Source organism: Zingiber officinale, unplaced genomic scaffold (genome assembly GCF_018446385.1).
Source record: "Zingiber officinale cultivar Zhangliang unplaced genomic scaffold, Zo_v1.1 ctg35, whole genome shotgun sequence".
In the NCBI taxonomy this organism is placed as follows: Eukaryota; Viridiplantae; Streptophyta; class Magnoliopsida; order Zingiberales; family Zingiberaceae; genus Zingiber; species Zingiber officinale.
In genome coordinates this window covers 1-56,787 of record NW_024589936.1, presented here as the reverse complement: position 1 = coordinate 56,787, position 56,787 = coordinate 1, and the positions used below count along the sequence as shown (strand labels likewise).

Sequence of the window (56,787 nt, the reverse complement as noted above, 5' to 3'; positions counted from 1 at the left end):
ATTGTATTTTTGAGGATGCAATGTTAGATCTTGGAGCTTCTATTAATGTGATGCCTAAATCAGTTTTTCAGTCATTAAGAATTGGACCTTTGCAGCCTACAGGTGTAGTGATTCAGTTGGCCAACCGTAGTCAAGCACACCCAGCAGGAGTGATTGAGGATGTATTGGTAAAAGTGAGGGAGTTAATTTTTCCTGCAGATTTTTACATCTTAGATATGGAGGGAGATGTGCTTGCGAACAGGGCCCCGCTTATTCTTGGACGTCCATTCTTGAAGACTGCTAGAACGAAGATTGATGTGCATGCTGGAACTCTTTCTATGGAGATAGGAGACACAGTGGTTAGATTCAGCATTTTTGAGGCTATGAAGCATCCTACAGAGGATCATTCTATACTTAGCGTGGATATCTCAGAGGAGCTGGATGGCATGGAGTTCTTGTCAGATGTTGATTCAGACTTAGAGATTTCTAATTTTGGTACAGTGAATGAATTTGTTGCATTATTGGAAGATGTTTTAGATGAGGAATCTGATGTCAATTCAAGTGAATGCGTAGGGGATTGCTCAGCAGCATTACCCCTAGGATCGCTCAGAGAGGAAGAGGTATGTGTAGGGGATTGCTCAGCAGCATTACCCCTAGGATCACCTATTATGGAGCAGACACAAGAGGAGTTGAAACCATTGCCCCAACATCTGAAATATGCATATTTGGGAGAAAATCAGCAGCTACCTGTCATCATAGCTCAGAATTTGGAACCGGATCAGGAGGAACGATTGTTAGAGATTCTGAGACAGCATAAAAAGGCCATTGGATGGACTTTGGCAGATATTCCTGGGATCAGTCCTTCCATTTGTATGCATAAGATTCACTTAGAGGAGGATGTGAGGCCAGTGAGACAGCCACAGAGACGACTAAACCCATTGATTTTGGATGTTGTAAAGAAGGAGGTGACTAGACTCTTACAGGCAGGCATTATTTATCCGATTTCTGACAGCAAATGGGTTAGTCCCATTCACGTGGTTCCGAAGAAGTCAGGGGTGACAGTGGTAGCTAATGAAGAGAACGAACTGGTGCCCACGAGAGTGAAGAATTCTTGGAGAGTATGCGTGGACTATAGGAAGCTGAACCAAGCAAGCCGAAAGGATCATTATCCACTTCCTTTTATTGATCAGATGTTGGAGAGGCTGGCAGGTAAATCCCATTATTGTTTTCTTGACGGTTATACTGGTTATTTTCAGATTTGCATCGACCCAGAGGACCAGGAGAAGACTACCTTCACCTGCCCTTTTGGGACATTCGCATATCGTAGGATGCCATTTGGATTGTGCAACGCTCCAGGTACTTTTCAGCGATGCATGGTGAGTATTTTTGGCGATTTATTAGAGCATTGCATGGAAGTATTCATGGATGATTTTTCTGTTTATGGCTCGTCTTTTGATGCATGTTTGGAAAACTTGTCTCGAGTTTTGAGTAGATGTATCGACACGGATTTGGTTTTGAATTTTGAAAAGTGTCACTTTATGGTAGAGCATGGCATTGTTTTAGGTCATATAGTCTCTAGGAAAGGCATTGAAGTAGATCCTGCTAAAGTTAGCGCTATATCTTCTTTATCTTACCCCGCATGCGTGCGGGAAGTGCGAGCTTTTCTTGGTCATGCAGGATTCTACAGGAGATTTATTAGAGACTTCAGTAAGATTGCTCTACCATTATCTCAGCTACTTCAGAAGGATGTTTTGTTTGATTTCGATCAGAGGTGCAGAGAAGCTTTTGACAGATTGAAGGAGGCTCTTACCTCAGCACCTATTATCAGACCCCCAGACTGGTCTTTACCTTTCGAGTTGATGTGTGATGCTTCAGATTATGCAGTGGGAGCTGTACTAGCACAGAGAGTGGATGGAGCACCACATGTTATTTGCTATGCTTCCAAGACTTTGGACTCAGCTCAAGCAAACTACACAACAACAGAAAAAGAGCTTCTTTCTATTGTTTTTGCTTTAGATAAGTTCAGATCATATCTTCTTTGTTCTCATGTGATTATTTTTTCTGATCATGCAGCTTTGAAGTATCTCCTCAAGAAGCCTGATGCAAAGCCTAGATTAATTAGATGGATGCTTCTGCTTCAAGAATTCGACGTAGAGATACGTGATAGGAGCGGGAAGGAGAACTTGGTTGCAGATCACTTGAGCAGGATTGAGGGAGACTTGGATCGCACGGCCATTGATGATGATTTCAGAGATGAGCAGCTTCTACAGCTGCAGGGTGAGTCTCCATGGTATGCAGATCTAGTGAATTTCTTAGTTGCACATGTTTATCCCAAACAATTTTCAAAAGCTCAAAAAGATAAATTAAAAAGTGATTCAAAATTCTATGTTTGGGACGATCCTTACTTGTGGAAGTTTTGTAGTGATCAGATCATTAGGAGATGCATACCTGATTACGAGTTTCAGTCTGTACTTACTTTTTGTCATTCTTTTGAGTGTGGAGGACATTTTGGACCACAAAGAACTGCTAGGAAAATATTAGAATGTGGTTTGTATTGGCCTACCCTTTTTCGTGATGCCTATGCTTTTTATCGATCATGTGATAGGTGTCAACGAACTGGGAACATAGGACTTAGAAATGAAATGCCTCAACAATTTATATTATTTTGTGAGATTTTTGATGTTTGGGGTATTGACTTTATGGGTCCATTCCCTACCTCTTTTGGATTTGCATATATTTTATTGGCAGTTGATTATGTTTCCAAATGGGTGGAAGCCATTCCCACTCGGACTGATGACTCTTCTGTTGTTGTTAGTTTTGTCAGGTCTCACATATTTTGCAGGTTTGGAGTACCCAGGGCGATCATTAGTGATCAAGGGTCTCATTTTTGTAACAGACACATGAAGGCTTTGCTACATAAGTACGGGGTTACACATAAAGTTTCTACATCCTATCATCCTCAAACAAATGGGCAAGCAGAAGTGTCTAACAGGGAGGTGAAATCAATTCTTGAAAAGACTGTGAGACCGGATAGAAAGGATTGGAGCAAAAGACTTGAAGATGCACTATGGGCTTATAGGACCGCTTTCAAAACCCCTATTGGAATGTCCCCTTACAGGATTGTATATGGAAAAGCATGTCATTTGCCTGTGGAGGTTGAACATAGAGCGTATTGGGCGGTTAAAGCATGCAATCTTGATAGTGACACGGTTGGAGAAGAAAGGAAGTTGCAACTTCAAGAACTTGAAGAGATTAGATTGGAAGCCTTTGAGAACTCACGGATTTACAAAGAAAAGGCCAAGAGATTTCATGACAAACAAATTGAAGTGAAAGAGTTTCAAATTGGTGACAAAGTACTTCTATATCGATCTCGTCTCAAATTGATTAAAGGTAAGTTGAGATCTAGATGGGAAGGACCTTATTGTGTTACTAATGTTTTCTTTTATGGAGTGGTTGAGATCCAGGATTTGTCTACTGGTCGGGTTTTTAAAGTTAATGGACAAAGGCTTAAAAAGTTTCATGAAGAAGTGAAGGGCTTGGTGGTGGAGGAAATGGAACATGTTGATGCTATCTACCCGAGTTAGAGGGGAGTTTCACTTTATCTTTTGTTTCTTTGCAAATTAATAAATTTTAGGTGTAGGTAGTTTTCTTATTTGTTTAGGTAAAATTTCGGTTCCATTTAGAATTTTCTTGCATAAATAAATTTTGAGTTACATTAGTAATTTTTATTTTTGCATAGTTATAGTTTTGGAATTTAGGTTTTATGATAGTTACCATTTCTTTGAGTTTGTTAGTCTTTGTTTTAGGAATAAATGGTACTTCCTTCTTTTGACATTTCTTTGTATCATTTTAAGGGATTTGAAAAGGAATGTTAAATTTGGCTATCAAGTTTAAAGACTCAATAACATGATTGAATTCTAGAATTGCATGAGGTTGATACTAGTGATGGATTCTTGATTGATGAAATGGTATGATAATTTCTATTTACCTAGTGAAGTTTGAGCCTATTTTAAGTGATGCACTTGTAGCTTATTTCACTCTAGAACTTGCTTCAAATCTGATTTTTACCTCTAGAGCAGTATTAAGTCATGTTTCATGAAATTTACTCCATTATTACATTGCCCTCACCTATTTTTGCTATTCTTCTTGTCATAAATCATCATATCTTTGATCTTTTCTCATGTCTTACTTCTTTGGATGTGGATACCTTGAATGTTATGTGATGATTTTATTTTGGCCGGGACGGACAAATGAGTAAGTGTGGGGGAGGTGTTTAGTTTGAAATTGGTGTTCTTTTGTGAAAATCTTGTATCAGTTTGTATCAAATTTCAGAATGCAATATCCAAATGAGTGGAAGTTTAGTTGGAATTTGAGAAGATGTTGAAACAAATGGTATTCAATATTTTTATGGCATCTACAAACAGGAATGGTGGCTTCAGAATTTATTCTGGACACAAAAGAATGCCAGAACAATTCATCAATGGAGCACTCTTGAATGGACACAAATTTGGCAGCAAGTGAACTTAAACAGTGAGGAAAATGCCAGAAACAGAATTCAGAAAAAAAAAACAACAACAAACGTGTGCAACTCTGAATTATCAGACTTTGAAAACCTTAGGAACTCTTAAGATTTCAGCAGCAATTGTTGTTTAAATCCTGATAGCACTCTCAACCGGCTGGAAGAATTCTGGTAGCAGTAACTTGCTGGAATTTTGAATGTTCAGTAACTTTTAAGTGATGTTATTGGCTGAAATATGATGTAAATCAAGCTATGGTTTAATTTAGTGATTGTGAAGTTTTATGGAGATAATTGTTGAAGCTTGAATTGAGTAAGCAGTAACATCAATTGAAGATGTCAAGTGTGTAAAGCTGAAATTCAGAATTTGATGAGATGCAGAAATGACAGCTCTGAAAAGAATTGGAAAGATGTGCAGTTCGGAATGAATGTAGTATCAAGATTTCAGAAATGATATAAGGGGAAAGTGAAGCTCAGATGAAGTGCTGAAACACGAAGTATCAAATGGGACTTTAGCATCAACAGCTTCTACAAAGATTTAATTCAATCACTGGAATTTGGAAATGGCAAGACATTTGATAGTACTTGAAAGGCTGAATTTTGGTGAATGTGAAGAGTAAAAGAAGACAATGTTTGCTCTCAAGTTGGGAAGTGAAACTTAATTTAGTATCAAGAACAATTGAAACTCAAAAGGGAAGGGTGCTGGAATGATAGAAATGCACACTGAAAAAGCAGGAAAAATGGCAGAATTGCAGAAGGCGCAGAATTGCAGAAGGTGCAGAAGGGTGCAGAATTTAGAAGGTGCAGAATTGCAGGGAAAATGGCAGTTTTGTGCCAATTTGGAATGAGAATTGTGATGAGCCAGGACTGCTGGAAAATGGAAGGTCTTTGGATATGCATTGTAAAAGGTTTATAGAGACAAGAGGAAGGAGTATTGAAAAATTTTTGTGGCTGAACATGTTAGATTGATACAAAGTCTAGCATTGAAGGAAATCTGAAACTAGTAGTGCGGAATGAAGTTTAAGGGGCTAATGACCATAGCAAAATCTGAAACCCAGCTGCCACTTAGTATTGATAATTGGTTATCCTTCTTCTCTAGAGTTTACAAGATTTAAGACAAGAAATGGGATACCAAAACAGGGAAGTAAGTTGAAAACTGAAAAAGATTGAAACAAATCTGCAGTTGGGATTCTGGACTGGTTTTGCAGTAACAGGGAAGTAAAATTCTAGCTGAAATTTTATGTCATTGGAGAAAAAGAGGTGAAGTCTTGAAGTCGAGCAATTATTGAAGAGGATGTTAAGGTAAAAGAAGTGTGCACTTGCAATTGGAACTAAATCCTGACTTAAATGCATGACAGTTTTGTGCCATAGGAAAGTTGTTGATTTGTGCCAAGTTTTCTTGCTATTCCAATCTGAAATGAATGGGACTTAAGCCATCTTTATTCATTATCAAATGAACTATCTTCAAAGGCTTACTAACTAGGAAATTTTGGCTGAAATGTCATTGAAGCCAAATCTGAAAATTCAAGGACAGATTCATATGACCACTGTGCAGTGCCATAAGTTATCAGATTTTTATGTGTTGATATGGAATGGATGAAACTCAGAGTATAGGATGAATCAAATCAAAGAATTCAGATTGGATTGGAAATTTTGAAGAAGCTACAGCTAAGGAAAAGGAGCGGAGTGAAAGGAAGAGTGCAGATTGGTGTGCTTACAAAACCAAATCAGTAACAAGAAGCAATGGGATGAAGAAATGCAGAATTTCATGCTTGGCTGAAATTGAACATCACATAGCATTCTAATTCCATGTCTTCCACCTTGAGTTGAACTTTATTTTTTTTATTTACTCTATCAGAATTAATTCTTCCATTTACATTTTAAATTGCTCTTCTTTCTAATGGTTGTGAATTTTCATGATTTTGCATCTTAATATCTGTGATGGAGGTTGAATTAGATGAAAAGCAAGCTTATGGTAGTGGATTTGCTATGAGTAGCTTGAGTGCCCTCCACCTTTGCAAGATTTGAGATTAATAGAGAGCCACCTCAAATTACCTTGGGAGAATTAGAAATGTTATCATTTTCATTTTATTCATGATGGATGAAACTTACTAAGTATCGAACCAAGGTGAAAATAGAGGTCGTGAATGTGTGAGTCTATGAAACTTGATACTTACTTATAACTTCCTTTTACTTTCTTTTAGATATGATCAAGAATAGTTAGGAGAAGGAGGTACCATCTTAGTTGATAATTTGGTGGGCTCACTTGCACGAGGCGTGCAAGAATAAGTGTGGGGGATTTGATAAGCTATGAATTGACACATTAATTTTGGGCTAATATTTGGTGTTCTTTATATATTTGCACATGTTTAATTCCAATTTTGATTATGTTTCCCCAAACAAGGTTTTTATGAGCTTTATGATATTTTTCCATCTTATGCATGATTTATTTCTCATTTTGTGAATTTGGTCTTGTAGGGTACACAAGGACTCATGATTCAAGTGGAGGCTTAGTTCACTCAACCAAATGGAGTAGTGCAAGGCCACCTTTGGGCTCAATTAAACCTGGATTCCAATGGATTTCAAGGAGCTTAAACCCAAGCTAGATCACACATGAGCCTTACACCAACTTAGGGTTCAATGAGCCAAAACCCTAGGTATTTAAAGGACATTTTGGCACGGTGAACAGTGAGCTCGCGCTACTGTTCATCGTGCCAGTTTCTTGACGGCGCGGTCGCAGCTCCTCCCTTCATCCAAATCCGAGATTTAGCTTGTCCTCATCGGCGTGGAGTTCCTCAGCCTCCGGCGATCAGATTCCGACCATCGGGCGTCGCCGGCGAGTTGATTTTTCAGCCGCAGCACTGTAGCAGAGATTCGCGATTTTTCATCCCTTGTCGGCGGTGGTCCTCCGATTTGGGTTCCGTTCATCCACAGAGTCAAAGGCGGTGTTCCTCCGGAGACTCTGGTCCAATCCCGACACCAAACCATCAACCACAGCTTCCATTCCAGTCTCGCGATTCCTTTTCCAGGCGGCGCTGCAGAGTTTCAGCTCGTTCACGATTTCTGTGAGCACTTGAGGAAAACTGAGCTTAGCCAGTAGCTGGGAGACTCAATACTGATCTCTGTTGGAGTGTTCTCTGCAGATCCTTGTGTGACGGCAAGGAGAAGACGAAATTGATTCGAGTTTTGGGTGTAGGGATGTTAGATTTTCGTTGCAGTTTGTTTCTAGCTTAGGATTCCTTATTCCTGCAGATTTGTTTCTAAATCTGATAGTTATAGTTTGGATTTAGTTGTAGTTTTATTTTCTACATGAATTTGATATGCTAGTTCTGTTTTTGTGTGCTGATTTGTTCTGTTTGTGCAGAAATATTTTCTGCGATTCTGTTTTCTAAGTTGTGGCTAACCAGATTTAGTTTCTAGTTGATTGTTGGTGGCTTAAGATTAGTTACTAGTTATTAAGATGAATCCAGAATTTATAGTTCAATAATTGCAATGGGTATAGTTTCATTTAGTTCAAATTTATTTCTGCAGTTTTGAATTTTTGCAGTTTTGTAGATCAGTGAAGGAATAGTTTGAAGTTTAGTTTCTTTTGGTTTTTAGACTTATTTCTGCAGTAGGGTACTTTAAGTTCTTGAATTCATTTCTAGTTTTATGATTTTAATTTGAATACCAAATCCCCAATTCGTATCTAGAAAACCCAAAAAGTGTGTTCTTAATCCAAAACAAGCACGTTCTAGCATAATCCTCGGAAATTCGACTCGGGCCTTATACTAAAACATTGCTTTGTGTAGTTGCGGGTTTTCGATCTGAACATTAATTTGGGAGTTTATTTGTGACATCTATTTAGAGAGCTTACCAGTTGCCACTTGAAATGATGAGGATATCCACTCCCCATTTATCCCCATTTCAAGTTTAAATGCTCAACCTTGAGCAAGTTCACAACAGAAGGTTAACCACCTTCCAAGGTTCATGAAAAATAATTTTCATGTCTTTAAAGAGTACCTCCCCCTAAATACATGGTGGTAACTTCTGTCATTGCACCAACAATGACTTGGAATCCCTAAACCTTTAGGAAACCCAGATTTAGAAGTTTTGAGGTTCAAATGTTCAAAGTTTGAAACAAACCTCAACCTAAACTTCAATGAAGTCTTCCTTAACCATTCCATCCTTGTTTTCATCACGAAAACACCCCTTTTTATGTATACAAATGTATTTTAAGGGTTTGGAAAGGTTACCTAGACTAAAGTAGGTTCAAAGTGCTGAAATCAGGCTTTCCCAGCCAAAATCAGCAACTTGGATCGATTGGAGTTGGGTTCCAATCGATTGAACCTCTCTGAATCGATCCACTGATCGATTCAGACACCCTGGATCGATCGGCTGATCGATCCAGGAGACTTGCCTTCTGAATCGATCCATGGATCGATTCAGGCACTCCAATCGATCCATGGATCGATCGGAGCTCTGATAGTTGCTGAAATTCCATTTCAGTCAACTTCAGGAACCCCTAGAAAATTCTACAAAAATCCAAAAATTATGAAATTTCGTGTAGACATTGTTTAGGGCATATATTATCAAGGAAAAATAGTTTTCTATGAAAATACATCATATTTTCAAAGATTGACACAAACTTGAAAACTTGCAAAAACTTTAGTGTTTTCTTCAAGTTTGTGTCTAACTATTCAATGGTGATTACTATCAAAAGATAGCCTTCACCAAGGTTTTCCAAAAACATTTTAAAAACATTTTCAAAACCAATATCCCATCATGTTCCTTGGGCATAATGCACATGACTTGTACATTAGCTTTCCCAATGATGGGAAAACACATAACTATGTGTTTTGATGAACCTAATGTTGATACAGTCTGACCTGGCTGTTGTTTTGATGTTGACACTGATTTAAGTTTATATCAGATAGTGTTTAAACTCAGAATGACTACTGATCGAGGTTGATCAGTTGGGAGGGAAAGTCCTGGTGAGTGAAGCCAGGCAAGGGAAATCCAGATGAGTCAAGACATCTGGTGAAAAGTCTAAGCAGGGAGCTTGGCACGTGAAAAGTCCAAGTATGGTGACTTGGCACGGAATGCTCGGAGAGGGCTCGGTAGCTCGTTCTCTGGACCGGACGAAGTCGGAGAGGGCTCGGTAGCTCGTTCTCCGGACTAGGTCAGAGAGGGCTCGGTAGCTCGTTCTCTGGACCGGACGAAGTCGGAGAGGGCTCGGTAGCTCGTTCTCCGGACTAGGTCAGAGAGGGCTCGGTAGCTCGTTCTCTGGACCGGATGAAGTCGGAGAGGGCTCGGTAGCTCGTTCTCCGAATTAAGTCAGAAAGAGGACTTCCAATGGCACATTGGATCGGTCGTTGGACCGATCCAGACACAAGAATCAGTGGATCGGTCGGCAGACCGATCCAGTGAAACTAAGTTCCACGGATCGGTCTGATGACCGATCAGATGACACTCAGTAGCACACTGAGTGAAATCTGATCGGTCTGCAGAACGATCAGAAAACACTCAGTAGCACACTGAGTGCAATCTGATCGGTCAGAGAGACCGATCAGGAGAAGAGACTGCAAAGAAAGAAAAGAGGTGGATCGGTCTGTGGACCGATCCACACTCAATCTGATCGGTCACAGACCGATCAGGCTGTTGCCTGATCGGTCCAAGGCAGTGTGATCGGTCTGGTGACCGATCCACACACTCTGATTTGTTCGTTGTATCAACGATTCCTTCACTGCTTTTGATATATCTCTTTCATTTATGTGATGTAATCCTCTGTGCTGTTAGCTTTTGAGTTTGCAGGTTAACAGGTATCATTCCAAGCCTAATTTCAAATTAAGTTCGTAAGAGGAATGCGACAAATGGTCTTTCTGTTGGTTTCAGCGGCGCATGGTGCATTTCAGGCATCAACGGATACTGCTGTGATCTGGCTGCGATCTGCTTAACTCCTGGGGATTGGTTCGAGCTCAGAAGACGCCAGTGTTGACTGTGATATCATTGGTGTGAGTTCAGAGAATCAGAGAAGGAGGAAAAGGGATTGGCTGCAGCGCTGATTTGCGCAGTTTGGACCAGATTTGCAGCGCTGGTTTGCGCAGTTTGGACCAGATTTGTGACAGCAGAGATCAGGTTTTGAGAAGCAGTAAAAACAACGAGAGGGGAACAAGAACATAACACGAAAAGAAAGCTTGAAAGAAAAGTGTGTGCTGTTGTGCGAAGTTCTTGCGCTCTCGGGTGAACTGCGATCTCTGTTTTCTGCTACTAATTCTCGCGTGGTTGTAAGCACTCCTATTCTCCCGTGCCACCGAGTTTCTGTAAGTCTCGTGCTTTAATTTAAATCTTTCTTGAGACTCTGTTGAGAGGTTGCTCCACCGAGAAGGAGACATCTTTAGCCGGAAGTTATCCGGGGTGCGATCTACCGAAGATCAAGGAGTCGTCCACCTTACGGACACGCCGAGGAGTAGGGGCAAGTTATCCCCGAACCTCGTATATCTTTGTGTCTGCTGTGTATGTGTTTTTCTTCCTTCGTTTTAGTTTTTCCACTTCCGCTGTGCTAACTAATCTTTGTGTAGAAATCTCTGTCTAAGTTTTTTTTAAGAGGCTATTCACCCCCCTCTAGCCATCTAAGATCCCAACAAGTGGTATCAGAGCCTGGTGCTCTTCATTTCGGCTTAACAACCCAAAGAGCAAAACAATGGCTATGAAGGAGGGACTCAGCACCAACCGTCCACCTTATTTCGATGGAGCAGATTTTCAATACTGGAAAAGCCGCATGGAGTATTACCTCAAGACCGATATCTCCATGTGGTTCTCCGTCAAGGAGGGATTCTCACCTCCAAAGGATGAAGAAGGTAAGGAACTTGACTCATCGAGATGGTCAACCGAGCAAACTCGCAAGGGACAAGCCGATGCCAAGGCGGTTGTCACTTTGCAATGTGGGATAGCCAAGGATCAACTTGTCAAGGTTGGTCCTTTCACAAGTGCGAAGGATCTATGGAACAAGCTCATCGAGCTCCAAGAAGGGACTCGAGACTCTCGGATCGCCAAGAGGGATTTGTTCCTAAACCAACTACAGAACCTTGTCATGAAGGAAAATGAAACTGTAAGTGAGATACATGGAAGGTTCAAGGAGATCATCAATGGTCTCCATTCGGTGGATGAACGAGTAGAAAACCGTGACCTCATAAGGTATGCTCTAAAAGCTTTTCCTAGGAATGCCTTGTGGTCATCTATGGTGGATGCCTACAAGGTATCCAAGGATCTTTCCATTGTTAAGTTAGATGAATTTTTTTGTGAAATGGAATTACATGAACTTGCTAACAAAGGGCAAAAAGAGAAAGGTATTGCTTTGGTTGCAGAAGAAAAGAGCAAGGAGGGAAGAAGGAAGAAAGAAAAGAAGAAGGAGAAAGAAATTGTTTCATCTTCATCCTCCTCCGAGTCCGATGATGAAGGAGAATCATCATCAAGCGAGATGGCCAACTTCGTGAGAAGAATCATGAGAAGGAGCAGAAGATACAAAGGGAAAGGTAAATCTAGTGAACAAAATATTGACAAAACTAATGTTACATGTTATGAGTGCAGCAAAAAGGGACACTATCGGAGCGAGTGTCCGAAATTAAAAAGGAAGGAGGAACGAGCCAAAAAGAAGGAGGAAAGAGTCAAGAAGAAGAAGGCTCTAAAAGCTACATGGGATGAGTCTTCTTCAAGTTCATCTGAGGAAGAGAAGAGGGAGAAGAGTACACGGCAGTTAGCCCTCATGGCAAGAGAGGAGTCCGAGTCCGAGAGTGAGGACTCAAGCTCTTCAGCCGCGACTTCATCATCTTCGGATGATGAAGAGGTAACATCTCCCCATTTAGAAAAGTGTTATAAAACAATTACACATTTGTCTACTTCCCTCAAAAAATCAAAAACAGAAACTAAACTGCTAAAAGATGAAATAGAGAAATTAAGGGCCCTTAGGGAAGATGAGGTCGATGACCTTTATCAAGAGGCCCTAGAGGATGAAAACAAAATCTTGAAGGGTGAAATTGAGAAGCTCAAGAAAATGCTTGAGAAATTCTCAACCAGCTCTAAGACCTTAGACATGATCCTAAATGCCCAAAGGGCGGTTTACAACAAGGCTGGATTAGGATACCAACCTAAGGAGTCTAGCTTTATTTCTTTAGTGTCAAGAACCCAATTTCATAGAACACATGTTTCTAGGGTTCATGAGACTAGGAAGAAGGTGACTAAGGCATGGGTGCCTAAGTCTCTCATTGTAGATGCATTAGGTCCCAGAATTTGGGTACCTAAAACATCCGTCTTTCGTGTCTTGTAGGCATTGGTCGAGGGGGAGCGTCTATCAACTTGGTTTGTTGATAGTGGATGCTCCAAGCACATGACAGGGGACAAGTCACTATTCTCTACCATACAAAATAAAAATAGAGGTAATGTGTCTTTTGGCAATAATGGTAGTCTTAAGGTTATAGGGGTTGGAGACATTCATATATCCGAATGTCTCCACATCAAGAATGTTCTTCTAGTCAAGGGGATGACTTTTAATCTCCTAAGTGTCAGTCAATTGTGTGATACGGGTTACACAATTGAATTTCATTCAAGTCAATGTTTGGTTAAACACATTGACACACTTGACACGGTACTAGTAGGCACAAGGGTTGATAATATTTATCAAGTATCGTTTAAAAGTGCTACTAATGCTTTGATTAAGTGTTTCATGTCGAAAGAAGAAGAGTCTTGGCTATGGCATAGAAGGTTGGCACATGTAAACATGAAGAACATCCGGAAGTTGGCCAACCAAGGATTAGTGCGAGACTTACCCAGCATCAAGTACCACAAGACCAAACTATGTGATGCATGTCAAAAGGGTAAGCAAACAAAAGGTGTTCATAAAGGTAAAAGCACTGTAAGTACATCTACTGCTTTAGATTTATTGCACATGGACCTATTTGATTGCAGTAGTGTAATATCATTGAATGGAAGTAGATATTGCTTGGTAATCGTTGATGATTTTACTAGATACACATGGACCTTCTTTTTGAAACATAAGGACCAAACTATAGATATTTTTATTTCCTTTTGTAGAAGAACTGAAAATGAAAAATCTACAACAATCAAAACCATTAGAAGTGATCATGGTGGGGAATTTCAAAATCATAGGTTTCTAGAGTTTTGTCAAGAAAAGGGATATAGGCATGAGTTCTCTACTCCAAGGACCCCACAGTAAAATGGGGTTGTGGAGAGAAAGAACCGAGTACTACAAGAGGCTGCACGAAGCATGCTCAATGAGTACTCTCTACCAAGCTACTTATGGGCTGAAGCTGTGAATACAGCTTGCTATGTGCAAAATCGAGTTTTAATACATAGGTTTTTAGGAAAGACTCCCCATGAACTTTGGTTTGGGAAATCACCTACAATTAAACATCTTAGGGTGTTTGGTTGTAAGGTATTTATTTTAAATACCAAGGACCATCTTGGAAAATTTTCGGCCAAGGCTGATGAGGGGATACTGGTTGGGTACTCACTCACCAGCAAAGCCTATCGAGTCTACAACAATAGGACTAAATTGATTGAAGAGTCCTCTGATGTAGCTTTTGAAGAAATCCCTAACTCAAATGATCAATCAAGGGCTATAGGAGAAATTCAATTTGAACTTAGAAATCTAAGTTTGAATGATCAAAATGAAGAACGAGTCGAAGTTGACTCTGATGTTGATGAGCAAAGGCAACAAAGAACTCAATCTGATCCTTTGCCAGATATTGAGTCCTTGCCTGTGCCTAGTGAGACCATTCATGAGGCACCATCAACACCAAGACAATCTAGGATAGCCTCTAGTCATCCCCAAGACCAAATTGTGGGAGACATTCAACAAGGGGTTAGAACTAGGTCATTCTTGAAATGAGTCTAATGAAGTCGCATTGATTTCAGAGATTGAACCAAAATTAGTTGATGAGGCATTGCACGATCCTGATTGGATCATAGCTATGCAAGACGAATTAGGTCAATTTGAAAGGAGCCAAGTGTGGGACTTAGTTCCTAGACCTAAGAAGACCACCATTATTGGAACTAAATGGGTCTTCAAAAATAAGTTAAATCAAAAGGGAGAAGTTGTAAGAAACAAGGCAAGACTTGTAGCCAAGGGCTATAGTCAAGTCGAAGGTCTCGATTATGATGAGACTTATGCTCCCGTGGCCCGATTAGAGTCCATTCGTTTGATGCTAGCTTTTGCTGCACATAGAGGTTTCAAGCTCTATCAAATGGATGTTAAATCTGCCTTCTTAAATGGTTTCATTAAAGAAGAGGTCTATGTTGAACAACCACCGGGGTTTGTAAGTACCGAAGCTCCAAACCACGTGTACAAGCTCAAGAAAGCACTTTATGGGCTTAAATAAGCACCACGAGCTTGGTACGAAAGGTTGTCAACATATTTACTAGAAAAGGGTTTCGGAAGAGGCCAAATAGACCCAACACTATTTCTGCGTAGAGATGGTGAAAACATTTTTGTAGCCCAAGTATATGTTGATGACATAATTTGTGGCTCAAATAACAAGGGCTATTTGAATGAATTTATTTCTCACATGGAAAGTGAGTTTGAGATGAGTCTAGTAGGAGAGTTGACATTTTTCCTCGGACTTGAAATCAAACAAACTCGAGATGGAATTTATGTCCATCAGACCAAATACACTCAAGAGATGCTTAGAAAATTCAATATGAGTGACTCTAAGGAAGTGTCCACTCCAATGGCGACAAACACTCGCCTTGACAATGATGAGAGTGGAAAACCAATTGATCTAACGCAATATAGAAGCATGATTGGTAGTCTTCTATATCTCACAGCTAGTCGACCGGACATACTCTTTGCTGTGGGCATGTGCGCTAGATATCAAGTCTGTGCCAAGGAATCTCACTTAATTGCAGTTAAGAGAATTCTGAGATATCTCAAAGGCACAATGAGAGTAGGACTGTGGTACCCTCGTACGGAGTCTTTTGATTTGATAGGCTATACCGATTCCGATTATGCTGGATGCAAATTGGATCGGAAAAGTACTAGTGGGGGCTGCCAATTTTTAGGTTCATCTTTAGTTAGTTGGTCGAGTCGGAAGCAACATTGTGTTGCTCTCTCCACGACCGAGGCCGAATATATTGCCATGGGAGAGAGTGTATCACAGTTGTTGTGGATGATACACACCCTAGAGGATTATGGACTTTCTTATAAGGGTGTACAAGTGCTATGTGACAACATTAGCACGATCAACCTAACTAAAAATCCAGTCCATCATTCGAGGACCAAACACATTGAAGTGCGTCATCACTTCATAAGAGATCACGTAGCTAGGGGAGACATTGCACTCACATATGTTGAGTCAAAGTCAAATATAGCTGATATTTTCACCAAACCCCTTCCGGAGAATGAATTTAGTCATTTAAGGAGGGAGTTGGGAATGTGTTTGGCTCCTTAGGTCCTTAGGATTTCATCATGATCAATAAGGACTATTAAAATGACAAGAGTAATTGAGACAATAATTTGGGCAACTTGGGAACATCTCACACAAACTATAAGGTTTAACAAAATATTTTTGTTTGCTAGAAATGGGGTGAGATGCTAGGATCAATCAAATTATTCAAAATGTATCATGCATCCCTTGAATAATTGGGTTGAAGAGACATAAATTGAGTATGGGGAAGGCCATTACATAATTCATGTGTATTTGGCTCCTAGATCTTACTCATATATTCCAATCAAGGAATCTTGGTTGGACTTTTGCCTAGAAATTATCCAATTATAGTTGATGGTTGATTTGTTGATTGATATTTTTGCTTGATACTTAACATGCCTTGATTGAAAATTAGGACAAGTTGGTTATATTTTGACAAACTTGAAACTGATCATAGCAATCCTAGGTCTTAACTAATACCTTGGTTCACTATAGGTAATAGTTTTATAAGGTTCTCTAAGATTGGAACTCTAAGATTCCAAATGTCTGAGTTTTTGGGTTTTGAAGTCTGAAACTTTCGGGCTCTAAACAAGCTCAGGCCATAAGAGTTCAATTTTTGAACACAATTGTTGGTATTGATCCTTAGGTTCTAGGTTATGAATTTGGGAGGTTCTGAATTCTTGGTTGTTGAGCTTCTCAGAATTCTCGATCAACAACGGCTCAAAAATTTCAGTTACTGAAATCAGAATTTCAGGAGCATCAGACACTGATCGGTCCAGGGACCGATCAGGAAGATATCTGATCGGTCCCTACGACCGATCAGTAGAGTTCATTCGATATCTGATCGGTCTGCAGACCGATCAGGGGTTCTGAAACGTATCGCTAGCTACTGATCGACCTCTGATCGGTCCGGGGACCGATCAGGAGGTTCCCTGATCGGTCTCCACGACCGATCAGGACAGGAAATTCCTGACAGTTCACTGATCGATCCAGGGATCGATCAGGAGACACCGGCACAGATCGCAGCACACTGATCCACATCTGATCGGTCCAAGGACCGATCAGGAAGATCCCTGATCGGTCTCCACGACCGATCAGGACGAACACTGACCGATCAAGGATGTTTCCTGATCGGTCAGGATTTCTCTGTTCGGACAGCCGTCCGATCAGATCACACTGTGCACTATCCTCTCATTAACACCTCCCGACCCACTCTCTTCCCGATCTTCTTCCTTCTCAAAACCCTAGCCGACCGACTCATAACCTAGCCGACGCCCCTCTTTTTCTCCCGTCTTCTCGACCCATCCTCTTCTAAAAGCCGAAGGTTACAATGGCGCCCAGGTAACTCTTCTTCCTTCCGAGATTTGTTCATTCTTAGCGTTTTAGCTTCTTATCACATTTTCTCTATGTGTGTTGTCTCGGTTCTCTCTTTGTGGCTCCCGTGGACTCCCATTTGCCCCGACCGTGTCCAAATCTTTATCTATTTAGGAAGAAAGCAGCCGGTGAGAGTTCTTCTAAGTCCCCAGCTGAGAAAACCAAGTCTCCTGCTCCCTCTCGACCCCAACCAGCTGGTTCTAGTAGATTCCCAAACCGCCATTTTGAGCAAGCATTTCAACAGAGGACATTCAAGCTGCTTCCATGTCGATCTGTGGATCGCAAGTATATGGATGAATTTTGTCCTTCTGTGTCCGAAACCCTAGCCTATTTTAAACTTGACTCGGTAGTCTACTTAGAGAGGGACATCAACCTTGACCTAGTTTCTGAGTTTTATAACAATCTTCATCAGAACAGTGATGGTGTTTATAAAACCCGAGTCGCTAAAAGGTCTATCGATTTCTCCATCAGAGAATTTTTTGGGTATCTAGGCTGCCGGATGTGTACGGGGGATCTTTTCTCAATTTATCCTGATTTACCAGAATCATTACGTCCTCCACTTGATGTCTCACCTGACTCCATCTATGAGTACTTCTTCGGTCATCCTAGACCAGATGACCTAGATGAGTTGGATGTTGACTTTCCCACTTTTGCTGCCCTACGACTATCTGCCCCTGACTATATTCTTTTTAAGATAGTCACAAACTGTATTCTTCCAATTACATCCAAACCTCTTGCTGAGATCCGACCCTATCATTGTTTGATGCTGTATGGGTTACGTCGGCGTCTCGACTTTGACATTATGTCCAGCATCTACTCTTCGATCATTTCATATTCTCGGCCCAGCGGCTCCACTGTTTATATGCCTTATGGGCATATAATTACTGATTGGCTCGAGACCCTTCAGGTTGATGTGTCTAAGGGTAGGGTAGTCAAAATGGTCAGGCAGGATTGCCGACTTGGGAAACGGGCATTTTCCAAGTCTGGCATCATTGGACAAAATGGGGGTGTTCAGTGGAAGGATGGGAGAGCTTTGGGTGAGTTACCACGGGGACCTCCACGACAGGCTGCTCCTGTTGCTGCTCCTCCTGCTGACATTGGCGAGGCGGATCCAGACCTGCGCTGGCAGATCGCTGAGTTGGAGGGCCGATTTGATCGTCACGAGGAGATGGTGGCTGCTGAGTTCGATGGACTACGCATACGGATTGACCAGCGCTACGATGACTTGCGCGGGCATATTGACCAGCGCTTCGATGATATGCGCAGTCATCAGGTGGTGACACAGCAGTTGCTACTCGGATGGATGGCACGCTACCCGCCTCCGCAGTCTTACCCAGGCTATCCATCCTCCGGCATGCTGCCTCAGGACTTCACCCCTCCTGCCGATGATGGTGATATTCCTCAGTGTGAGGATGTTGATTGATACAGTTTGTTTGTTGACTGTCTGTATTTTGGATGTTATTTGTTAGTCTTTATGACTGACCTGGATGTTTGCACTTCTGATGCTACTCATGTATTTATGGTACTCAGTTTTATATTTACTTGCTCTTTATTATATTTCATTTTCTATCCGTTATTAGTATGTTGTTCACTTGCATGTCTTGTTTGTCTTTTATTTCCTTATTACTGTCTTATAATACGCTTAGAGGGATTCTCAGTGCTTTAAGAACCAGACAGTAAGGGTTAAGGGGGAGTTCTTTAAGTTATCTTACCTTATTCGCACCTTTTCGGTGTTTGACAAAGGGGGAGAAGATAACTAAGTTTAGATGAATGCAAATGTGAAGACCCTCACATAGTGTTGTATCCGTCTTAGGGGGAGGATCTTGATTCCCCTAAAATTATGAAAATTTGAACAATTCTGATCTAAACTTAAATCGTGTTGTCAAACAACAAAAAGGGGGAGATTGTTGATACAGTCTGACCTGGCTGTTGTTTTGATGTTGACACTGATTTAAGTTTATATCAGATAGTGTTTAAACTCAGAATGACTACTGATCGAGGTTGATCAGTTGGGAGGGAAAGTCCTGGTGAGTGAAGCCAGGCAAGGGAAATCCAGATGAGTCAAGACATCTGGTGAAAAGTCTAAGCAGGGAGCGTGGCACGGGAAAAGTCCAAGTATGGTGACTTGGCACGGAATGGTCGGAGAGGGCTCGGTAGCTCGTTCTCTGGACCGGACGAAGTCGGAGAGGGCTCGGTAGCTCGTTCTCCGGACTAGGTCAGAGAGGGCTCGGTAGCTCGTTCTCCGGACTAGGTCAGAGAGGGCTCGGTAGCTCGTTCTCTGGACCGGATGAAGTCGGAGAGGGCTCGGTAGCTCGTTCTTCGAATTAAGTCAGAAAGAGGACTTTCAATGGCACATTGGATCGGTCGTTGGACCGATCCAGACACAAGAATCAGTGGATCGGTCGGCAGACCGATCCAGTGAAACTAAGTTCCACGGATCGGTCTGATGACCGATCAGATGACACTCAGTAGCACACTGAGTGAAATCTGATCGGTCTGCAGACCGATCAGATTTCACTCAGTAGCACACTGAGTGCAATCTGATCGGTCAGGGAGACCGATCAGGAGAAAAGCCTGCAGAAGAGAGAAAGAGGTGGATCGGTCTGTGGACCGATCCACACTCAATCTGATCGGTCACTACGACCGATCAGAATGGTCTCAGACCGATCAGGCTTTTGCCTGATCGGTCCAAGGCACTGTGATCGGTCTGGTGACCGATCCACACACTCTGATTTGTTCGTTGTATCAACGATTCCTTCACTGCTTTTGATATATCTCATTCATTTATGTGATGTAATCCTCTGTGCTGTTAGCTTTTGAGTTTGCAGGTTAACAGGTATCATTCCAAGCCTAATTTCAAATTAAGTTCATAAGAGGAATGCGACAAATGGTCTTTCTGTTGGTTTCAGCGGCGCATGGTGCATTTCAGGCATCAACGGATACTGCTGTGATCTGGCTGCGATCTGCTTGACTCCTGGGGATTGGTTCGAGCTCAGAAGACGCCAGTGTTGACTGTGATATCATTGGTGTGAGTTCAGAGAATCAGAGAAGGAGGAAAAGGGATTGGCTGCAGCGCTGATTTGCGCAGTTTGGACCAGATTTGTGACAGCAGAGATCAGGTTTTGAGAAGCAGTAAAAACAACGAGAGGGAAACAAGAACAGAACACGAAAGAAAGCTTGAAAGAAAAGTGTGTGCTGTTGTGCGAAGTTCTTGCGCTCTCGGGTGAACTGCGATCTCTGTTTTCTGCTACTAATTCTCGCGTGGTTGTAAGCACTCCTATTCTCCTTTGCCACCGAGTTTCTGTAAGTCTCGTGCTTTAATTTAAATCTTTCTTGAGACTCTGTTGAGAGGTTGCTCCACCGAGAAGGAGACATCTTTAGCCGGAAGTTATCCGGGGTGCGATCTACCGAAGATCAAGGAGTCGTCCACCTTACGGACACGCCGAGGAGTAGGGGCAAGTTATCCCCGAACCTCGTATATCTTTGTGTCTGCTGTGTATGTGTTTTTCTTCCTTCGTTTTAGTTTTTCCACTTCCGCTGTGCTAACTAATTTTTGTGTAGAAATCTCTGTCTAAGTTTTTTTTTAAGAGGCTATTCACCCCCCTCTAGCCATCTAAGATCCCAACACTGATTACAACAAGATTGTTGAGTTTCAATTCGAGAAGTTGGAAGAACCTTTAGTTCTATTCATTAGGTTTGTTGTGATTGTAATGAAGTTTAATTGTTGGATACTTAATTAGAGATTATTGGTTGTGTACCTCTATTCAATGTTACTGTGATTGAGTTTTTGAGTTTAAATGTTGCATTTGATTGTAAATGTGAATTGAATGATACTTTGGTTTTTATAAGTTAGTGTTTAGGTTCAATTCAAAGATTTACAAATTCTTTGGTTCGATTGATTGGATTTAGTGTGATTGTGTTTAATGATACTTCACTGATATTAGTTTGATGAGAATGAATCTTCTTTGATTTTATTTTTGGTTATAGAAGAATTTAATTTGTGTTGTGAATCAAGTGGAAAAGCACAGTAGACCTTGTTGATGAAATAACTTGATTGGAACCAATTTTAGAATTAGCACACATCTATTAGTTACCCTTGGAAAAATACGACTTGGGACTCGTTACTACAACATTTGTATTAATTTTAATGAGTTTCAATCTTTATTAATTTGGAGCGTCTCGTGACATGCAAAAAGGCCGACACCAAGAAGCCACCACTTCCAAGGGGCAAGGAAAGGAGAAAGCACACAACAAGAGTAACAATCTTTACAAAATCATTTTTCATGATGAAAAATCATAAAACTTGTTTTGATATATTTGTGAAACTTAGGAGTATGCCCACTAGATATATATATGAACAAGTTATGAAAGTTTTAGGGATTAAGGATGACATATATTGACTAATCAATAAAGTGAGTTGGGACAAAATGATGAGTATTCGTCACTTATGCTAAGATCACTCTTGAATTCTTAAGTTCCCTAGAGGCTGAAATTTTAACTGGATAGAAGTGTGATAAGGGTAGGATCACATTCTGATTGTTTGATGATAGTTATGAATGTTCATTGAAACAATTTAATTATTGTTTCGGATTTTATGTTGGAGGGGAGAGAAGTGTTGGGAATACAATCAAAGTCCCACATTAGAAATACATGGAAAAGATTAAGAATTTATAAGATGAAGATATCTCTATTAATATGAGGCATTTTGGGTAGAATCCAAAAATAAATTCATGAGGGGTTTGGCCTCAAGTGGACAATATCATACTATTATGGAGATATCTGAAATCTTTTAGTCTTACAATTGGTATCAGAGCGATGTTGCTTTTTATCGAACTAATCGCCTGAAGAAGCATGAGCTAAAGTCATGATCCATATCAAATCATGTGGGTGGAACCTTGAATGAAGTAGGGGAGGCCCTGATCACGTCAATGACCTGATATTTGAGGGGAGACCCTGAGTAGGTCAAGAGTGATCCAATACTTGAGGGGAGACCTTAAGTAGGTCAAGAGTGACCCAATATTTAAGGGGAGGCCTGAACCATAAGAATAATGATGGTCCTTTATTTGAGGGGAAGATTATTGTGAATACAATCAAAGTTTCATATTAAAAATACATGGAAAAGATCATGGATTTATAAGATAAAGATATTCTATTGGTATGAGGCTTTTTGGATAAATCCCAAAAATAAATCCATGAAGGTTTAGGCCCAAAGTGGATAATATCATACTATTATAGAGATATCTAAAATCTTTTAGTCCTACAATAAGAATGACCTGGGACTTTGGAGACACCAAATTTTAGGATGAATAGACTGAAGAGATTGAATATGACCCTTCAAGGGAAAAAGTTTCTCAACTTAAATCATGTATTCTGATACCCCATAGAGTAATGACTAATAGCATTTTTGGAAGAGGAGATAGTGAAGGAGTTGGAAGGCTTAGTGAACTTCTATGTCTTTGGTATATGGTACATGGAGGGAGTATTGATTATCACTCCCATTTTATTAGACACCTTATTAAGATTGGGAAATCTCCTTTTGGGACAATAATTACTAGAGAATTTGTTACCCATATTGTTGAACACTTTGGTTACGACTTGAGTGAGTTGGAGATTGTAGTGGGGAACTTGAGTATTGATATAGGGGTGTGTCTAGCGGCTAGGATGCTTGTTCACGATGGAGATTCATTTGGCCTTATAATGAAAGCTTGATCACTCTTTAAACTACCAAATGTCAAATACTTCACTATCACCAACCCTGAGAATTAGATATTAGAGTGAGTCCCACCTATCCCTCAATCAAGAGAGCCACACTTGTCTCCTTTTGAGATGGCCCATGCACCAGTAGTTCACCCCAACAGAGAGAGATTCCCTATAGATGGTGATTTTTATGTGTGCATTTCATTTGTGATTTTTATCACAATTTAATATGTTGGGACCGTTGGACCGTCTAGAATGGAGGTTGAATAACCCTGCACATAATAAAGCAAAAAATACCCTTCTCAGACTTAAATAAACACTTGCATAAATAAAATTAGAATAAACAAAAACAGAGGCTCGAGGGATTTACTTGGTTACAACCAGGGAGGTTGTTAATCCAAGGAAGTGAAGTGCACTAAATACTCCTTCAGACGGAGAAGCCCCTTACAGTAGTGAAAGCACAGAAAGATGAAGCTAAACTAACAAAGGGAAGCGCACAAGTGTTGTAAATGAAATTACTTGTTGATTATAGCTTCTTGGACCATGGCTATATTTATAGCCTTGGTCGGGGCGCCTAGAAGAGTTCCAGACGCCTAAAGAGAGATAAAACTTTATCCCCTCCACAACGGATCCCGGTCAAACGCGATCTGAATAGAATCGGATTTCGGGCGCCCGGAGCCTTAAAGCCAACATGGTTGACTTTTTCGGTTCGAGCCCTCTGCTTCGGTTTTGCTCGCCTCGACCAAGATCTTCCGCTCCGGCTCTGCTCGCTTGGGTGATCTTGACCATCCAGAATAGGCTTCACCCGAACCCAATTTCTAACTTTCTCGAGCAACCTTCTGCTCCGGTATCTCGTCCCTCGGAAACGCTACACGCCTCCTTCTCGTCCGCCCGCGTACTCTTCTGCAGCACCTTGTCCTTCAGATGCACCGAGCCCATCGACTCTCTCCCATGTCGTCCTTCTCGCTAGCTACGTCTTTTGCTCGACTTCTTGTGCTCCTAAGCTCCTGCACACTTAGACACAAGGTTAAAACACCACATGACCTATTATAACTTGTTTGATCACATCAAAACAACCTTGGGGTTCGAACAATCTCCTCCTTTTTGATGTGAGCAATCCAAGTTAAGGTAGGGTAAAAAGACATAAAGTTAAAACAATAAATTATGTAATAAAGTACAAAAATAAAAAAATATTTAATTTGAAAATCTACCTCCCCCTAGGCTTAATCTTTTCCTTCTCCCCCTTTGATCACATAAAAATGGGGTACAAAGAAAAATCTAAAAGTAAATTTTATAAAACTCTGAATTTCTAAAAAAAATATTCAAATAAAAAAGATTTCTAAATAAACTCTGATTTTGGAAATATTGAAAATAATTTTGATATCACTAACAATGCGATAATTTTATAAATATTTTCTAAGTAAAATAAAAATAAAAAATTTTCTCAGTTAAAGAAAATTTTCAATAATTATTATTTTTGTATAAATTTTGGTAAAGTAAAAAAAAATCCAAGTAAAATATATTTTTAAAAAACTTAAAAGAAACTTTAAGTAAAAATGAATTTAAAGCAATTTCTAAGTTAAAAAAAATTCTAAAGAAATATTTTCTAAGAAGTTAAATAGATTTGCAAAAAAAAAAAAAATAGAATTTTCCAAAATAATTGAATAACTATTCAAAGCATTATCTAATTTCAATTTTAATGCTTTATCAATTAGTCAATTAAACATTTTATTTCAATATTTGGCTTCTAGACTGTGGCGAGGCACTAGGCCTTCTTGGGTATTGGATCATCAACCACTTCTAGACAAAGCCACATAACGAAATTAAATGTTTAATTTTCTCGCTGAAAGCCTGAAACCTCTAAGTCTAAATAAAGTTCAAGTTAGGAAAGACTTAGGAACCCAATATAGGTTCCAGCCAACTAGATTGATTAGGTATTTCGTAGGAACATATTTCTTTGAAATGTTTTTAATTTGTCCTTTGTGATATCTAAAATACCAATTTAGATTATTGAACTTTCTAAAACTTGTATTATCTGAGCATGCATTATTTTTCAAGTTACTTATTTCTTTTTGTAAAATATCATTTTTCTAGTTTAATCTTGTCAAAATCTTCTAATGGGCAAGATTTTGCTAGAATTAATTTTTAATTTTTAATTTCTTTTCAAGTTTGCAACAATGATTGGTTAATAATTTCACAAACTTGAATAACTTGTCATGTGAGAGAGTTCGTACCTGATTTACTTTGTCGACTTCATTATCTGTAGCTCCCCCTGAACTGTTGCTTGCTTCCGATGTAGCTCCCCCTTCATCGATGCTCTCGATGCTCTTTCGGATGAGCTTGCTGATGTGCGTAGATTATATACTCTTTTATGCATGTTTTTACGCACATTTACATACTTTGAGCATGCTTGATCTATGCATTTTTATACTTCCAGCTTTCCTTTTAGCATATTTACTCTTTTGGTTCGGAGATCTGCTTTTTGTGCATTTTCTGTACACAGGAGTCGATTTGGTGAAGAATCTACATCCTTGGGCAAGCATTGGAGGAAACAAAGGGAGAAAGCACCGGGCCGTGTACCTCACACGGCCCTGCACTGGTATGGAGCTCGGGCCGTGTGGAGTTTGGCACCAACAGAAGTGGAGAATGACATGGCCGTGTGAACTTCACACGGCCGTGTCAAGATTTGAAGCCAACCAGAGCAGAAGCCTTACATGGCCGTGTGGATCTACAGTAGTGTGAGGTTTCGAGACTAAGCGGTGTGGGTGTACATCCTGCAGTGTAGCATTTCGAGAGACTAAGCGGTGTGGCGTGTACATCAGTAGTGTAGCATTTCGAGAGACTAAGCGGTGTGGTAGTGTGAACCACAGTAGTGCGGTTTTGAGAAGGAAGGCTGGACATGGGTGTGAATCTCAGTAGTGTCACTGGCCGTGTGGCGGATTCCTCCTCTATTTAAACCCTCCTTCATGAATTGAAAGGGGATCTCTCCCCCTTTGGGAGAAGGCAAGATTTGGTGGTTTCCTCCCATTCTTGGGAGGATTTCTGGGCGATTCAAGGGGAGTTCTTGGCGATTCCGGCTCCGGAGCGAGGATTGGATCCGAAGACGAAGTTTCTTCGTAGATAAGTTTTCTCTTTCCCCCTTTTCTTGGTTTCTTGGATTGGGGATTTAAGGAATGCTTGTATTCTCTATTTCTTCGGGTTTTCTTCCTCGATTCATGGAGTAGATCTTGTATTCTAGGATGAAGGGAGTATTTGTAGGATGGATTGATGTAATCTCTTATGGATTTGCCATTCTCTTGTTTCAATGACATTATCTTGCTTGTGTTGGAGTGTATACTAAAAGCCTAGCTTTTGGTATAAACATTTATCTAGAAATAAGAATCACATTGGTCGAATGTCTACATTTATGATAAATGTAGTTGTTCAATTAATTTATATTGTAGATGACATGGTGTGTGGTGTCACACACAGAAGATCATGTTATCAGTAGCTTATAAATTATAAACAGTAGCTCACGACCATGATGGAAAGGAACAAACCATTGGAAGGTCGTAGTGTAATTAGGTATTAGTTTATCTTGACTATATAATTACACTAGTACACTCAGAGTGTATTGAGTAGGACCATTTGAGGTCGTTTCTTTTATACTGACTTTATAAAGAAACAAAGACCTCGGTTATTATGGAAGTGTGTGCTCTTAATCCTAATGTAATAACAAGCACATATATTTGATATTTATTTCTTTAATTTATCAATGGGTGAGATTTAGTTCGTTGAATCAATAAACCCGATAAGTTGGGAAATGGTATCACTTATAGTGTGTGTTGTTGATTATAGAAGGAAGCTGTGTCCTAGAGATACTAGGTTGATAATGTCCTCAAGAGGAGCTCATAAAGATTGTCATGTTAAACCCTGCGGTGGACTTAGTCAGACATGATAATAAGGTTGAGTGGTACTACTCTTGGACTTAGATATTAATTAAATGAGTTGTCGGTAACTCACTTAATTAGTGGACATTTGATATCTTAAACAGGGAGACTAACACACTCATAATAAGAAGGAGCCCAAAATATAATTTGGGATTGGTGCGGTAGTTCAATGATAATTCTCTAGTGGAATGAATTATCATTGATAAAATTAAGTTGTGTGTTCGGGGCGAACACGGGATGCTTAATTTTATCGGGAGACCAAAACCAATTCCTCCTCTCGGTCCCTATCGTAGCCTCTTATTTGTAGAAGTTTTATACCCACCTATACCCACCTTCTATACCCACTAATAAGGGGCGGCCAAGCTAGCTTGGGAACCAAGCTAGGGCCGGCCTAGGTATATTGGGTGGCCGCCCTAGCTTAAGCTAGTGGGGCGGCCAAATTAAATTAAAAAGGATTTTAATTTTAGTTTTTATTATGTGGAAGAAATAATTTTTTAAAGAGAATTAAAATTAAAATATAAATATTGTAAAAGCTCTCCAAAAGATTAAAGAAAGAGATTAGAACTCTTTCCTTATTTGTAGATTGGTGAGATATTTTATTTTCTCTTTAAAAATTATTCACATGTTGAAAAATTAAAATTATAGAAATTTCTTTTTATCAACCATGAAGAGATTTTTGAAGAGAAATTTTATTTTTAAAATTTCCGGAAACAAATTAGGAAGTTTTAATTTGTTGATTAAAACTTGTCTAATTTATTCCTCTAAAAAGTGGCCGACCATTAGAAGATTAATTGGGAAATTTTATTTAATTTTTCTCAATTAAATCATGTCAAGGAAATTAAGGAAATTTTATTGTAATTAAATTTCCTAATTTGCCTATGCCAAGGAATATAAAAGAAGGGGTGGGGGTGCCTTCATGAGGCGAACCTCAATTATTTCTCTCCCTCTTTGGTTCCTTGGTGTGGCCGGCCATCATCATCCCCTCCCTCTCTTCCTCTAGTTGTGGCCGAACCTCTCTCTCCCCTTGGAGCTCTCGTGGTGGCCGGATACTACTTGGAGAAGAAGAAGAAGAAGGAGAGAAAGCTAGCATCTCTTGGAGCTTGGTTGGTGTTTTGATTTTATTCCTTGGTGAAGCTTCCGCTTTGTTTGCCGAACCTAGCTAGGAGTAGAAGAAGGTGATTGTGCGTTTCACATCTCGGAAGATCGTTGCCCAGACGACGTCCGAGGTTAGAAGAGGAATACGATAGAAGATCAAGAGGTCTTTCTACAAGGTATAACTAGTAAATTTTACTTTCCGCATCATACTAGTTATTTATGGAAATAATACCAAATACAAGAGGCTTACGTTCTAGTATTTCGAATATGTTTTTTCGAAGTTGTGTTCTTTTGTTTCTTTCTTTTCCTTGTGATTTGATTGTTCTCTTTGGTTAACCTAAAGTTATTTTAGGAAATTAAATATTAGCTTTCTATTAAAGGTTTTGTCTAGTCGGTGGTGGTTGCTCCCATATCCAAGAAGGCCATGTGCCTCGCCACGTCAGTACTGGGAACCTTTTATGGAAATTAATATTTAATGGAATTAATAACTTAAGGAGACTTGGGTCGAACGTGTTAAGTTCCGCAGGAGATCCAAGTCAAAACCTAAAAGAACAAATAGATTAAGTTTTGGATCAAACGTGTTAAGTTCCGCAGGCGATCCAAAATTTAATTTAAAAGAACACATGGTAGCTAGGAAAAGGTTCAGACCTTTGTACAAAATTTTTGTACAGTGGAACCTATAGGTTTTCCGAGTAGCAACCAACAGCTTGTATCAATTAGATCTTGAATGATTAATGATGATTCGTGCTTAATTCTCATTCTTGATTAATTGTTTGAATTTCTTATGGGCTTGGTAAAGATAAACTCTCACTCGATCATCCGAGGGATCCACGTGACAGGTGCAAGCCCGTGTAAGGACGTTTGAGAGACAATCTTGAAGAGGAAATAGGAATATTCAAGAGAGTAGGATGGATTTTGTGATTAGTTTCTTGTATCTTGATAGATTGATAAGTCGTGGGCTTCTACGTTGATATCCGAGGAAGGCATAGTAATAGGTGCACTTCTGTGTAAGGACAACATAGGTTCATGTCTAATTAATCCTATTTAGATATATGTCTCAGTCCTTAGCCGGTTGTCTATTGCAAGAGAGAACCAGCAACTTTCTACATGTTTGGCAATTGAGGGATAAGAATTGGTGAACCATTTACATTCGAGAAATCCTACAAAGAAACCGAAACTCCTAGAATCTCCCTTTATCATAACCCAAAACACTAAACTCTTGTTTGTTGATCTTTAAGATTAGATTTGTTTACCTTACTTTGCTTTCGAAATGATTGGATAGTTGTTTGACTAATTCGCATTGAGACATTTCTAGTGCTTATTCCAGTCCCTGTGGATACGATAATCTTTTATATTACTTGCGACATTTCCGTACACTTGCGGAGAGCGAACAAGTTTTTGGCGCCGTTGCCGGGGATTGCGCTATAACATTAGGAATTATCAATTGAGTTAGACTAAACATAACATTTGTTTTCCTTTCATATTGCATAGTTGTAACTAATCATTAGATTTCTGTTTTTACTTTCTTGTATAACTTTCACTTCTTGTTAGTTCTTTTTGTACAAATTCAATTCTGCATTTTTGATTCTTTTATTTTTCTTTTTTTTTTGAATTGTCATTTGCTATCTTGTTCTTGTGTAGGGGAATTCTTTCCTTTTGACCCTGAGATTGATAGAACCTTCCATAAAAGAAGAATTCTGCAAAGGCAAATTGAAGAACAGGAACATTTGAACATGGCAAATAGACCACTTAAGGATTATGCAGCACCCTATGCAAGAGGTTTTCGATCTAGTATTTCAAGACCTTCAGTGGAAGCTAACAACTTTGAGATCAAACCCGCAATCATATCTATGGTGCAGCAGAACCAATTTGGTGGAGGACCTCATGAAGACCCCAATCAACACTTAGAGGTCTTTTATGAAATATGTGGGACCATGAAAATGAATGGAGTTCCTTCAGATGCAGTTAGATTATTATTATTTGGGTTTTCTCTAAGAGATAGGGCAAAGCAATGGCTGAATTCTTTAGCCCCTAATAGCATCACCACTTGGGAGCAGTGTGAGCAACAGTTTCTTGATAAGTTCTATCCACCAAGCAAAACAGCTCATATGAGGAATTTAATTGCGAGCTTCAAGCAAACTGACTCAGAATCTCTTTTTGAAGCATGGGATAGATATAATAGTATGCTCAGACAATGCCCGCATCATGGGTTGGAAAGATGGTTAGTGTTGCACACTTTTTACAATAGTATCAATTATCATACCAAAGTGTCCCTTGATTCAGCTGCTGGAGGGGCACTTATGAACAAAAGCTTAGATAAAGCCGAAGAAATCATTGAAAGTGTAGCACAAAATCATCATCAATGGGCAAATGAAAGAAGTGGTGGCTATTCCTCTGTAAACCCAACAATTAAAGCATCAGGGAAGTTTGATGTAGATGCAGTCACTCTTTTGTCTGTAAAATTGGACGCTCTTACAAAGAAATTTGAAAATATGGGGACTAGTGCTAATACGGTCAATGCTATTAGTACATCTTGTGAAGTATGTGGGAGTTCAGAGCATTCAAATGACTCATGTCCATTGGGAGCTATCACTGCACAAATAAATCAACTTGAACAATGTGATGCAATCATGAGTTACAATCAAAGGCAGAACAACCCATACTCAAATACTTATAACCCTGGATGGAAGAGTCATCCAAATTTTTCTTACAGAAGTAATCAAGATCAAGGACCATCTATGGGGGCGAGACCAAATTTTCAAGCTGGGCAACAAAATTTTCAACATCTATCTTCTCAAGGCTTACCAAAGTCAAATGTTGAAAAGATGCTTGAAGAAATTGTCTCAAGTCAGAATGAAATGAAGCAAGATATAGCAAAGTTCATTCAAAGAATGGATAATTCTGATAAGCATCAAAGGATCCAAGATAGTCAAATTGCCCAACTAGCTTCCTCATCATCCAGAGCACCAGGACAGCTTCCAGGAAAACCTGATGTGAATCCTATGGAGCATTGCAATAGGATTGAGCTTAGGAGCGGACGGACCTTAGGAGACTCCCAAGTGACTGCTTCAAAAGGGATACAAAAAGAAGAAGAGCTCTCTCCTCCTATACCAAATCAGATTCAAGCTAATGAGGAGAGTACCATTGAGGTTGAAGAGACTCTTCCACTGAACCATCAGAGCAAAGCTGTCCCTTTTCCTCAGAGACTTACAATGCTCAAGAAGGATGAAGAATTTGGCAAGTTTCTAGAAAAGGTTAAGGAAATTTGTGTAGAGGTACCTCTTATTGATGCTATTCTACAAATGCCTAGATTTGCCAAATTCCTGAAGGATCTCATGTCAAATAAGAGAAGAAGAGGAGAGGTCGAGACCATTGCGCTTAGTGAGGAATGTAGTGCTATTTTTGAGAAGAACACTTCTCCAAAACTGAAGGACCCAGGGAGCTTTTATATTCCTTGCAACATAGGAAAAGAATTTTTTGAAAAAGCTTTTTGTGATTTGGGGGCGAGTGTTAGCCTCATTCCCTATTCAATTTGTAATAAATTAGGTCTCAAAAACATTAAACTTACTACTATGGCACTTCAACTTGCCGATCATTCCTGCAGGTACCCTTTGGGTATTATAGAAGATGTGCCAGTAGAGGTGGATGGGAATGTTATTCCCACAGACTTTGTCGTGTTGGACATGGAAGAGGACCCTAGGATTCCTATCATATTAGGAAGACCTTTCCTTGCTACAGCTGGAGCTATAATTAATGTCAAAAATCATAAGCTTTCTTTGGTAATTGGTAAGGAAAAGTTGGAATATGATTTATCTAATATCTCTAACCATGTCTCGTCTCTTTTAAATGCTTGTAGCAGGACAAACATTTATAAACTTGAGGAATGGAATTTCCATCCTCATGGAAGGCCACCAAATGAAGGAGACAATGTGGTGGAAGATGTTGGGAGAAGATCTCCCAACAAAAATGAAAAGTATATCTGTCCTCCAAGGGCGAGGAAAAGAAGCGAATGATAAAGTTTGGTCGAGCTAAAGACCTTAAACAAGCGCTTCTTGGGAGGCAACCCAAGGGTTCTTTTAGTTAGTTTTGATTTGTATTGTAATTTCTTTTAGTTTGATGCATTCTTTTGATTTTGTTTTCAGGTTAGGTGCAAAATAGAGTCAGGCCGTGTGCTATACACGGCCAGGCAAAGGTTGCAGAGAAGGGAAGTGCTTGGGCCGTGTCATCCAGACACGGCCGTGTAGGATCTCCCGAGGAGAAAAAGGTATAGGCCGTGTCCTAGACACGGCCGTGTAAAGAATCCTGAGAGGAAAGATGGAGAGGCCGTGTCCCAGACACGGCCGTGCGAGGAATCCAGAGAAGGAAGAGGGGGAGGCCGTGTAGATCTACACGGCCCGTGTAGGAGAACTATTAAAGTCTTCCTCCTACCTCGTACGGCCAGATCTTGGCCGTGTTCCGCACACCCCCAGCTCTCCAAAACATATCTTTCTCTCCCAATCTCTTAGAAACTCCTCTCTAATCTCTCGAGATCTCTTAGATCCGATTCTCCTCCTCTCTAAGACTTGGACTTTTTGTTCTCTTAACCTAAGATCTTTTGTTCTTTGAAGTTTTGTTCTTTGAGTTCCACAACTCTAGATAATTCTTCCCCTATCTAAACTCATCAAGATGTCCAATATTTTGAAGAGACTTCGCAAAGGAGGTGGTGGATCTAGTGGAGACAAAGAGAGGGAGCCATCAAGGGACAAAGGAAAGCAACCAGTGAAGGGCAAAGGCAAAAGGACTTCACGCAACGAAGGTAATGACAATGAATTCAATATTGTGTTTAGAAATGATGATCAAGTAACTAGATTTGCAATTCTTGTCAATAGAAAGATAGTGTGTACTAGATATATGGACCCAACTGTTCTTGATATGCTTGGAATTAGGGAAGATGTAGATTTGATGATTGGGTTTTTGGATTGGAGTGATATTATGTACACCCATTTGCCTACATATCCTCGTCTTGTTTTGGAATTTTTGAGTTCATTGGATGTCCATTTTACTAATGAAGATGATTATTTTGGGAAAATCTCTTTTAGACTAATGAATCAAGAATTTCTATGGGCATTTAGTGACTTTAATTCTTGTTTTGGATTAACCACCGGTAGCCCTCGTATGTTTGATCCAAGGTTTAATTGGAATCATTTTTGGAATGCAATAACTGGATTAGATCAACCTTATGAGCCTTCAAGAGCTAAGGCCTCCCATATGCAAAACCCCATTTTTAGGTATCTACATAGAGTTATGGGTAAAACTATTTTTGGTAGGGGAGAGAGTGATGGGGTGGTTAAAAAGATAGAGCTTTATGCTTTATGGGCTATGCTTTATAAGGTTGAATTTGATTCTGGTTTTCATTTTGTCCAAACCTTATTAAGATCTGCTAGGGCGTCATCGGGATCAATTGTTTTTGGTGGTTTGATTACCCGAATAGCTTGTAATTTAAATCTTGATGTTGATGGGTTGGAAATAATTCATGGTAATGACATGATTGACATTGATGCATGTCTTGCTATGAAAATGATCGTTCGGGATGAGAATGATTTTGCGTTTCCTAGGAGGAGTGGTTCTCCTCTACCCCTTCCTTTTCCTGAACGAACTACTATTCGTAACCCGGCTAATTGGGTAATTTCTGAGTTAGATTCTGAGGATAACCCTTCTATACCTGGAGACACTGAGCCACATCATGAGCCCTCGTCATATGGACACCCGCAGCCTTCTAGTTTTATGGAGCCCGCTAGGCATTCTTTTACATATGGCACGGGATCTTCTAGGTTTGATTTTTCAGATTTTCGTACGTCTCTAGAATCACTTCATGAGAAGCAAGATTCCCAACGAAAAATGTTGGAGGGGCACTTCTCTTTATCTGATGATCAGTTTAGGGAGGTACAAAATCATTTTCAGTTTACGAGGAATTTCCAAGGTCAAGTGGCTGAGTTTGTGCAGGATTATGATACTGATCAGGCTAGGATGAGAGATTTTATGCAGAGCATGATGCTTACTAGCCAACAAGTAGATGCTTTATATGAGTATCATAGATCTTTGGGTGAGATTCCAGGTTTTCCTAGTTTTCCTATTGGCCAACCACGTCGTAGACCTCCTTTCCCTCGTCCACCTCCACCTCCTCCACCATATTGATTTCATCGGGACGATGAAAAGTTTAAGTCTGAAGGTGTTATGAACTGTTTAGTTTAGTTTTCAGTTTCTTTTTGTTTTTGTTAGTTTTTCATGTTGGTCCTTATTTTCATTGCTTGTTGCTTTATTTTGCTTGTTTTTTAAATAATCATGGCAAAAAAAAAATTTGAGAACATCAAATCTTCACCTATATGCTTTCTTGGATTCAAGTGAAATGTTAGCACGATTATTGTCTTGATTCATGATGTTCGAATGATGCTAGTAGTAAACTTTATGTACTTCTTTTCTCTATCTTGGGTAGCATGAAACAAGCTAAGAATCTTATGATTATGAGTTTTAGTTTTGGTTCAACCTTAAGGATTTTATCTTCACTACACTTGTGCTTGATGCTTGAATAGTTGATGTCATTGAAATAGTCATGATTCATCTTGTTTGCTTAGTACTTGGTTTCCATGGTGATTTCTCAACTTTCATTTTGGTTACTAGATGAGGCTCAAATCATTAAAGCTCATTTGGAAAAATCAAAATATCCCAACATGTATGCTAAAAATTACATTTGTGAATAAGTTTTGCACAATGCAAACACTTATAAAAAAAAATAAGGGATATAAAAAACAGTTGTCATGAGTGGAATCTAGCAAGTCACCCCTTTGAGACCGAGTTAGGTTACTGGGGAAATGACTGTTTAGCTTCTCTTGAGATTGAGCACACCTTTGAGACCTTGGGTTAGTTGAGAAATATGAACCAAGTGAATGGTGAGTAAGTGCCTATCACTGGTTACTTGTCTTTCACTGGAAACACTAGGAATTCAAATTTGATGACGACTTGACTAGGACATGGATTGAAACTTGAAGAGTGTTGAGTTACTTTTACACTGTGCACAAGATTCTTATGCTTGAACCATACTTTACTTGTTTCTATGATCATGCTTTCTAATGAAACTTTTTGATAGAGTTAGGAAAGTGCACTAGGTTTTATGAATGTGTTGTAGAACATATGAATTTAGACTGCGGCATTTTGCTTGAGGACAAGCAAAGGTTTAAGTCCAGCAGGGTGATGTGCGTAGATTATATACTCTTTTATGCATGTTTTTACGCACATTTACATACTTTGAGCATGCTTGATCTATGCATTTTTATACTTCCAGCTTTCCTTTTAGCATATTTACTCTTTTGGTTCGGAGATCTGCTTTTTGTGCATTTTCTGTACACAGGAGTCGATTTGGTGAAGAATCTACATCCTTGGGCAAGCATTGGAGGAAACAAAGGGAGAAAGCACCGGGTCGTGTACCTCACACGGCCCTGCACTGGTATGGAGCTCGGGCCGTGTGGAGTTTGGCACCAACAGAAGTGGAGAATGACATGGCCGTGTGAACTTCACACGGCCGTGTCAAGATTTGAAGCCAACCAGAGCAGAAGCCTTACATGGCCGTGTGGATCTACACGGCCGTGTGAGGTTTCCAGAGACTAAGCAGGCTGTGGCCGTGTACATCACACGGCCGTGTAGCATTTCCAGAGACTAAGCAGGCTGTGGCCGTGTACATCACACGGCCGTGTAGCATTTCCAGAGACTAAGCAGGCTGTGGCCGTGTGAACCACACAGCCGTGCAGTTTTGGCAGAGAAGGAACTGGACATGGCCGTGTGAATCTCACACGGCCGTGTCACGGGGCCGTGTGGCGCCCGATTCCCTCCTCTATTTAAACCCTCCTTCATGAATTGAAAGGGGATCTCTCCCCCTTTGGGAGAAGGCAAGATTTGGTGGTTTCCTCCCATTCTTGGGAGGATTTCTGGGCGATTCAAGGGGAGTTCTTGGCGATTCCGGCTCCGGAGCGAGGATTGGATCCGAAGACGAAGTTTTTTCGTAGATAAGTTTTCTCTTTCCCCCTTTTCTTGGTTTCTTGGATTGGGGATTTAAGGAATGCTTGTATTCTCTATTTCTTCGGGTTTTCTTCCTCGATTCATGGAGTAGATCTTGTATTCTAGGATGAAGGGAGTATTTGTAGGATGGATTGATGTAATCTCTTATGGATTTGCCATTCTCTTGTTTCAATGACATTATCTTGCTTGTATCAATTAGATCTTGAATGATTAATGATGATTCGTGCTTAATTCTCATTCTTGATTAATTGTTTGAATTTCTTATGAACTTGGTAAAGATAAACTCTCACTCGATCATCCGAGGGATCCACGTGACAGGTGCAAGCCCGTGTAAGGACGTTTGAGAGACAATCTTGAAGAGGAAATAGGAATATTCAAGAGAGTAGGATGGATTTTGTGATTAGTTTCTTGTATCTTGATAGATTGATAAGTCGTGGGCTTCTACGTTGATATCCGAGGAAGGCATAGTAATAGGTGCACTTCTGTGTAAGGACAACATAGGTTCATGTCTAATTAATCCTATTTAGATATATGTCTCAGTCCTTAGCCGGTTGTCTATTGCAAGAGAGAACCGGCAACTTTCTACATGTTTGGCAATTGAGGGATAAGAATTGGTGAACCATTTACATTCGAGAAATCCTACAAAGAAACCGAAACTCCTAGAATCTCCCTTTATCATAACCCAAAACACTAAACTCTTGTTTGTTGATCTTTAAGATTAGATTTGTTTACCTTACTTTGCTTTCGAAACGATTGGATAGTTGTTTGGCTAATTCGCATTGAGACATTTCTAGTGCTTATTCCAGTCCCTGTGGATACGATAATCTTTTATATTACTTGCGACATTTCCGTACACTTGCGAAGAGCGAACACTTGCTTCTATTCATCTTCTTGATGACTTGCCATTAATGCAAGTCCGGAGAAAGCCTCGACTTCCGATTCAATGACGTATCGTCCCACGTTACCTTTAGTGTCTTGTACTTGTTCGTTTGAACATGCTTCTTTCCTTTGTCATTGTCCTTGTCCTTGCTCCTTAGCTTGGGACAGTTGTCTTTGACGTGCCCTTCTTCGTTACAGTGGTAGTATCTAATCGACTTTTTCTTTCTACCCTGCGGATGGTTAGTTTTTCTTGATTTACATAACTTTTTAAAACGTCTTACCATTATTACCATTTTCTCGTCGTCGAGAGAAGATTCTGACTCATGTTCGTCTCTTGTTACCTTGAGGGTGATGTTGTGCTTCGGCTCCTTCGTACCTGCACATCTCAATTCATGCACTTCAAAAGTTGAAAAGAATTCTTCTAAGGTAATAGATTCTAAGTCCTTAGAAATATAGAAGGCATCTACTAATGATACCCATTTGGTATTCCTAAGGAATGCATTAAGAGCGTACCATAGTGAATCTCGGTTACTTACCTTTTTTCCGAGATTCGAAAGTCTGGTGATGAGCTCCTTAGTCCTCAAGTGAAGATGTGCAATCGTTTTGTCTTCTTCAAGTCGTAGGTTCGTCAGCTGGTTGCGGAGTAAGTCTCATCTCACGAGCTTGGCCTAGAACGTCCCTTCGTGTAGCTCAAGGAACTTCTCCCAAAGCTCCTTTGCTGAGTTGTAGGCGCCGATCCGGTTGACTTCTTGTGGCGGAAGGGTGCTCAGCAGATGGAATTCTACTTTACCGTTTGCCACGTAGTCGGCCTACTCTTTCTTCGTCCACTGGTATTCTTCCTTACCTTCGAGTGCTACAAAACTGAACTTCATTATTAAAAGTAATTCAATGTCGATTTTAAAGAATGTCTGCATTCGCTTTTTTAGCTAACGAACTCCCCCTCGAACTTCGGTAGGTATATGCTCGGTCTGGCCATCGTCTTTGCTTCGATCGACGGTTAGTCCTCCTGAAGGGTCTTGGCTCTGATATCACTTGTTGGGACCATTGGGCCGGCTAGAAGAGGAGTTGAATAGCCCTGCACAAAATAAAACAGAAAATACCCTTCTTGGACTTAAATAAACACTTGCATAAATAAAATTAGAATAAACAAAAACATAGGCTCAAGGGATTTACTTGGTTACAACTGGGGAGGTTGTTAATCCAAGGAAGTGAAGCGCACTAAATACTCCTTCAGGCAGAGAAACCTCTTACAGCAGTGAAAGCACAGAAACATGAAGCTAAACTAACAAACGGAAGCGCACAAGTGTTGTAAATGAAATTGCTTGTTGATTATAGCTTCTTGGACAAATGCTATATTTATAGCCTTGGTCAAGGCGCCTGGAAGGGTTCCAGGCGCCTGGAGGGGGATAAAACTTTATCCCCTCCGTAACGGATCGAGGTCAAACGTGATATGGATAGAATTGGGTTCCGGGCGCCCGGAGCCTTAAAATCAACACGATTGACTTTTTCAATCCGGACCCTCTGCTCTGGTTTTGCTTGCCCCGGTCCAGATCTTCCGCTCCGGCTCCATTCGCTTGGGTGATCTCGGCCATCCAGAATAGGACTCATCCGAACCCAATTTCCGGCCTTCTCGAGCAACCTTCCACTCCGGCATCTTGTCCCTCGGAAACGTCGCACGCCTCCTTCTCGTCTGCCCACGTACTCTTCCGTAGCACCTCGTCTCTCAGACGCATCGAGCCTGTCGGCTCTCTCCCGTGACGTCTTTCTCTCTAGCTGCGTCTTTTGCTTGACTTCTTGAACTCCTAAGCTCCTGAACACTTAGACATAAGGTTAAAACACCACGGGACTTATCTTAACTTGTTTGATCATATCAAAACAACCTTAGGGTTCCAACATAATGCACATTTTGTCTCATTTAAATGTATATATTTCATATTTTCATCTCTTTATATTCATTTTAATATTTTCCTAATTCGGAGAACTGCTCTTAGTTATTTCTTTTGATAGGGTGCAAAAAGAAGCAAAAATGGAGCTTAAAGCCTAACTTCCAAGGGCAACCCATCTGCCACGGGGTCATGCTAGCCGGCACGAGCCATCGCCAATTTAAAGATCAAGTCTTTGGAGTTTCCAAGCCTACCATAGGGGTTGTGTCATCCGGCATGAGCCATAGCCAATCTAGTCAGATTTCCTTAACCCTCCGCAAGCGCCATGCTAACTGGAATGGGTCATGTTGCCACTCGACTGGAGTTCTCGAGCTTGCCATGGGAGGTCATGGCAGCCAACACTAGCCCGTAGTGGGCACTTGTAATTCACATATAAAATGTGGATTTCATATCTATAGAAGGGGATCTCAATTTGGAGTCGCCTAAGGGACCACAGTCCTTTGTCAAAGTATCAAATTTATATTCCTCAAGATTCTCTTCAAATGGCTTCATTTTTAGTATTGTCATCCTCCTCCTTGCTCACCTTAGGTTCCTCCAAAGATTCACTAATCCTCGAAATGATGGCATCAAAATATTCAAAAGGATCGATCTCAGGTTGATTTGAGAATCTGTCTGGAGCCTTCGAAGAGGAACTAGCATCCAGTAAAGTTTGAATTTTCAACATCTCAGTATAGTTAAATGAGTTATCAGACATACCTTCCATCAGACTGATTATGTATACGTAGATTCGATGTTGTTGCGTAAACTCTTTGTTAAGTTTTTAAGTTGTGATGAGGTTCTCTAGTAAAGTTTCCAAGATGGATTTTAGTGCATGTTGGAATCCAGATGATGTTGCATTGTTGTTCTCTTGATTGCTCTGTGGATAGAAGATGTCATCCACTTGTTCAAGTCATGAAGGTGTAAAAATTATTGGTTGCGTGTTCTATTGCACTACAAATTTCTCAATAATCGTTAACAAAGTTCACAACATTAGATTCATAAAATCTTTGAGTTAGAATTTCCATCTTTGGGTACTAGAAATTTGTTCACATGAAAAAGAAAAAAAAAGGCAATAAAAGGTTAAAAAATAAATAAAAGAAAATCAAAAAACAACAAGAAAAAAAAAAGAAATCTAGATTAACCAAATCGCAATGGAACTAATATCAATTTGAAATAGTCCTCGATAACAATGTCAAAAACTTGATGTGTACAAACTATAAGTGTATCATTGTCCTCAAGTAATAAAATACCATCCATTGGGGCTATTAAATTGAATATTGATTCGAATTGTGAAGTAGGCTATCTAAATAAGTCAAAATTGAGAAAATTGTGTCATAAAGAAAACAAACTAAGAAAGCAAGAAGAGTTGTGGGTAATATCGATTTTATGAAGAAATTCTAGGACTTTGGTTTTGCTATCATGATCATTGACACTCTAAATATAATTTACTATTTTAACTCAGTGTTGAAATGCATGAAAGTGGTCCATCTTGAGGTACCCAATATGTTCTCTCGAATAATACCGATGTACCTACCCAATTGCAGTGTCTACTTTTAAGGTAACATTACTAAAACAATGGCTTTCTCAGGGAGGCATATATCATAATACTTCACGATCCTCTAGGTGTTATCCCTTACTTTATGATATCGAATTGGGGTAAACTCATTAAACTCCGTGATAGCCAATGCTGCCATCGAGAGATTTTTGACTACTTTCATGAACAAACCCTCAAGTTTCGATTTTTGTGGGTTAGAGAATTAGGTTCACCTCTCGGTCCTTCCCCATATCCCTGTAGTATGAAAACACATGCTAGTATCAAGTCATGTATGCATAATAAAGTCAGATGATGAATTGATACATCATGCAACAAAAAGAGAGAAACTAATAGAAAATGAATATTCACGAAAGTTTAATAATGACTTCTTCAACATTCATCTCATCCACTTGTGTTTCAAGTAATTTTTGAAATTCTTCTAGATGAGTAGCAATTTTTTAATAATACCTAAAGATCTCACTAAACATTGTGCCATCATAATGACTTTTATGCAAGATTACTTGAAGCTCCTAAATTTGAATGATCACAATTCTAGAGTCCACCATTTTGTAATTAGAGAATTGACTAACAATGAATTTCTTGGCCCCTCTTGTCCTAGATTTTGGATTTTTGTTATATTGTATAGCAAATTGACAAGGTTATGTAGGATGTAATTCAAGCATTAAAAACTCAAAGTTGTCCTATGCTTCTATAATACTAAGGACTTATTCATCAATTTCATCCTCTAACAATTTTGGAGTTTCCTTTGTCAAAATTTGAGTGAGATTCAACATGATTAGATAAAATAATATCTTTTGCCACAGTTTAAAGTTTAAGCTATTGAACTTTTCTAATTTCTTCCTATGGTTCTTGGATCATCACAGTCAAGGCATAAGGGATTTGTGTGTGTTAAGTGATTAAGATTGACTAAGTTTAAGTTTGGCTTGAGTTGGATTTTGATATTTGACCAATATGTTTAATGGTAGAATTAGACATCAAGTGAAAAGAGAGTTTGTTGAAAAGGGAGATTGTTGGTACAATTAACCTCGGATTAAGGTTAACCAAGATTGGCTTTGATATGGATGGTTGAGTGAAAAGTCAAGTATGTCAAGATTGACCAGATACTTGATAGTAGAGAAGTCCACGTGGCCCATGGTTGATCGGACACTTGATAGTTGGAAGTCCAATGAGGAGTTGAAATATGGGATGAAATCCAAGTGGGTCAAAGTTAATCATACATTTGGTAATGGTGGGTTAAGATTGATTGGACACTTGGTAATCGTGAAGTTCAAGTCGATCACGATTGATCGGATACTTGACATATGATGGAAGTCCTAACAGGTCATGGAAGAGGACCAAATATCAGGCGTAAGATAGAAAATATAAACAAGTCAAGATGTACCAAATATTTAGCAATAAAGAAGTTCTAACATGTTAAGGTTGACCATATTTTAGAGATGAGACAAGAAATCTTAGCATGTCAAGGGTGACCTGATGTTAAGTAATGGTGAAGTCTCACAGGTTAAGGGTGACTTGATATTAGACAATGATGAAGTCACGACAAGTTAAGAGTGCCTGAATGCTAAGTAACAATAAAGTTTTGACAAATCAAGGTTGATTGGATACTAGACAGCTGTGAAGTCTTGATAGGTGAAGGTTGATCGATTATCAGGTAAAGGAAGTCTTGATCGGTTGAGGTTGACCAAATACTAGATAAAGTTTGAATTCGATATTGATAAGGCTGAAATAAAGGTATCAGTCGATTGCTATAACATAACAATTGACTGATGAACTCCTAAACCCTTGAGTTCAAGATTTGAGAAGGTTTAAGGAGGTTTGTAATATATTAGTCAACTGTTGAGTATGATCAATTGACTAATAATAATGTTGTAGCAAACAAAAAGTTTATGAGGCAGTTTGAGAATTCAACTTTGTTGCAATAGTCGACTGATAGGATATAACAATTAATTGTTGTGGTCAATACTATGCTAGAAGAACTATTCTACCGTGCAACATTCAAATTCTAGAAGAACAATTGTCATTATCACAATCGATTGATAGTGACAAATAGTCGACTATTAGGTGGTTTCTAATTACGACTTAAAGCTTATAAAAGAGAATTTTATAGAGGATTTCCAATGCATTCTAGGGGAGAGTGTTACTGCATTCCAAACCTTCAAGAGACATTTCAAAAGCAATCAACATCGACCAAAACAAAGATTTTGTATGTAAATTAGTTATTTACATTGTAATTATTTTCATCTTTTATCTTTGTATTTTACTTGTATTTGTTTGTGAGAATGGGTGCTTGTAAGAGGTTTTTTCGCCTCAAAAAAGTATCCACAAAGAGAAAGTATAGTAGTGTTAATGCTAGAAAGCTAAGCTATGAAGTGGAAATTTGGGTTCTGAACCATGTAAAAGATGAAATTGATTTGTGTGTTAGTGTTTTGTTTTGTGTTTGTTTCATTTATTTTATTAACATTTTTTAGACTATCACACGATCAAGCCCTGTTCACTACTTCTAGCTAGGGGTGCAAATGAATATAATTTTTATTTATTCATGTAAATATTGATAAGGTAAATATTAGGTAAAATTTTAAATTTTGGAAGTTTATTTTTAAAATCAAAATAAGTAATATTCCTAAAATCTAAATCCAATTCTTAAATCCTAACCTTTAGATTTCAGCCGGTCCTAATTTCAAACTAAAAATCCTATCTATCATCTCAACTCTCAAGTCTGAACGCTCAAACCTTTCAACTCTCAACTTTCACCCTCAATCATCACAGCCTACTCAGTTGTTAATGTCGCCCTACTCAATTAGAGTCAGCCCTCAATCCTTAGTCATTGTACTCAATCGTTACTCCCTTCTCCGTCGCCCTCAGCTTGATTATATGAATATTATTTTGATTCAGTCGTTGGAAAAGGTTGGGTAGTCTCAATTACATTATTATTATTATTATTATTATTATTATTATTATTATTTAATTCTCTGCCAATGTTGATTTATTATTTTTTTCATCTACAATCCGTCTTGAGTAACCATTTGCGTGCATTTTTTGTTTTGTGAGTTTACAGTAAAATTGGCTCAAGTTATGACTCAGCTCGAGTTAAAGCTTGAGCTCAAAATTTTGATTTTAATTCGAACTTTTCAAGTTGAACTCAAGCTGAACTCGACCTCAAATTTACAAGCTCAATTAAACTCGAGCTCGAATCGAGTTAGCATAAAATGAGTCGAGCCGAGTTTGAACCAGCCTTGGCTCAATTGTCAACACTTTCGAACACGTTATTGAACACTTTCAGAAATATTTTAAGATCATAGCAAATATATAAAAACCACCCTAACAATTAAACTCCTCTAACAATTAAGTACAGATTAAATATGGTGAACTAAATTTTGTACCTGAAGACTAGCATGAAAGTATGAGCTCTTGTAATAATCATTATCATATATTTTTGTCCTAATTACATGTAATTAATCATTTAATCGAATGATTGTTATTATCATGTCATATATGTTTATCTCAAAGCACTTTTTATACCTCAAAAATAGATTAAAAAAATGAATTTGCTGAGAATTACTAAAATTCAGTGTTTCTTTGTTACAACAAGTTTGGCTTCGATCAACCTAATAAACATTATTTCTTCCGGCCAACCAACGAGGAAGGGTCGCCGGAGAAGAGTTCGTCGATGTAATTCTCAAGCTCCTCCGGCCCGAACTTGATGTACTTCTCCGTCTGCCTCCCCGGGTCCAGGTACTGCGCGAACCTCCCAAGGAACGACCGGTACGCCGGCACCACCACCGCCGACACCGACACCCTCAGCTCCGACTGCAGCTGCTCGTCGCTGACCACCCACAGGCACTGCGCCTTGTGGATCTCCTCAAACATGGAATTGAAGCTCTTGAACCGATCCTTCAGCGCCGGTTTCGCCACCCCGCTTCCCCCCTTCCCCTGCAGCCCCTCGTCCTTGAGGCACCCCAGCACCCTCGACCACGTCTCCCGCTGGTAGTTCTTGTGGTACTGCCGCAACTCCGTCGATCTCTTCCGGCTCCACACGTCCCCCAGAAGCTTGTGGACCTCCGACGACGCCTTTATCTTCTGCATGATGTACCGGCCGTTGTTCATCAGGAAGATGCTGCTCAGCGCCGGGTCCTTGTACAGAATCGACTTCCCCTCCAGGTTCGCGTGCAGCATCTCCATCACCTCCATCAATTGGCTCACGAACTGGTTGTCGTTGTTGTTACCGCCATTCTTCTGCTCCCTGAAGATGTTCTCCATCGTGCCCCTGTACTCGCACGCGTCCTTCAGATAGTCCATCAAGTACCGGGTGAGCGGGTGGACGGCGCCACCCGGCACCGGCGTCTTCGCGGCGTCGTTCTTGATCGAGTTCTCCAGCTCGGAGAAGATGGCCACGGCCGCCTCTGCGAGTCGGGCGCTCAACGACGCGATCTCTGTCTCGAGATCGTCCAACGCAGACGACGGCTCCGCCTCGCTGTGTTCCTCCGACGCCCTTGATCGCAAGAGCGCGTGGATCTTGGGCTGCGTGTCGCGTAGAGTCTCGTACACGTCGAGCACCTTGAAGAGCTTCTCCGCGGAGCGTTTGGTCATGGAGACGGCCTCCGCGAAGGTGAGCAGCGGGATGGTGGCGCCGCGGACGAGGTCATAGAAGATGGTTTGGGCGATGGGTTCTTGGCCGGCGAGGACGGAGAAACAGAGATCCCGCTCACGGGGGAACACGACTTCCACGGATTGCCGGAACACTCGGATCCACGTGGCGATCTCTCTCTCCAGCGAGTCCCACGGCAGCCGCACCACGTCGTCGATGCTGAGCATCTCGTAGCCGAGGCTGGACAGGCCAGCGTCGAAGGCGTTCCGGCGCGCCACCGCGATCACCTGGCAGCACTCCGTATCGTACCCGGCGTTGAACATGGATCCCACCATGCGGCACAGCCTCTCGAACATCTCCGGCGCGAGGTGGAAGGAGTTGGACTCCGGCGAGGGAAGGGCGCAGCACCGGTCCGCCGAGTCGGAGTTGCGGTCGAAGGAGGGCGGACGCTTGCTCTTGGATCGGGTGCTGTTCGGGTCGACCTTGAATTTAGGATCTTGATCGAGGAGGATATACAGCTCGTCCTCGAGGAAGCACATCGCCCTGTGGACGACGCAGCCGGCGCGGCTCATCGCCCGTTTGCGCTCTGTTTTCGCCGATGGGAAATCCCCCGCTACCGACGTCAGCTTGACCAAGCGATCGACGATGTTGAAAAGGCTGAGGTCGCCATTCTCGAGGGACGCCAATATCCCGAACTCGCCGGACTCATGCTTCTCCACCGTCTCCTCCGCGAGGTCAAGAAACTTCTTGACGGCGGATTGAGGGAACACCAACGGCGCCTCCGGCGACTCTTCGACAACTCTGCCAGCAAAATCATCTATTTCGGCGCACAGGGAAGCGACACCGCCGTCCTCCTCCTCCTCCTCTTCCTCCTCCTCCTCATTAACCTCTTCACCTTTTTCCTCTATCGACTTGACCTTGTCGTGTTGCAATCTCGCCTTATCCTTCTCGTACTTGTCAAGCTTGAAGTTTGCTAACGAAAGTCTGCGATCGACTTTGCGTACAATTTCGAGGCCAAATTGTTGAGGGAACGATTGAAGTCTCTCCATGAAAGGCGTCTCGAGCTGAGGTTGTCGTCAACGGTAACTTCTTATCATGCCGAGGAAGACAAAAGAGATGAATCGTTATCGTCAATGGTTAGGAGAGATGCAAGGGCCCAAAATGGAGAGGAAAATGGCTCAAGGGATGGGAGAGAGGAAGAGGGTGGAGGAAACTTCGGAGGTCGGCATGGTTGACTCAGTTTAGGAGTTGGAATCACGTAGTCATTTCACTGCTATTATTTCCTTCCTTCTAAACACCTACAACAGCAACATGCACCCACGTAAAGGTCAGAGGTACGCTGACTGTAGAATGTCAACGCTGGTATCGAATAGGAGAGGATTTTTTAAACACATATCATTACCTGGAAAACTTAGCGACCGAAAAGTATAATTAGGGGCTGTTTATCTGGGGGGTTTGGAATAGGAATGGAATTAAACTTGTGCTTGATTTGGAGAAATGAAGGTGGGATCCACGGATTCATTCCTCTAAATAAAGGAATGAGTCATTCCCGAGTAATATGAGGGATATGAGTATTATTCTCATTTCATTAATATTTGCAATCATTCCCATATTCTTTCCCATTCCCTTACCCGAACCAAGCGCCCCCTTAGAAGAACATATATAATCTAATTTTATCAATCGATTTTAATCGGTTGATAAATATAAAAAACTCGGAATGATATTAAATAAGATCATATATATTCAGGGGTTGTTTGTTTCGGATAAGCGAATGAGATAGGTAATAGGAATGATTGTATATAATAATAAAATGGGAAATCAAGCACCAAATTTCATTTCATTCCCATTCCAAATCCTCCAAACAAGCAACCCCTGACAATTTAATTATATTTATATCTTTAAACATCAATTTGATACATTATATTAAGATTAACAAACTTTTATATATGAATTATATTTTTTTAAATGTATTCGTGCTAAAAAAATTACTATTCTCATTATATTTTCTATTGAATTTTGAGTCAAATAAAAATATATTTGTTTGATAGATAAATTTACCATCATAGTCGATCGAGTTAAATCAACCTAATTTAGTTAACTGATCTAAATATGACTCAATTAAAGTAATTCGAGTCAACTAGAGTCTAGAGATAGTATTTGTTGGCATATAAGCTTGTAAGTCATTTGAGTTGGCTGAATTATGTTGAGCGAACTAAGCAAGTGTTGAGGAAACTAGTAGTTATAAAGTAAGGCTTCTATAATTTGTGTTTCAATCGAATAAAATAGTTGTGTGTAGCTTTTTGGTTTGAAAGTTATAAAAAGAGGCGTAATTAAAGAGACCTTGAAAAAAAAAAATCTACGTTTTAAAAATCTAATTCTTCTAATTTTTTATAGTCCTTGGGTGCTCTGAAGCATGAGACAGGATAGAATTGGCCAGCGTGAAATAGAATCATTATCATAGGACAAGGTTTCAGATTTTGACAAAATTAAAGGAACAAAAACTCTTTTCATATTGATCAACCATAATTTATCAATTTATCTCTTCATATATAATTATAAAATCGATTATCAACCTCCTCCGTATTAACCCTGAGACAAATTGATAGGGGTGCTAGAAGCGAGTGTATTCATCTTTTGCCACCATAAAATCGATTATTTAGGTCCTCTCGGGGTGGTACGATGGTTAAGACATAGAGTGTTGCCACATGAGATTTTGGGATCAAAACTCTATGTGTCCGAGCATATCTCCCCCATGTCTTACCACTTATACTAATAAATAGTAGTCATCCGTAATTTATCTTCTCTGTGTTGACCTAGAAATAGATTGATCGAAATATCGAGACGAGAAAACACTTAGAACATCCATAGTGTGAGTTGACAACTTTAAAAAATCTTCCTCCCATAGTGTAGTGGAGGTAGGTTTTTCCTCCCTCCCATAGTCGCTTCTTCACCTTTTATTTTATTTTGTTTTTATTAAAATATTCTTTTAATATTTACTAAAAAGCAAATAATGACTTCTTCACTTTTTTAATTAATATAATTTTTTTTATTTAAATATAAAACTAGAGGTGTTTTTTAATTAGGAGAGAGATATATATAAGGTGGAAGTAAAAAATTATAAAGAAGCTCTAAAAACTTCAATGACTATGAATGCACTTATGTTTACATAGACTTCAAGTCTTTTAAATTGATCATTTCAGCAAAATGTTGCATATTTAAATTATTATACTTATCAAATAGAAGCCTTTGTGTGAATTTTCTCAATCTTTAAAAAAAATGTTTTGTGTTTAATGAAAATTTTAAAGTGATTAATTTAAAACATTTTAGTAGATTATGGAATAAGGTTATCGAATTTATCTTGTATACTCATTTGTTATTTTAACATTATTTTTTTTTCCCCAAAATCTTTATTTTTTAATTTGACATTTTATTTTTCTAAAAATTTATATTTTATGTAGGTGTAGCTGAGCATATTTTCTTCCCCCTTTTGAAGAGTTTGCTTCGGTGCGTCGGCGCGTTCGTCGTAAACGGATGGTTTTCCGATCATCTCTTGCCTTTCTGAAGCGAGGCGTTCCACCGCCCTCGTCCCCTCACCGATGTTTTCGTTCGCAAGCCGCATTGGATGCCCTCCGACCACCTTCTATAACCGCCGGCGACTCTTCATCACCCTCGGCCGCCGCCATCCGATCCCACCTCGTCCTATACAACTATCCATCTTTTTCCGGTGCTTTCGCCGCCCTATATGCCCACTTATTTCACTCGCGCCTTCGCCTACCGTTCCTCGTCCTGCCTTTCTCCTCTGTCGAGCCTTTTAGGTAGGCAACCCTTGGAACTTGTAAGTGCAGCCAAGCCTGGTCTCGCCCTTAGTTCCTCCTTTTCAACCAATAGTTTTTTTTTTTTTTTTGATAGAGTGGAAGACTTCGAGGCCAGAGCTTTCGAGACGTGTTACCTCCTCGATTTCGTCGGGCCCAAACGCTTTGCAATAGAGCTGTCGCATATCGTTCCTAGGTACTGGGACTTCACAGAAAGATTGTTTCTTTACCCTGTCCCTAGTAATCACTCCCTTTTTGTTAATGGAAATTGTATCTACAATGGGAAAATGTTCAATCGTTTCAGAGTTATAGCTTTTGATCACCGGGAGATTTCTCTGGGAACGACTTTACATGAAAGAGAGCGTCCCGACAATCTGGAACTTCACATTGACACTGAGAAATGCAGCGCCCGTTCTGTTTACGATTACTTCTCCAAAAAGTTCTCTGAGAGGAACTCTTCTCAGGTTAGCGCATGTTTGCTCTTCTGCATGTAATTTTTCAGCGAGCTTTACCAAAACTTGCTCAATTTTCCCCGTAATCATTTAGTTCCATTAGTTATTTGTTCCATTTATCTACTCGGCCCTTTAAATATAGAATGTCAAACTGATTGTAACATCAGTACTGCTGAGAGAGATTCGCTGGTTTAATACAATGTAACAGGATGATGCCGAAAACTTATTGAATCAAGAACAGGAAGAACGTGTTGCATCAGTCTTAAGTTATATAGAAGATGCTGCTCTTTGCCAGTGGAGGATGCCTGATACCAAAGCATTCGACATTGGACTTAGGGATGAGCGTGCAAAACTGAATTGTATCACCAATCCGTATGTGTTTCAGCAGGTTAAGATAATTCTTATTCGCTTATATGTATATTTTATCTTTTAAGGTCTTTATAATTTGTTTTTTTTTCTCAGCTCCTACAGCTTAATTCTGCAGATTTGATTGCCAAGGGAAATTTGTATACTCGGTCACGTGAAGATGCAGCCAGTAAGTTGCTGGAAAAGGCTTTAAAGATTCAGTTGGGAAGAGGATTTTATGGAGAGTGCCTGGTAACATCTTCTTCCTGTCGGTCTACTGCAATGAATTTCTCATATAAGTTTCTTTCATAGCTAGATCATATGGTCTATGCAACAGAAAAATGCATATCTGATACTTTGTTACTCTTTTAATTCCTTTCCTTGGTTTCTAATAAACACACACGAAGTGAGAAGCAAAAAAGGACTGTCTTAGGCATACATTTGAACAAGGATTTTTCTTTTCCTCTTTCAAATATTGGAAGCATAAGTTAGACCTCAATTGATCTTTGTTATTATTACACTGGGAATCCTTATATATTACACCAAAAAACTGTGTTTAGAAGAATTTTGCATGAAATACTTGCCAGACATATTCATTCCTATCTGCATTTCAGCTACCAGCAAAGGAATCTTGTCTATGTGCTAACCTGACAATTGTCAATTTTGGTCAAGCTTACATGTTTTGAAAAATTGAAGTTTGGAGTTTTATGCATACTCAGTACCTGTTTTGGTTGATCCTTTGTATCTGCACAAACATGAGGAAGATGGTTATAGCTACATTTGCCTCAGTTGATTAGTCAACAGCAACTTGATTGAAGGAGCTTTTAAAAGGAATTAGGAAATATCTCCAAAATTAAAGATGATTCTGAACATGAGGCTCTAAATGACACTTAATAGTAGAGAAGCAAGCAGAATAAACTTTGAACAACTTTATACCAAATTGTTTTGTTTGATACATCCCTTTGTAAATTGCTCTTGTTACGAGTAAGTGGGAATTATATGTACCTACCTACCCACCTATATTGAGAATATGAATCTTTACATTTACATTCCTACATCTTAAATATTTTTAGGTGAGTCTATGACGCCCCTTAAGCTAATTCAAATATGTTGCAGAAATTCAACTTTAGACCCTCTTAACAATTTTGTCAAACTGATTATTAGAACTAATAAAAAAGTATCCACCTCATTAAATTGTACTTTCCTTCTGATGAAGTGACAATCATGGTTTAAAAATCTCATGTTCTACAAGCGGTACGGCCGAAACATTACGTTCTGTGCTGATCGGTACGACGTAGAGAACGGTGGAGGGGTCACGTGACCCCCACAACTGTCGTGGAAGGGTCGCGCGACTCTCGTGGGCATGGCGGAAGGGTCGCACGACCCCCATGGATTTTTTTATTAATATATTTTATATTTTAAAAAATACCGAAACTATATCTGCACGATACGGTACCGAAACCATATCATTTCAGTCATAAACCGAAATTATTATACGGCTTGAAATTTAAACTATGGTGACAATCAATGATTATATGTTTGTTCTCTCATGAATGCGAGACTCGATGGGGGTGTATCCTAACTTGGTCATCATATGCTTACCCATTGTAATGACCCTATATTTTACATTCCACACTTTGACTTGCAACCATTATTTGCTTTTGCTTTTCCAAGAAATATAGTTACCTCCTTGAAGAACACAATATCCAGATGTAGATCACCCATTATAGGAGAGTCTGTCTCTTCTGCATTAGAGTACTCCAAAATTTAAAGATGACCTTGATTTTGAAATAAAATACATTTTAATAGAGCACTCTTCAAGTAATGTGGGTTGCAAGTGATGACAATGCCCAGTTGATCAGGGAGGAAGGTTTCTGATTGTTGATATAGGTAGGATGGAGCAATGATGGATGCAATTGGTATTGCTGGCAATCAAGCAACAATGATCTACAGAAGCATGGATGGATGAACTTCAGACCCACGGATGATATCTTTTTGTGGGAGACAACAAGAGCTGCCTCCGAATTGATTTCAACAAAAGGAAAGGGGTTATGTCTATGGAATCTAGTGCCAGTCAGCTCCTTTAGAAGGTGGGAAGGTGGTGAAGACAACTTCTTCCTTCCTTGGCAGCAGAAGTAGGCGATGCTGGTCGTCTCTTTTGGAAAAGGGAAGAGGGAGAATGATGCAACTAAAGAAATGAAATTTGAAATTTTTTAATCAGGATATTTTAATTTTTAGAGGCTGTAAGATTTATTTTGATTGAGTCATATCAAGTTTGGTGATTTTAATATTGTTTAGAGAATTTGTACAAGTTTGATTAAGTTATTTAGAAACTAGGTATTTGTTTACTATAATATGAATCATAGTTGAACTTTTTAATAGGATCTCAACTGCTCTTTTTACATTATTTTCTAATTAATGACATCCTGATATTTGAATTATGAGTTTTTTTTTCTCTGGGAAATTGGTTCTTGGTGTTACATCACAACAAAAAACTAATGTTAATTCCACTAACTGTTTAAATGGAACATAATTTGCAATACAACTGCTATATGTTGATTATTATCAGAGGGCACTTTTGAGCTTGTTCATTTTGATAGACTATTTAGAATTGCCTCTTTTTAGAGAACTTCAATGAATAACTTCAACTATTGGTCTCTTATGCAGGATATTTACCGAAGTGGCATGTTATTTGTTAGTAGTGCATTCTTGCTATAGCCTAGATGTCTTACTGCCTAAAGAATTTTTTATCTTTATCTTTTTTACAGCATTTCTCAAGTATTCTCAATTAACAGAATGCTACTACTGCCATGTGAACTTCAACCTAAACTTCAAAATGTCTCTCCTTGCTTAAAGTGTTAAAAATTTCTTCCTGTTAATGTTAGGCTGTACGGGCTGATGGAAATGAAGATCTAAGTCATGAAATCTGTATTGAGCTTAGTAGAAGAAGTGCAGCAGCTGGTTTAAGGTGAAAATATTGTATTTATCCCTACATTTTGATAAACATCATACCTAGTTTCTGACAACAGGTATTTAATTGAATACTGAATGAATATAAAGTAGAAACAATTTTCTATGATACAGTGGAACTTCCTTTGTCTCCATGTGGTTGCTTTTGTTATGCAAATTTTGTGATATTTGAAGCCAGTTTTAACCCTAATAAATCAAATTCAAATAAACCTGAGCTTCCACTAAAGATTAATTTCCCCTAGCTACATGCCAAAATGTTCTGGCTGATTCTGATAACAAATTGTGTATGCCTTGCATTCAGGCCAATAGGAGCTGCAGTGTTCATGAAACAGCGGAACTTGAAAATGTGTTTGAGGACTACTGACCCTACCGTTGATATCTCAGAGATAGCTAAGGTAAGAAGAGACAACCAATGGCATTTAACTGTTGGATCACCTTCCAATGTATAATTTACAATATAAATACCTTCCTTGCATTGGAAATTGCAGGCATATGGTGGAGGCGGCAAACGTAGTTCAAGCTCCTTCATTATAAGAATGGATGAGTACAACTGTTGGTCTGCAGCAAATTCATGATAGACCATAAAGGTATATCAGGGGTAGAAAATGAGTACAACTGTTGGTCTGCAGCAAATTCATGATAGACCATAAAGGTATATCAGGGTTCTTTTCTACCCTTTTTTAATTGGATGTGTCATTTTGATGCCTGAAGGTACTGCTTAATTTCCTGTTGAACCAGATACTCTTATAGCGATAGAACAACAATGAATCAAAGGACTTTCAACAAAGAAATGATAAGGTTATGATTAAATTGAAGAGAATAATGACACCTAATGGGGTATCAAGGAAGGGTTGCATAATCCTACCTCTTTTGCCAAAACTCCACTATGGTGATGTGTTGTCACTGTTGAGAACCTCTTCTTTTTTAATTTTCTTTATCTTGATTATCAAACAATAAGCCCTTGTGTAGCTTTCTCTTACCAAGCCCACCATCTTTTCTCTTGCTAGGCTGACCATCATTGTGTTCTTTTGTTTCTTTCCACCCTCTCTATTAAGTTGTTTTACAGCAAAATAACCATCCAAACCCTATTAATAAGTATTTATACTAAATAATCCTTTAATTCTATTGGTTTTACTTGGGTCATGCTCAAATGTAATCTAAACCTAACACTAGCTTTCCTCAAATCCAATTTGGAAGTTTTCATCAAAAAAGAAGTGACACAATTGAACTTTCTGAGCAATATAATTAATTTAAGCCATTATTCTCACACTAATTACCTAGTCATAGTTTCCTTCTTTAGTGTGTACTTCAATATGTGATGTTTGTTTATATCTGCCCGTTCCTGTAAGAAACTTGTCGAGAGCCCCACCTTGTTCAAGTCCTGGTTTAAAATTTTGAGCTGTGTTGAAATTTTGATTTAGGATCAGAATGATACAGTTTCAATATCATGCTATATTGATATGGTTTTAATATTTTTATTTTTTAATTAGTATATATTAATTGAAAAGTGCACTGGGTTGTTTTTTTTATATATTAATTGAAAAATTATTTTTATTGATATTTAATTGTTATAAATGTTCTTTTTTTGGTAATCTATAAATGCTCATAACATCGGCCCCCGGCTAGATACAGACAAGTAATTACGGGGTGTATTGCCCAAGCATGGGGAGATCAAACGCCAATGGAACATTTTGCATCCAGAATTGACCCAAAGATCTATTGGAGCAACCACCTATAGTTATCAACTAGGCTAATTCGTGTGGGCTATGTTGGACCCCGTGGTTGTTTTGATGTGATTAACCAAGTTAGGTTAGGTCCTGTTTGGTTTTGATCCCTGTGTTTAAGTGTGCAGGAGCTTAGGAGCACAGGAAGTCGAGCGAAAGACGCAGCTAGCGAGAAGGACGATACGGGAAGGGAGCCGACGGGCTCGATGCGTTCAAGGGACGAGAGGACTGCGGAAGAGTACACCGGTGGATGAGAAGAACGGACGCGACGTTTGAAGGACGAGAAGCCGGAGCGAAAGCCTGCTCGAGGAGAAGGTCGGAAATTAGGTTTGGATGAGCCCTATTTCGGTTGGACGCAATCACCCAAGCAATCGGAGTAGCAGGAGAGCGAAAGGAGCTGGAGAACACTACTGGAGGCACCCTCAACAAGGTGTTGAAGGCGCCTCCGAAGTGAACCAGCGCCTCCAATATCTTCAGGCGGAGGGCGCCCTCGACTTCGCCAAATTAGTCATTGACAACGGATAAAGTTTTATCTTTTGCCGCCTCGCTGGAGGCGCCCTCAAGCTATAGATAGAATTTTCAGGAGCTATAAAAAGGCCTCTGGAGCTAAAAAATAATAAATCAACTCAAGCATTCATTTCTTAGCAATAGTCTGACCGTTCAAAGATTGTAAGAGGCTTCTTCGCCTACACGAAGGAAATTTTTCTAGTGTTGTCATTGTCTTGGATTAATAACCACCCCGGTTGTAACCAAGTAAAATTTCGAGTATTTTTCTTTCAGTTTTTGTATTGTTTATTTTTATGTTGTTGCTACTAATCTAAGTTGAAGTTCGAGAAAGGTTATTTTTTTTGTTTTGATTTGTGCAAGGGCTATTCACCCTCCTCTAGTCGGCCTACCCGGACCAACAAGTGGTATCAGAGCCCAATTGCCTTAGAAGGACTAACCGTCGACTGAAGCATCAAGATCAAGACGATGGCCGGATCAACGATCTATCCACCAAAATTCGAAGGAGAATTTGCATCGTGGAAGAAAAGAATGGAGGTATTTTTTAAAACCGACTTCAAAATTCTTTTAATAATTAAATATGGTTTTGTAGCGCCAAAAATCTCCCAAGGAGAAGAAAAAGGAGAATATCAGTGAACCAAGAAGGAACAAGCATATTTCGTAGCGAACAGACGAGCCGAGTTCCACCTGCTTAGCGTGCTTCCACCCAGGAAGTAAATCGGATTGGAGATCATGACTCAGCGAAGGAGCTTTCGGAAAAGTTCTTGGAGTTGCACAAAGGAACTTCCGAAACAAAGCTCGCGACACGGGATGTGCTTCGGAATCAACTGACGAACTTCCGGATGGAAGGAGAGTCAGTAGTAGCACAACTACACAGAAGAATCAAAGAGTTGATCACCGGACTAACAAACCTCGGAGAAACGGTAACGAATCGGGGCGCACAAAGGTATGCTTTAAATGCGTTCCCAAGAACACCTGAATGAGTTTTTATAGTAGACTCCTACTATATATCCAAGGATCTCGAGGTAAGTACTTTAGAAAGTCTTTTCTCTACTTTTGAATTACACGAATCTCGGTGTGCAGGACAAAGAAAAAGATCGAGTCAGAATGTTACCCTGAAGGTAAGAACAAACGATTCAGACTCGGAACGAATCAATTGATGAAAATGAAGCAGCTCTTATGGTAATGAAGTTTAATAAATTTATTCGGTCTAATAAGTTTAAATCGCAGACAAAGAGGGATTACTGAAAAAGGAAGGTCAGATGTTACAACTGCAACGAAGAAGGGTACATCAAGGATGACCCCTCAAAATTGAAGAAGAGGGACAAGGAGAAAGAAAAGTACAAAAGACCAACATCCTCCAAACACAAGATCCTGAAGGTCACATGGGGTGATTCATCATCCTCTGAGTCCGAGGTCGAAGCCTTCTCAGGACTAGCCCTAATGGCCAACCATCAAGTGGAAGATGAAACCAGCTCAAAGATGAGCATAAATGAAGGGGGAGGATCATTAGAAGAGAGCAGCGATGAAGGGGGAGCATCAGAAATTGAGGTAAGTGAGGTACGTGCTCTATCTCCCAAGCAGTCCTTTAATTTTATTAAAATTCTTACTAAAGATCTAGTAAAATTAGAAAAAAAAATGCTAAGTTAAAATTGAACTTAGCAAAGACATGAATTGTATGATAATCTAAAATTAGAAAATAAAAAATTGAAAATAGAAATTGAAAAATGACCATGCATACTTGAAACTAAAATCAAAATTAAGAATTTATGGTAGATTAAATTGATATATTGGGCATCACAAGGGACAAATTAAAAGAATTCTCAAAGGATATGTACCTCCAAATTCTTAGTTAACCCAGTAGAAAGGAATCTATATTGGGTTCCAAAGTTTTACTTAGATTAAAATATTTTTTGGATTTACGGCTTTCAGACAAATTAAATATTTAAATTCTTTAAAAAGCTTTGTCTAGAAGTGGTT

General features: G+C 39.6%; 2 protein-coding genes and 1 non-coding gene across 3 annotated transcripts; 1 reads left to right on the top strand and 2 right to left on the bottom strand.

The window, feature by feature from the left end:
* Nucleotides 1-30,116: 30,116 nt before the first annotated feature.
* On the bottom strand, nucleotides 30,117-30,222 carry LOC122037412. Its single transcript, XR_006127645.1, has one exon. It is a non-coding gene; the product is annotated as a small nucleolar RNA R71 (small nucleolar RNA).
* A 13,808-nt stretch (nucleotides 30,223-44,030) lies between these two features.
* LOC122037410 (exocyst complex component EXO70B1-like) lies at nucleotides 44,031-46,049 on the bottom strand. The gene has a single exon (XM_042596880.1). It carries the CDS (start codon nucleotides 46,047-46,049, stop codon nucleotides 44,031-44,033), a length of 2,019 nt encoding a protein of 672 aa, XP_042452814.1.
* Nucleotides 46,050-48,462: 2,413 nt separating this feature from the next.
* LOC122037411 lies at nucleotides 48,463-53,391 on the top strand. Its single transcript, XM_042596881.1, has 8 exons — nucleotides 48,463-48,815; nucleotides 48,910-49,008; nucleotides 49,117-49,276; nucleotides 49,473-49,652; nucleotides 49,727-49,861; nucleotides 52,495-52,577; nucleotides 52,881-52,974; nucleotides 53,068-53,391. The coding sequence occupies exons 1-8, from the start codon at nucleotides 48,532-48,534 to the stop codon at nucleotides 53,152-53,154; spliced, it is 1,122 nt and encodes a 373-aa protein (XP_042452815.1). The 5' UTR covers nucleotides 48,463-48,531; the 3' UTR covers nucleotides 53,155-53,391.
* Nucleotides 53,392-56,787: the final 3,396 nt, after the last annotated feature.

Bases quoted from the DNA above. Each gene is read 5' to 3' on its own strand.
- LOC122037410 (XM_042596880.1), bottom strand. From the start codon at position 46,049: ATGGAGAGACTTCAATCGTTCCCTCAACAATTTGGCCTCGAAATTGTA.
- LOC122037411 (XM_042596881.1), top strand. From the start codon at position 48,532: ATGGTTTTCCGATCATCTCTTGCCTTTCTGAAGCGAGGCGTTCCACCG. The intron at 49,653-49,726 runs GTTAAGATAATT...TTTTTTTCTCAG, and splicing joins ATCCGTATGTGTTTCAGCAG to CTCCTACAGCTTAATTCTGC. The intron at 52,975-53,067 runs GTAAGAAGAGAC...TGGAAATTGCAG, and splicing joins ATATCTCAGAGATAGCTAAG to GCATATGGTGGAGGCGGCAA.